This window comes from Carettochelys insculpta, chromosome 14 (assembly GCF_033958435.1).
Source record: "Carettochelys insculpta isolate YL-2023 chromosome 14, ASM3395843v1, whole genome shotgun sequence".
In the NCBI taxonomy this organism is placed as follows: domain Eukaryota; kingdom Metazoa; phylum Chordata; order Testudines; family Carettochelyidae; genus Carettochelys; species Carettochelys insculpta.
The window spans coordinates 32,451,315-32,523,403 of NC_134150.1; the positions used below are offsets into that span (position 1 = coordinate 32,451,315).

Genomic DNA, 72,089 nt, shown 5'->3' on the forward strand with positions numbered 1-72,089 from the left:
ATCGGGTCACTTAGGCAAGGTGTATATGGGGTGTGGGAGGGTTTCCTGAGGTGGGAACCTCAGAGAGTGGGGGCGCAGTGGCAGAGCAGTACCCTAAGGGAAGGGTTTTGTGGCTGGAGAGGGACACATGTCCTGATACAAGGCAGTGGAAAACGGACGGCAGGTAACACTAGGTGAGCCACAGGGTGGAAGAGGGCCCTGGTGTGGGGGAGGAGCTGAAGGAGGCAGGCAGCCAGGGCTGGATTGAGCTGCTACCTGAGTAACCAGCAGGAGGTTCCCTGCTGGTAAGTCAAACCCTCCAAAGGAGTCAGTGAAAGTGTGAAACCACTAGAAGCAGAGAGCCTGTTCTTTACACTGTCTCTTTCCCCAAGGACCAGAACATGTGCATACATATGCCTCACCCCTGCCGTTGTAACCCAGACACCTCCAGGGTGTGGTTCACTGTCCCATGTAGTGGCACTTAGACCATTTACACAGAAAAAACAAGTTTCCTCTTACAGCCTTAGCTGGAAGGCAGGTGGCTTTTAGCTCAAAGTGTAGAGGCTTATGCACTAAGCTCCAGAGGTTCCAGGTGTGAGTCCACCTGTTGGCAGTTACACCATCATTTGCAGCCAATCCAGTAGCCTGCTAACTAACTTCTTCCTCTCGCTTCTCTTTGGATGAATTCCCTCCCCATGCCCGGTGGCCTGGTGGCCATTTCGTGTCTCCAAGCTGGATTCTGCCAGGAGTAGAAGAGCAGGCTGTAAAACACAAGGCTGTGCCTCCCACAATTTCTGTTGGCAGATGTACTCTGGAGCACGAGCTTCGTACCCGTCTTCGCCCAACCCTTCAGCAGCAGGGCTACTAGAAAGGATTCTTCATCCACAGCTAGATTGACCCTAACCGGGGCACTGAAGTGCCCCCAGACTGCACTGTGGTGATTCTGACAAAATGTCCAGATTCAATGGGTGGGAGGGGAGGGATATCAGGAGAAGGTGGCAAACCTCACTGTTTGAAAATGGCAAGCTATGTATACAATGTTTAAAGAGGAATGTGTCTCACATGAACTAAACAAGCCCGTGTTCGTTCCTGCACACCAGAGCCAGAATGGCAGCTGTAAGGCAATTCACCTAAGAGGCTTTGGTTTGGCTTTGTCTCCTTTAATCTCTGCCAGGCTGTTCTGCTTCAGTGCAGCCTCAGAGTTATTCTGTCCTCACCTCCTTCACAGCAGCAGGAGAGAGCTGACTCACCTCTTCTCTGGGGAGAGCATTCATCTCTTGCAGTGAAGTTTAATTTTTTCTCACAGTCTCAATTTCTTTTTTCCAGAAGGAGTAGCATTTCCAAGAGGCTGCAGTACGTTCCCTTGGCACAGCAATGAGGCCTAATGAGAGGTCAGTAACTTTGCAATAATGCTCCAGGGGCCAACTCTGTGCAAAGCCTGAGTAAACAGGCCTCAGCTAGATCTCTGAAGAGGCAATGGGAAATGGAATCCTTTCCCCGCCATGGAATGGGGCATAACACTAATGATACTGTTGCAGCCATGACGTTTAGAGCACTTGTGTCTGCTACTTCACCCTAAACAGTGAAGGTTGGGTGAGTGGCTCTGTAGCCATGTGCCTCTTCTACTTAGCTGTGGGCCAAGTCACAGCCAAGTACTGCTCTGTGCCATACAGGAGTGGGGAATCCCTATTCGCGTCACTCCATGGCAGGTCCTTATGGGAGGGGTGGTAGCTTATAAGTACGGAGAGGTAGCTTAACCCGCCACATAACAGAAGCCCCCCTAGAGAAAGGGGGAGAAAAGCTAGAACTGAACAGTTTCCGAATCTCACAATATTTGGTGTTCCCCTTAAAACCCCAGGTCCTGGAATCATGTGAGGAAATGATCTCTGCTGCCCTCAAAAGAGCACAAAATAAGAGTTTAGCCCTAATGGTTGCAGAGAAAACCAGAAAAAAGTGACCCGAGTAAAACCAAAGCAGCAGGAGGGGAGGCAAAGGGGACAACTGGCCTGGTGATACGAAAGGGGTCTGAGCTCCCAGCTGCAGTAGTGGTGGTGGCAGCTGCAGTCCCAGGCCCTTTAAATCACTGCCAGAGTGCCACACAGTAGGCTCTAGGCGGCACTGAGGGTTGGAGGCGGAGTGGACCATGGTCCATGCAGCACTAAGGGCTGATACCCCCAGCCCCACCCTGTCTAGCCAAGGTCTGTCCCTTCCAGGGCACAGAGAAGGCCCCCCTCCCCCAGTCACACACACACACACCTTGCACAGGGGCCCAGCGAGGCTGTCGGCCCTGCTGAACCAAAGAGCTCCAAAACAGACGACAAGGAAGAAGCTCAGTGAAAATCTCAGGTTTTGACCCAGCCTTAAGATTTTTGAACATCTGAGGTTACCAGTGCTGCCACTGTCTAGCAGGGCTGCACAGCAGCAAGCCAGACATCAAGGGATTATGTGGCTGGAGAACAGACACTGCAGGATCCAGATGCCAGGCTAAAAAAGGGGGATGAGGAGAAGGAGGAGTCTGAGGGAAACTGGTTCACAGCTGAGTGGGAAAGAGTGTTCTGCTTCAGTTGTTATCAACCAGGGCAAGGGAACTGACAGGATTGCCAGGCCCCTGAGCAGTGTGAGTGGGGAGTCTGGCTCCACACTCAAAGAAGGAACAGAGTCTCAGGTGGAAGAGGCAGAGCTGGGGTGCCAGTCCTCAGTGCCATCTGCACTGTACAGCACCTGCCAGCCCTCAGAGCCAGCTGGCAGGATCACCACGGTGCTCCAGCATCAATTCTAAAGGGCCTGGGGTGCCTGTACAGTGGTTGCGTGTAGATAGTCTGGAGGCTACTGAATAGCTGCTGTACTTAAAAGTACTGCATGGAATCTTTTCAGGGAGAAAAAGGCAAAATGCCACACTTATTGGTAATACACATATAGAAATCAACACATCATATGCATATGATATGTTACATTCTGTCGCTGTCTCTGTCTCTGTCTCTCTCTCTCTCTCTCTCTCTTACACACACACACACACACACCCACACAAAGTACTCTCCATCTTGTTGTTATTGCCCATAGGTGTTCTCCCTAACTGCACTGGGCAGTTCATGGGGGAGGGGTGCAGCTGGGCTTCTGCCAAACTGGATCGATGCTCCAATGCTGACAAGCTGAGACCGGGGTCCCTCTGTAAGACACCTTAGATACATAGTGTCGTCCCTCTCATGCAGGTCAACACCAGTTAGCCATTGCCTGCACACGCATAATCCGTGAGAGCCTTTATATGTATATGCAGTTAGACATTTGTGGCACCTTCATCTGGGTGGTGTCTCATTCACTTTCAAAGAGGGTGGTGCTGCCAAAAGCAGGCACTTGCTGGTGACTCCCAGCTATGACTCCTATATGTCCAGTCTTCTTTCAAAGAGCCCACTTCACAGGTCCCATTGTTCTTTTCATTGGTCATCGATCTGGCTTTCATCTATTCTCTAACCCTTGCAAGTACCTGGAGGCGCTTGTCTTCCATGCCTTATCCATTCACTCCTCATTCATTCAACAGGGCAAACCAAAAAAGAAAAAGGAGGTACACAGACATTTTCACTAGCTTACTTATTTCTAGGACCTCTTCTACAAGATACAAAATTTCTATGTAAAAAGACTTCATGCCAAGTTAATATGTTCTATATGAAAAGATACAAAATTTCTATATAAACAGACTTAATACAATGATATATAAAAGTATTTTATACAATATTAAAAACTCCAGTGAAAAATGGTTAACAAAGAGATGCACCTACATAGCTCTGAGGCTGCCCTCACACCAGCTGACTAGACAACTGTGGTCCTCCATATAAAACACAGTCAATACTTTGTGAATCCCAGGGAAAACAAGTAGCATACAGGCCTCATGTACCTGCCACAATATAGGCACCATACTACGAAAAGGACCTATGCTAGGTGAACAGGATTTTACAGAGTCCAGCAGGAGAAGGCTTTTCTTCTACAACTAACACTGAGGAGAATAGATGGTGAGTGGAGTACTTTTTTTATCTCTTTCCTCATTCAGGTCAGTTTGCTTCAGTAGATTAATTATTTCACTTTCATTGCAATTTTTTCCCCCTCCAGGGCCTGCTTTTCACATATGGCTTTGGAATTGAGTTGCTCATGACTCACCAGTGACCTTATTATCCTCTGTGTGAAAGGCTGTCTTTCCTTCAGCAGTGCATCTTGGTTTCACTGTTATGTTCCATTCTAGCTAGAAGGGGCTTCATGAGACTATGGGACTCACCCAGTGCCACACAGTGAGTCAGTAGCATAGATGGGAATAGACTCAAGACTTCCCTGCTCCCCAAGGTCATTCCTGATAAGGTCATAACTGCCCTTTGAAATGATCCTTCTGCTAAAAGGAAGGTATTGCTGGAAACTATGCAGTGAGTTCAGCACTGCTCTCAAAGGCTATGGTTACACAGTGGATGCTATTGGAATACAGCGGTAACCTGAAATAGCTGCCCATGTCTAAGAAATGGGTCCTTTGTCTCAAAACAGTTTTTGAGATAATGGATATGCTATTCTGGCATCCCTGTATACCTCATCACAGGTGGCATACAGGGATGCCTTGAAATAGCCCGTTATTTTGGCATGTGGTGCCATTTAGACAGTGCCACATGCCAAAATAGTCTATTTTGAAATCTACCTGAAATAAGCTATGCAATGTACATACCATAAATTGTATAGCCTATTTTGAGCTTAGGATATCATGTAAACATAGCCAATGTCAGTAAGATGCTGCTGGAAAGCAAAGCCTGAAATATTACACTAGACTTAGTTTAGAAAAAATAGACTAACGTATTTCCTTACTCACGTTCACTGGTTCATCGCTGACTTTGGCCTTCATTATCGAAATAACACTATTTTTGCTGTCCTTTGTGATGGGCAAAACAGAATGGATGACCACACTACCTCCCTGCAGAGGAGCTGAAGTTGGAATCCCAATTTCAACATGACTAGACATTGGCAAAGTTTGGATTGCAATCAAATCTCAGCTCCAAGCTCCCTGGCACATCCCTGTAGTGTGATGCTTTCTGAATTGTTGCAAAGTGCTTGTAGAGCCTCAGGTGGAAAATAACATTTTATACTGAAATGTAAAATATCAACCCTATAATGTCTTTAATTCCAAAGTATTTCATTTAGCACTATTGAAATGTCATGTGAATATGAAAAGGTGTGGGAAAGGTCCATATTGCCCAAAAGTGTCAGACTAAATGTCTGACTACAAAAGTGACCAGGGAACTCAGATCTGCACACAGTCACCTGTTTGCCATTAGATGATAAAGACCACGGTGACCCATTCAGTAAAGACAATGGAAAATGCAGTACACTTGGGAAGAAAATAAAATAAAATGAATAACTACAAAACAGGAAATAACTGGGTAGGCAGCACAGCTGAAAAGGTCCTGGGAGGATATAGTGTATTGCACATTGAAGATGAGTCAGAAATAAATGTGAGACAATTATCAAAAAAAGCTAATGTCATTCTGGTGTATATGAAAGAGTGTTGTGTGTATGCCACTTGTGGTAACTGTCCTGTTCTACTCAGTTCTGGTGCTGGAGTAGTGTGTCTAGTTCTAGGTGCCACACTTGAGGAAAGATGTGGACAAACTGGAGAGAGTTCCCCTGGGAGGAAACATAAGGATGGCCTTACTGGCCAGACAAAAGGGCTATCTAGCCCAGTCTCCTATCTTCCAACAGTGGCCAATGCTAGATGCCCCAGAGGAAGTGAACAGAACAGTTAATCATCCAGTGATCCCTCTCCTGTATCCATTCCCAGCATGTGACAAATAGAAGATAGGGACACCATTCCTACCCATCTTGGCTAATAGCCATTGATGGACCTAACCTCCATGATTTTATCTAGTTCCTTTCTGAACTGTGACAAAGTCCTGACCTTCACAACATCCTCTAGCAGGGAGTTCCACTGGTTGACTGTGCACTGTGTGGGAAAAAAAACCTTCATTTTGTTTGTTTTAAACCCATTAATTTCATTTGGTGAGCCCTAATTATTATGTTGTGGGACAAACAAACAATTTTTCCTTATTCACTTTCTCCACACCCATCATAATTTTATAGACTTCTATTATATCCCTGATTAGTATCTTCTTTTCGAAGTTGAAAAGCCCCAGTCTTTTTAATCTCTTTCCATGTTGTCCAGTTACATTTACATCTCAGACCAGCTACTGTACTCCACTTGGGACTAAATCAAGAATTCCCTCACCTCTTGTGGGTTTCAGAATCAGCCTCTCCAAGAAGTCGTCACTTAAGGTGTTACGAAACTTTCTTTCTCCATTCTGTCCTGAGATGACATGTACCCAGTCAGTATTGGAATAGTTGAAATCCCCCACTATTGAGTTTATTTTTAAAGGTGCTCTAATCTCCCTTTGCAGCTTTCAACTGCCATGATAAATACCATTGAAAAGAGGCTGGTGAGCAGCTGTTCTCCATGCACACTAAAGGTAAGACAAGAAGTATTGGTCCTGATCTGTAGCAATAGTGTTTTAGGCTAGATCTGCCAAAAAACTCTATATAAGTCATGGAACAGGCTACGACAGGAGGTTGTGGAATCCCCATCACTGGTGTTTTTTTAGAACTCGTGAGACAAAGCACTTGCCAGAGATGGCCTTGGTATATTTGTTCCTGCCTCAGTCTGTGCAGCTGGACTAGATGACCTCTGAGGGTTCTTCTAAACTGTGCTTTTACATATTCACACAGTTGACTTGAAGGACCTGGGTTTTCTTTCAGCACTGGCTAGGGAGCAGAGCCTGTGCTGCTGGTGTTGTGGCTTTACTTTAATGACAAATCAAAATAGTTGACATGACTCACAGAGAGATGGTTGAGCTTCCTTTTAGCTCAATATTCCATCACTGAGTAATGTTGTTCCACTGTGTTCTGTTTATTAATCATTGACCCCACTGAGCAAACACAGACCTAATGAAAAGATAATTGTAAAATTTATTATTAAGCTTCCTATTTCATCACCGTTAAGATGAGGAATGAGGCCCAATTTTGTTCCTACTGAAATAAAGGGGAATTTTTGCTACTGACTTCGCTGGAGATAACATCATTATAATGTTTTATTTATTTATACTATTATGAGTGCCAGTCACGGGCCAGATTCCATTGTGCTAGGCACTGTATAAACATTGAGTATAATGATCATTTCTGCCCCAAAAATTGCCATTCGAAGTGAATCTTGTTGTTGTAGTTATAGTATGTACCATTCAGAGAGCAATACTTAATTTCATGTAATAATGGTCAATAAAAAATATTCAACTTTGCATTGCCTTGATTTTATTTAATTCTCCGTTTTTCAGTAAAATGTGTGTTAAGGTCAAATCCTCTACAGACATTTGCAAAAAGCTATTTTTTTTTCCTGGAGACCCCAGCACTAGCAAATATTGGAGGGTTTTTTGAGGCCACTTGAGCAAATTGTGAAGTAAGTGATGTGTGGAATGGAAAATCCCTGTACAGAGGATACAGATGTTAGTTTGCAATCATTGCTGCACTGATTCCTGTGTATTAAAGAAACTCACAAAACTCTGCTCTATCCAAGACATTGCAGAAATGCCAGCCAAGCCAGGTGCATTAAACTCCCAAACATAAAAGGTATTAGATGTATAAAGCTAGGGAACAAATATTTATTTGCTTGGTTCAGTGCTGAGTGTCTGAGTTCACTAGCCTGCCCTTAATATGGCAGGTTTGTTTCTTGCAATGGTATGTTTATTTGCTTTTTTCAATGGGACTGTCTTTCTGTCTGACACACAGAGGGTCCCAACAAGTTAAGAAGCAAGACTGGAGGGTTAAATCCTTCAGGCTTTGTCCAGACAAAACTTCTGTTGGCTTCATTAGAGCAAACCCTTCCTCCATGCAACCCTTTGGGACTGAGGAGCCTTCTTATGTCACGACTGGGATAGCTCTGCCACATGAAGCTGATAGCAGGGTGGGAAAAAGCAAGCAGTGGCAACATATTAATTTTTTGGTATGGAACTTAGCCATACACTCAAACCATTTGGGGCTGGGCCTGGAAAGCAGCAGCACCCAGGAGTCTAGCTGCATGCAGAATCATCCTTACCCGTATGCAGAGTATACAGTTGTGTAGGGCACCTGAAAATATGAGGCACCCATGGGTCTTCATGTCCACCCACCCACCTCTTCCTATCCCTGTTGTGTGTCTCCTCTTGCTCCAGAGAGGATCTAGTTAACTTAAAAGTGAGAAAACCCTGCCAGAGCTATTAGTAAAATATTGAACCTGTGAAAGAGCCATTCACGTGGTAATTAAACCATTTCATAAGCATTTGCCAATGCTAGGTATACACAGTCAGTTTCTGAATTTACATTGTCCACAGAAGCTTAGTTTAAAATTTGCTTTAAAAATATTTTGTTAGGGTGTCAAGGAAGATTAAACAAATCACATCTTTAAGCTTTTGCTAGTTCTCCCCAGCTGCCATCAGGCAAAGGGAACTAATTTAATAGTGTTGGGTAGTGCCCCATGAATCCTAAGAAACACCCTGGCTACCTGCCTCCTCTAGCACCTTCCCCACTACAGGGCCAGGGAGCCTGCTCTAGACACCCAAGGGTTTTTCATAAGGATTCCTACTTTCACCAAGGTAGACGCTAGGATCCCATCCATCTGCTTGGCCTGGGTGTTAGGAAGAGGCCTTCAACATCAAGTCTTGGCATATGTGCCCCTCCTGTGGTGATGCCATGGGACACTCACCAGACAAGTCCCTTTTGATCCAGTAGTCGCAGGGCTGACTAAAGATAAGGCAACGTTAACAGCCTGTCTGTTGTATCTACTTACGGCACATCTGAGCACTCCTGAAATCATGTCTTAGCACGGGATTAAGTTGATTAAATAGCATTGAAATCAAGACATTTGCTTGGGGGAATAATATTAACAACAAAACCATCCTCCATCTATTTTATGCTCCCATGTATGAAATATCCCTACAGCCAATGCAAAATGAAGGAGTTCATCCTTCTGGCTAGATTTGCAAAGAGAGGTCATACACTGTCCTATATAGCATAAATCATTTACATACCACTCTATTTACTGACACTGGTATAAATCTGGTGTGGTTCCATAAACCTCAGTGGAATTAGGGTGGTGCAAACCAGTGAGGACAGAGCTGAACCTTTTCTGTTCAGTTTGGGGGGTTTAGCAGCACAAAATCATAGAGTGAGTCTTCAGTTATTCCTAGGTCTCTTAAGCCCTCTACTGGAAATAAGCATAAATTGCAATGCAAAAGGACTTGAGTTCTTAGGCACTGGATAGCATTGTGACTGAAGTGTATGGCGTCCAACAACAAATAAGAGAAGTGGGCCACTTAACTCCTGCTGGAAGTATACTAAGTCAGTCAACAAAACATTGAGGTGTTCTATGATGAAGTCCCTGCAGGCTGAGCATGCCCCTCAACTGTCCTGAGCCCACTGAAAAGTCCCCCTTGTGTGCAAGTGGAGATATCTGAATAATGGAGTTTTTACAGGATTCTCCCATCTCTCCCACAGAGACCTAACTTATGGATGTTTCTGGGGTGAAGGAATTTGGAATAAGGTAGTTTTCATGCCCAGCAGCAATTTTTTCTTGTGCTTTTCTGGGCAACTTCTAGTCCACATTTGGAGGGGATTACTTGTCTGTCAGTCCTAACTCTAGCATCTGAGTGTGCGTCAACTTTTCCTAAAACATCAAATGAATCTTTCCTGTGATGTATGATTGCATCAGCTGTCACAAGGATTTTTCTTGCTTATGTTTGTTTAAGCAATTCTATAGTTGTCCTGAATGCTAATATCTGTAAACCAAAGGATTTTCTGAAACAGCACTATCCTTTTCATCAGTTAGCAGGCATATGTCTTTCTGGTTCCCTACCACCAAATATGCTAGTTTTCTGGAAATCTAACAACACAAGAGCAGTTGAGTCACTAGGTAGTGCTGTCCCATCTATCCAGTAGGATAACTCAATGGCCAAATTATTTTATGCAAAGGAAAGTCACCAAGATTTTTGAAGAGGCCTTTAAAGATTTTTGTATCATCAGATAATCAGGAAAAAAGTTAAGGTTGTACCTTTGATGTGATGAGTAATATATTTATACCCTACAAAATTACTGGGACACTTTGAGTGTAGCAGTGCATATAAAATAAACTTCTAAGGAGTGTGACAATAATAGACCATAAACACACTGACTATAGCAGAATAGTAACAGAGAGGGAGCTGTGCTAGTCTATATACTATCAAAACAAAAAGCTGTCAAGTAGCACTTTAAAGACTAGCAAAATAATTTATTAGGTGAGCTTTCATGGGACAGACCCACATCTTCAGACCATAGCCAGACCAGAACAGACTCAATATTTAAGGCACAGAGAACCAAAAACAGTAATCAAGGAGGACAAATCAGAAAAAAATGATCAAGCTGAGCAAATCAGAGAGTAGTTTGGCTTAATCTAATTCTTGACCTTCTCCCCTCGCATCCCTCCCTCTCACTCCCCTTGATCATTTTTTTCTGCTTTGTCCTCCTTGATTACTGTTTTTGGTTCTCCGTGCCTTAAATATTGAGTCTGTTCTGGTCTGGCTATGGTCTGAAGAAGTGGGTCTGTCCCACGAAAGCTCACCTAATAAATTATTTTGCTAGTCTTTAAAGTGCTACTTTACTGCTTTTTGTTTTGACTATAGCAGAGGTGGGAAAGGGAGATAATGTTATACACCTGAGCTTCCAGGAGATGGCAGAATTTCTGAAAATGTATATAAGTTCTAAATAGACAAATTGGACATTAGCGAGTAGGACAGTAATCTCTGTACTTTGGTCCCAGGCAGATCACTGAGTCACCTGAAGTCTAACCTGGAATGTCTGTTGAGTCTCAAAAGAGTCCTCGACCATTGTGATATCAAAGATAAAGTGACTTGCCACCATCCCTCTTCTACACATGGTTTCCTTGCAATAATTTAATTGGTTGTATCAGGGAGACTTAACAGATAGGAAATTACTAAGCCCAACTGCCACCCACACAAATCAATGCAAAGCTGCCGGCAACACACCCAGACTCAAATCAACACAACCACCCACACTTCAGTACAATCAGCATATACAATCCCAAACATACAGACACACCCACCCTCATTTGCCCCTATTCACATCTGAACAACACTGCTAGCTTACCAAATGAACAGCTATATATAAAATCGGCACAAACCAAAGGTTAGGTTCTCCCTTGGAATGATACACCATTCTGACCACATGAAGAGACCTTGACATGGGAGTGATTTATATTTACATCCATTCCAAGTCCCTGTTCCCCATCACTGATTGGTAGAAAGGGAACGTAGGGCAGAAGTCTCAAACACAATTTATCTTAGAGCCAAAGCAGTCCTCAGATCTTTCTACTGGGCCAGTGGCTACCCCCCCATCTGGAAGCAACTCCAAGGTGGCAAGGGTCTTCACTCATTCCCCTCACATACATCCCTTGGCCCCACCTACTGTTTCCCGCCTGTTTAAAGTTCCCTGGGCACCCTCAGTACCACCACTAGTGAGACAGAACAGTTTTCAGCTGTTAGTTCTGCACTGCTGCCAGCTCATTTCTGTGGCCCAGGGGAGGTGTGTGCAGAGCCATCCATAGGATATTTCGGGGCAGCTGCCTCAGGGCCCATGCTTTGACAAGGTCCCACAGTAGCAGCCCCAAATGTACCATGAACAGGACAGTCCCTGATACTCAGGTTAGCCCATCTGTTCAGTCTCCCTCACATGACCGTTGTCCTTGTCGTGGGGCATTGACTTCCTAAGTCAGGGGAGGTAGCTGGAGAAGTCAGCTACCCCATTCCATGTGTCCAGAGAAGTAAATGAAGCAGTTCTGGGGAGAGAGAAAGATGGCTGTGGGACCAATTAATGTCTCTGAGGGGAAAGATATAGAAAAACTCAGACCTCTGCTCCTCTAAGGGTCCAAGGATCAAAATCCTTACTCAGTGGTAGGACTAAATGCACATGTGTTGACAGCAACACAAGCCAGTGTTTGGAGGAGTCCCACCTGATAAGGGTTAAGGATTGGGCAGGTGACTCAAAAGGTAGCTCTCAGCTCAGTCAAGGAGTAGCAGCTGTGGCTTGCAGCAAGAGCTCAGCTGGCCCCCAGCCATGGGAGGAAGAATGTGAAAGCTGAATCTAAAGGGGTGAGTTTGAAGGATAAGGCAGCCCAGACTAAACCAGCACACCTCAAAATGAGTTCTACATAAACCTTGCAGCTACCTAAGGGTGAAGGGGGGATGGGCTGTACTGAATCAATTAGGTCCCACACAAAGGAGAAATTTAACTATAAAAGCTTCATTTCTATGAGTGGTTTATTTCTGAGAACCTCTGAGGCCATGGTGTCCAATATGTTTTCCATTCACTACAAGTGGCAAACTGGACACCACAGTGTGGCAAAATGCAGATCCTTAGAGCCGCACGTGGAGAGCTTTCTGCCCGCTCCAGGCATGTACCCCACCACTTGGTGGGACAAGTGCATGGTGGCAGCGGTGGCAGCTCCAGCAGCTGCAGCCTGCTGCAGCTCATGGTGGGCTCATGGCTCATAGCCTGGCTCGTGGTGTGGCCCACACAGTTCCAGCCATGGGGTGGCTTGTGTGGCAGCAGATTACACAGTGGCAGCTCCAGCTCTGGCTCATGCTGCTCCAGACATGGGGTGGTTTGCATGGTGGTGGCTCCAGCCACAGCTCTTGGCATGGCCCACGCAACCCCAGATATGGCACAGCTCATGCGGCAGTGGCTCCAGCAATTTGTGCAGGGAGGCAGTGCCTGGCTCTGTGGAGGGGTGTCTGGGTCTGGTTGGGGTGGGTGTCTGGCTGTGGTGGTGGGGGGCTGTGTCCACCTTTACATTTCTATTAGACACCATTGCTATGAAGGAACTGTGTCAAAGTGCCGACAGGGCCAGCCCAACCCACAAGAGGATGCCCTGAAACATTATCTGTCTATGGTTAGCAATGAGAGTTGGATCCATTGGTTCCATTCCATTGATTGCAAGGGAAGTTAGGAGCCTAAATACCTTTGTGGAGATGTGAATTTTCGAGCTACTAGCTGGACTTTTATACCACACCTAAGCCTGTTTGATCTCCGCTCCTGTGGCCTTGTTCCCACTTCTTTACCCTGACCTTTAATGGGAGCAATGGGTAGGACATGCTCTCTCAGAGATGAATGGGAAGTAGCATGGGGCCCCTTATTGCTTCAGCCTCCAGCCCCCCCACCCCCCTGATCAGAACCTACAGGGACAGCAATAGGCGTCTCAACTGGAGAGGTAGCACCAGCATATCACCCTGGGTATCTGAGTACCTTTCAGTAGCACATGAAGTGACATGTGGTCTGTTCCTTCCTCCTTTTCCCAGGACTGTGTGCACAATGGAAAGTTTTGTTTAGGTGGTTTCTTTTTGTTTTGTTTTTTTGTCCTGGAGTTAACCCCTGCATTGAGATGCCGGAAGCAATTCACACCTCTCAGAGCTCTTGCTCCAGGCTCTCTGCAAACTCTGATAGATCTCACTGCAGAGGTTTCATTCCTTTAATGATGCCAGGCTTTGCTTCCTGAAAATGAAGGCTCTTGACTTCCTTTCAATGTAAAATGAAAGCTGAGATTCTGAGTTCATCACATGACTCCAACCCCTGGGCCCTGTAAACCAATGTGCAGTGGCTATTCTTTAAGTGAGGTCTGGTTATAGGATGCTGGAAGCTGATGTACTATCCAGTGATAGCTCTTAGCTGAAAGCTTGTGGTCTGCCTTGGCTACCACAGGCAGGGCACTCAGTTCCCTGTAAGCCAGGTGGCTGTGAGGCATGTGTTTGCTGCCGGGTAAGAACAGTAGTGTTGCTGGGACTCTGAAAGGAAGTCTAAGAAACCCACATCTGCAGAGGAAACTCAGAACTTAGCTATTCCCTTCATTTCCCTGTGGTCCTAGGGCCTAATGTGTATAAGTGAGGTTACAACTTGGGACTTTCTGGTTCTAAAATGTCAACATTTTACCTGAAGGGGTTTGTAAAGCCAGGAGGTATGGAGGATGTACTTTCTGTAGGACACCACCACTAACGGGAGACATGATCACGTACTGAGAAGATCTAATCTTCCATCCCATGTGGGAAAACAGTCCAAACAAACCAATTCTTTAATCTTACTCTGGCTGGGCCAACTGGCAAGAAGCAAGTTGCACTCTTAGGCTATGTCTACACTACAGAGTTACTTTGGAACAGCTATCCTGAAATATCTTATTTTGAAACAACACAGCCACGCACAAAGGCTGTGTCTACACTAGCCCCTTCCTTTTGGAGGGGGCATGTCAATAAGCAATTTTGGCAGATGCTAATGAGGTGCATATGCAGCACCTCATTAGCATAATAGTGGCCACACGTGATTCAAAAGTGCAGCTTTCAAAATGTAGCCAGGGACCTTTTGAAAGGACCAGCTTATTTTAAAAGCCCCTTCTTCCCATTTGGTTTTGGGAAGCAGGGGCTTTTGAAATCAGGGGGATTTCAAAGGGCCCCCATCTGCACAGGTGGCATTGGCTTCGAAAGCAGCACTTTTGAATTACACATGGCCTCCACTATGCCAATGAGGAGCTGCATATTCACAGCAGTGCTTCATTAGCATCTTCTGAAATCTCTCATTAACGTGCGGCTAGTGTAGACATGGCCAATATGTATTTTGAAAAAGCACCCAGCTATTTCAAAATAGCATTTCCAGACACACAATGCTATTTTGAAATAGTGCCACTGGACACTATTATGGCTTATTTCGAAATAATGCTGTTCCATATCTTATTATATCTTATATCACTGTGTCGAAATAGGCATTATTCCTCCTGCAATGAGGTTTACTGATTTCTAAATAACACACCTGCTATTTCAAATTAATTTTGAAATAGAGTGTGCATAGTGTAGACATTCGCAAAGTTATTTTGAAATAACTTTGTCATGTAGGCGTGACCTTACTGAGTTGTTTGTGAAGGGTTGCTCACCACCAGCCTTCATGAACATGGATGTAACTGGCTATCCTCCATCTCCCTTACTGAAGCTAAGCATTTGTTCCTGCTGCTCTGCCTGGAAGTGGCCTATCTGTGTAGGAATAACAGCAGTACCAAGCTGGAACAATTGTGAGACAGAAAATTGAAACTGTCAGAAGTCTGGTCATCTCAGATCATTTCCGATCATTTCTGGAAGGGAAAGAAAGCATCACACATTACAGGTAAGAAATTGACACAATGGGTCATCTTTGCCTATTTAATATATTTTTAAAAACCTTGTCTATACAAACTGGGGTGCTGTCAGTAATTCCCACATCAGGACTGGAAGTTTTGCCAAGTCAGAAGGGAGAGCATTTTAAAAGACTCCATTCACCTAGAATGCAAAGAAACAGAGGCTTTACTTTTAATCCTAACTCTTTCTCCTTAAAGAAGACAAAACAAAGTTCTATTTTATCTTTAACAAAAGAGAAAGTAGAATTCACCCTTCCCCAACAATGCAGGATTAAAAAAATATATAAAAAGTGGGAGTTTGGCACATAAAACCCAAATCACGTCAGGTGCATGAGGTCTCCATTCCACAGGAATTTTTTTGGGTATTCCGCTCCACTTAAATACTTCACATATTAATCAGCAAAGAAATGTTTTGGTGGATAATTACTTCTGGTGTTTTTTCTCCCCAAATTTATAGCACAAGAGTCCAGGGACAGTCAGTGGAATGGTCACTTAATTGTGCAGTGGAGGCCCCGGTGAGAAAGGAGTTCTTAGACATGACCACTGAAATGTTTGATGCAACCAGGAAAAAAATATGTAGTGCCTAAAACTGGAAGTAGAAAATGGGAGTCATTGGTTAATGGTTTCTGTAAGTTCTAGGGACATAACTCCAAATGCATTTGCTAAGGTAAAAATACTCATTTTATTTGTGAGTGAATTCTCTTCCAGAACACAACGTACCAAAATATGTCCTTTTCACCATTCAGTTATAGTGGGTAACATAATGAAAACAGTGTTTAGGAAGTGTTGGGACTGTTATTTATGCAGTATATTACTGACCAGCTAAAAAACAATTGGAGACAGTTTTCTCTTATTACCAGTTTTAAACCAGATATATTTACAACCCCCTTTATACTTAAGGCCTTTACTTCCCTCCTTATTAGTCAATAGTTTTTCCATTGTACCTAGGTTCACTGAGTCTGCAATCCTTTTATCTGCAATATATAACACAGGCTTCCTTTTAACTACAGGTTGACCCTCTCTAATCTGGAAGTGTCTCATTGGCAACATCCATAATCTGGCACAGTTTTAGTTAGCTGGATGACCATTTATCATGGGTATGGCCAGTTTCTCTGCAGTCCCATAAAGTTTGTTTCCAGACACCAGTCCTGGCTCTCAGTGTTCTGTGCTGTTATTTAGCTGTAATTTACCCCTAAATGTCTTCTCAGACCCCAGTAAGCAGAAGTGTTGATAATGCTACTAGACAATATTGACTTCCTGTTGTCTGGCAAATTCTCTCTTCCAGCACTGGTCAGGTCCCAAGGGTACCAGACTAGAGAGGTTCATCCCTTAGAAAAAATTCCCTTGGAAAAAATAAGTTAATAGGATAGGAGGGCAAATGAGCAATCTCGTGCTCCCTGCACAAAGCCAAATGTGGCTAACATTTCCAAAACCTTACACACTAGGAGGAGGTCCATCTCTTTTCCAGGCATACGACTTCAGTTAGACAACAGCCCCCCTGCCCACACTGCTTCTTAGTTCTGGACTTCCAGCCCTGATCCCTGCTTGGTCTGAACTCAAAGCCTAAAAAGCTTTAGGCTTTTGGGAGATGAGAAGCTGAAACATATAATAGTTTTCCGACAATGACATTCAGTGACTTGAAGGGTTTGCCAACTTGCCTTTAACTGAACCAAGTTTGTGTTACCCAGTGTAGTCTGTGCTTCTTATCTGGGTAGTCATGAAATACCCTTTAGAGAGAGCACTGTGACCTGGAAAGTAATCACACTTTCAGCTTTATTATGTAGTTTTATTTATCATGTTAGTTTCTCGGGCTGTAGCACTTGAAATTCCACATGTTGGCAGCGGTTCAGTGTAATGCTAGACAGGCTTCTGATTTTCTTTACACCCCAAGGGCAACAGGCGATAAGCCACTGTGACGGGATGGGCGGGGGTCTGAAGCCCCCTGCTGGAGGCTCACAGCCTTGCACATGCCATCCCAGGAACCATAGAGAAGTCCTCCAACGGATGTAGAATATTGGCTGGAAGAAGTGGCCAGTTAGGGGCCAGGAAAGGTCCATATAAAGAGCTGCAGGACCAGAGCCAGCTCAGTATAGATGGAGTGCTCCAGGAGTGAAGAAGACCAGCGTTGGCCGGTTGTCTGAGGGAGCATTATGGAGACCTCCGTGTGAAGAGGGCTGGTGAGAGAATGAGGACTGTCAGAAGATGCTAATAGACTGTGGTAGAGCCCTGAGGAAAGGGTAAGGATTTGGCAGGTCCATGGGAAAGCGGGTAGGGAAATAGCAGTGGTAGAATGAAGTCGGCATGTAGCTTCTATTACAGGGTCCCTGAACTGAGATCAGGAGTTGAGAGCAGGCCTTACACCCTACTGCCCCCTTCCCCACACAACTCTCCAGACTGGCCATCCCCATTAACAACTGGGAGGATAGTGCATTGGCATGAAAAAGACCCTAAATACAGTCTCCAGTTGGGGAAGTCCTGTGGACACTGCTTGGGAAGAGTGGGGAACAGACTGTGGTGAAATGGAGATGACCCAGACAGAGCCTTCAGGAGGGGAAGCCCTAGAGACATCGCTTTCCCTGGGTGGGGAAACGACCAGACAAACTATAGAGGGGGCACCCAGATGGTCCCTGTTAAATGCACACCCCAGCAGGGGTTTGATGATACCTGAAGTGTGACTGAAAGTTGAAAGACAAAAAGGCCAGTGTGTGCCGGCACACACATTCAACTGGAGTGGGGTGCTCATGAGAGAGCAGTGTCACTCTATTACAGCCACAGACTCAAGAGCTTGTCTGTCCAACCCTGTGTGGGTCCTGTTTGTCAGAGTTAGAAAACAACTTACTGTAACTCCAGAAATAGCTGTTGCAACAACATGCCAAATTCACATTTTTGTCCAAGCACATGACACAAACAGTACTCTATGAGGTCTAAAACCCAGAGGAGGTGGTAAGCCTCAGCAAAACATAGTTGGACTAAAAGCAATATTTGACGAGCTTTCCTTTGAGTAGATCAATGCGATCACCATTTTAAAAGGCCTTTTCACCAGTTGTGTTTTATTTCCAGCTCTACCAACTCAGGAGATAAGTGAATGACATATGACCATCCTGCACAGTCACTTTTTATTTCATGCAACAGGAAATTATTTGTGCATTCACTCCTCTTTCAGGAGGCCAGCCCAGCATTCAAGTCTAGTTCCACCTAGGTCTCTCAGTACTCAACAAATAACTGCATGTTCTTTCCACAAAGCTGCTATACACACAGGGGAGTGCAGGATCCTATAAACAAAGCTATTTCATTTTCTGAATGGCTGTGTTGTTGGAAAGCAAGTTTGGATGAACTGAGAAAACAGCCTCTAAAAACCCACCTGGGTCACCAAACAATTTTCTGGATTATGACTTTTGCAAATTAAAGGTGATCTTAAGACCTTGTCCAGACATAGAAGATGAACTGCTTTGACTATCTCTGTATTGGTAAAGCAATACACCAACATAAAGTTGCTTATGCCAGCATAGTATAGTTTTATATGGAAAGAGAAATAAACTGTATGGGCACAAGGCACATAAGGTACCTTTACACTTATGATGGTTTAAAGTGGTTTCATATACAGGGTTTATAGCTTTGTTCAATGGCTACCAACACTATACACATTGTTCCAATACCCCTGGTAGAGGCTCAGGCTTGCAGCTACAATGGTTCACAGTTCGCTTGCTGTTGTGTTAGCTACAATGGCAGCTACCACAATTACCTACTATGTTATCAAGACCCAGTGTAGTTTCCATATATGCCTTGTAGTGGGGAAGCAGTAGGTCAGAATGCCCACTGCTATGGGACAGTACCATGCTGTGATATTTAAGAGCTCCACCAGTGAGTTAACGTTACTGTTACAGAGATTTCATTATACTGATCTAACATAATGAGGAAGTGCCTCAGTCATAAAATACAAGAACAGAAAGGAACCTCAAGAGGTCACCAAGTCCAGTACTCTGTACTCATGGCAGAACCAAGCACCATCTAGATCATCCTTGACAGGCGTTTGTCTAACCTGCTGTTAATCCCCAGTGGCTACGTCTACATGAGCCCCAAACTTTGAAATGGCCACGCAAATGGCCATTTCGAAGTTTACTAATGAAGCGCTGAAATGCATATTCAGTGCTTCATTAGCATGCGGGTGGCCGCGGTGCTTCGAAATTGACGCGGCTTGCCGCCGCGCGTCTCGTCCAGACGGGGCTCCTTTTCGAAAGGACCCTGCCTACTTCGAAGTCCCATCAGCTGATGAGAATAAGGGGACTTCGAAGTAGGCAGGGTCCTTTCGAAAAGGAGCCCCGTCTGGACGAGACGCGCGGCGGCAAGCCGCGTCAATTTCGAAGCACCGCGGCCACCCGCATGCTAATGAAGCACTGAATATGCATTTCAGCGCTTCATTAGTAAACTTCGAAATGGCCATTTGCATGGCCATTTCGAAGTTTGGGGCTCGTGTAGACACGGCCAGTGATGGAAATCCCACAACCTTCATAGGCAAATTATTCCAGTGTTTAAGCACCTCAATAGTTAGGAACTTTTCCTTAATGTCTAACCTCAACCTACCATGTTGAAATTTAAACTCATCGCTTCTTGTCCTATCCCCAGAGATTAAGGAGAATGTTTTCCCCCAACTCCTTGTAACAATTTTTAGGTACTTGAAAGCTCCTATCAATCATGTCCCCTCTCAGTCTTCTCTTTTCTAGACTAAACAAACCAAATTTTTTCTCTCTCTCCCTCATAGGTCATTAGTCATTTATCTTTAATCATTTTGTTGCTCTTCGCTGGACCTTCTCTAGTTTGTCCGCATCTTCCCTGAAATGTGACACCCTGAAGTGGCCACAGTATTCCAGTTGAGGCCTAATCACTGCAGACTAGAAATGAAGAATTACTTCTTGTGTCTTGCTTACAACACTCCTGTTATTGCATCCCAGAATGATGCTTGCTTTTTTTTTTTTTTTTGGCAACAGTGTCATTTTGTTAATTCTTAGTTAGCTTGTGGTCCTGTATGACCCTTAGATCCCTTTCTGAAGTTCTGTTTCCTAGACCGTCATTTCCTATTTTGTATGTGTGAAACTGATTGTTCCTTCCTAAGTGGAGTACATTGCATTTGTACTTACTGAGCTTTATCCTATTTACCGCAGACCATTTCTCCCATTTGTCCAGATCATTTTGAATTATAATCCTATCCTTCAAAGCATTTGCAGTCCCTGCAAGTCTGGTATCATGAACAAACTTTATAATTGTACTTTCTATGCCATTATCTAAATAGTTGATAAAAATATTGAACAGAATCTATCCCAGAACTGATCCCTGCAAAACCCCAATTGTTATATCCTTCCAGCATGACTGTGAACCATTGATATCTACTCTCGGAATGGTTAACCAACAAGTTATGCACCCACTTTATAGTAGCCCCATCTAAGTTGTATTTCTCTAGTTTATTTATGAGAATGTCCTGTGAAACTGTATCAAATACTTCACTAAAGTCTTGATATAGCACATCTACCGCTTTCTTCCTCCACTACCATACTTATCCATAAGGCTTATTACCTGTCAAGGAAAGGTATCAGGTTGGTTTGACATGATTTGTCCTTTACAAATCCATGGTGACTGTTACCACCTCTTTATCATCTAGCCATTTGCAAACTGTTTCCTTAATTATTTACTTCATTATCTTGCCTGGCAGAGAAGTTGAGCTGACTGGTTTGTAGTTTCCTAGTTCATCTTGTTTTCCTCTTTGGAGATGGGCATTATATTTGCTCTTTTCCCACTCTTCTTGAATCTCTCTTGTTTTCTCCTATAGCAAGAATTGCTGGAAAGACCCAATCGTACTATATATTTAGGGTACATTTTATAAATAATTAGCAATCAGTTAGTAATAGCTGACTCAATGTCTAATCAAATATGATGGATTTTATGAATTGTTAGTCTGATAGGTTGTTTATAATAGTCCTGTGATACTGTCCACTGATGTCCTGATAATCAGGGTTTGGAAACAGCCAGTACAGACCTATGCACTTATAGGCACTTCTCTGAAATGATCATCTTGTTCTCCTGAAGCTCAGCTTCCCCCATCCCCACCCCACAGATGGTCTGATTGTGAAGAAAAACACCCAAATGGAATGGAATGTAACTAGTGCAAAGATGTCTAGGTAAGTCTGAAACAACTCTGACAGGATTCAGCTGCCCCAGTCATTTCCCTAAGCTGTGAACCTGGATACCCAGTTGAAGGTCAACACTGTTAAATATTTCATTCCCTCTGTAAAAGAGGAGAGGCAGGGTCATAGATCACCACAGTTCCCTAGCAGCAATATCTCATTTTGATGCCGCAAATGGGCAGCAGGTGTCAGTGTTTATTTTGTCCCACTTCCAATGAAGAGGAATCCAGGCCCAAGAGAACAGCAGATTTTCTATGGACACACTGAAGCCACACCAAGGGGAGCGTAGCTAGAACAGCCTGATGGACCTCTATCAACTGACAGATGTATGGTTTTGTGACTCAGGCAAGCAGTGCTTATTGGGTGGGAGGAGGCTAGTAAGAGTACCATCACATTAGGCTCCCAGTCTGACCCCAGTCTACAGCACATGCTACTCATGTCCAGTGGGGCTGACAGCGACCACAACCCCTGTGGCAAGGTGGGAGGGTGTCCCAGCTCTGTGACCCTGGAAAGGCTGGAGCCAAGAGTGGAGGGGGCAGAACCTAGGGCAGTCAGGCTTTGGTACCATTCCGATCACAGTGCTGGGCTCTTCTCCGCCACCATGTGCACAGCTGTGTGGAGCGGCAGAGCAGTGCTGCCACAGCGCTTTAAAGGAGCCCAGAGAGTCTGCTCCAGGCGCCACTGCTAAAAGACTAGTGACGGGCTAGAGATCCAGGCCCCTTTGAAATGCCAGGCCCAAGAACATCTGCCCCCTTTGCCTACTCCCACCGCTGCCCCATCGGCAGGCTGGCTCAAGTCTGTAAACTTGTTAACATCTATTAATCTCTTTGTAGGCTATTTATAAACATCCCCTCCATATAAAGTGCAATCATTTCCCCTTGGAGAGCTACAAAGCTCAGGTTGGCTGCCATTGAACTCAATGGCAAAACTTCCACTGACCTCAATGGAACAAGGCTCATGTTCACTGTCTAGTTTTCATTGGCATAGGCCAGACTCACTTTCAGGAAGCTGGATGTGGATATTGCTAAATACTTCTATGGCATTCCCCCAAGTACTCTGACTGCACCCCCTTCCCAGTGACAGTCATTACCTAATAAATATATATAAATAATACTAAATAACACTCACTACCTGATAAATAAATTTATTAGTCTTTAAGGTGCTACAGGACTGCTTGTTTTGGACAGTGACAGTACACATATGAGTGTTTCTTGAACGCCCATTTGCTTTTCCATGACCCTCATCCTCAGAGTTTTAATATTACTCCTGAAAAATGGAGTTCGCTGATGGCAAAACCATAAATTGCTCCCCTATTAAATGGATTTGTCCCAACTAAAATCAGCAAGGAAATGAGCATCCGAGAGGAGGAATGAGAACAAGGGGGTACCTTGTGCAGAAGCATCAAACACATTTCGTAAGCAAGCAGTTCAGCCAACTACACCACTGCAGTTTTAGAAAAAGCTGACCTCAGTCCGTTCATACTGAGCTAGGGCTGTGTGTGATTTGTTCTCTCAGCTGTTATAGAGAGTCTCTGGAAGTTTCTCATTACCTTTTGAATACAGACATGGCACAAACCAGACTTCTAATTTTTCTCCTCATTACCATACTACTGCTGGATCAGACTACTAGCCAAACTTCCAAGTTCAGAGCCAGAAAGCACAGTAAACGTAGAGTGAAAGGTAATTGGCGTATTTTGGGGGGGGTCTATACCATGGGCATTTACAGTATTCTTAAATGTTATTTGAGGAAGTGGTTAATGCTATTTTAAAAGATGTTATGAAAGGGTATATGTGCCCATATTTACTCTGTCTGGAGAGGGAATTTTGTATACATTATCTGGGTTGCAAGTACTACTAAAGTGAAGTATAATGTGCCAAACAAACTGTATTACATGTAGGATAGAGAGCCAAAGAGTGTCCTTTCTGCTCCATTGACTTTACTTGGGATTCTGAGTTGCAACTGAGATTTCAGTTTGGCCCATGATCTTCAGTTACATTCTACATAATGGTATAACTGAGAATGGGATGTCATGTGCATCTGAGCAAAAAAAGCTGACAAAATTAACAGACTCCCATGGATTGTTGTTGGGATTTATCTTCAATGAACGAGAAAAGTTCTTTAACTTTTTAAATGGAATATGTGAAGGCTATTCTTCAATTCTAATTACATAGCGAGTTTTGTGCAATGATAGACAAAGAGAGCATGAAGGAACTGGTGAGAAAAGTGTATTTTCACAATAAAAATATGCAGTGCAAAGGTGAAAACCTTGAATGCTGGTGGGAAACGTATTTAATTTGAATTCTTGCTTCCCATTTTTTTAGAAAGGCTAATGTAAGCTGCACAGATGGTAAATATTAAACTGTTAGTGAAAATTAAGCAACTTACAGAAATTGATTTCTTACTGTATTCACCTGACTCTGAAAGTAAGGCTGCATGACATTTGTTTCCCCTTCCAATGAGTCTGAAGGGGCTTATGGCATGCTGATTCCCTTGGTATTTGGGAGCCTTGATTCCTTTTGTAAACTATGTGGATTTTTGTGTAGTAGCAAAGTCTATCTGAACATCAGACCTCTTTTTATTTCTGTGACGAAATTGAAAAAGTTGAAAATGTGCCACAATAATACCAAGGGATTGTTTGGAGTTCTTGTGCTGAGTGTATAAAACAGGTTGTAGACTAATCACAAAATATAGAGTTTTCAAAAGTAAAAATCCTATGAAAACAACAAATTTGTAACATTTTCACCCCACCTAATAATAAAATAAGATGTTTACATTATACAATTATGTCAACTTAACTTAAGTGGGCATACAGCCACCACTGTTAGTAAATCAGTTGTATGTGTGCACACTTGTCTCCCTGTGTTGGTATAGTCCTTACCAAGTACATTTGTCCCAGTTTTGTTGCCAGTATGTGGTATTGTGGGAGGATTCATGAAAATTCCTAACAGTGCATACAGGTAACGCAGTGACTACAATGACACCGCATCACCTAATTTCCTCCACCTTGACTATATGCCACTTGGGAAAGTAGTGTTACTCATTTGGCACAGAAAAGCACTTTATGCCATGTGGGCATCCAAATTTAAGTGAAGGCACTTCCATAGTTAAGTCGGAGCAAGGCGGCTTACATGGACTTGACCACATAGCGTAAACCAGGCCTCAGATGTAGCACCAAAACCAACCCTCTTCAGAAATCCTAGTAAAATAACTACTGATCTCTGACCTAAAGTTTGAATTTGTAGTCCAGCAATACATTAAAAAGTTGGACTTAAGTTATCTGCCATGAAATTTCATTGCAATTTCATATGTATTCACCTAAAGAGAACCCAAAATGCAATTCAGTATAGACTAATGAGCAATATAGCAAGCTGTCATATTTACATAGTACAATATTTAACCTTGGGAAATTAAATTTACCAAACTTGTGTTATTTTAAATAATTAAATATGCAACTTATTTAATTATGAATATTTGTTGCTTTATTCACATCCTGCATAAATTTTATGTTAGTATAATCTCACTGATTTCAATGCAAGTAAGAAGGTGCACTGGTGTCATGGAGAAAAGTCAGACCCAGGTGAACATTTTGTTTGGCTTGTAAGTATTACTAGAATTGTGATTTTTTTTCAAATGGCATTTAAATAATTGCTTCTTAATTTTATTGCATTATAGAAATTTGATTGTCTCTGAATATTGTAATTAGGATGATTTTTCTCCCCACTAAAAAGCTATGCAAATCTCATATGCACAGAAGTCCATGGTATTTTAAAAGAGCTGCTGACTTAAAGGTATTCTTGAATGTGTGCATTTATATATTTATTCGTTTTTTCTTTTAAGGAAAGGATGGTGATCTAAAGACTCAGATTGACAAGCTATGGCAAGAAGTAAACTCTCTGAAAGAAATGCAGGCACTTCAGACAGGTAACACAGGTTTTATTACCCTGTTTTACTAGGAAATGTCAGTAAACATTTTTCAGTGAAACAAAACATTTCCTGCCCCACTATATTAACTAACGGGGAATCGTGTTTCTTGGATGGTGGGATTCCCTAGCAACATGGCACTGAGATGTTGATATCTTCCACTTGATGAAGCCAGCAGTGACCTGGATTTTGAAAGAGCCATGCTGGCATACCTTGTGGTCTATTACCACATGGTGAAGGAAAGCCAAACTAAAATAAGATTTAATGAGTGGGATGGATGGACAAACCAGTCATTGAATGTAATCTCTCTCTTTTAAAGGACAATTCTAGTTTTAAATCACCTTAGGTTACTTGAAAATAACATTGGAAGGGACAGGATTCGTGGAAAAATTGAATTAAACGGAAGCCCTAAAGAGTTTTATGTCCTTTGTTATTTTGTCAATGGCAGTATTCATCTGTCACTTGCCCAAACAGACATTTGAATTATGAATTTCCAATCCATAGCTGATGGTCAGAATGTACTGTAACTAGTCCTCTAGCACTTTCTGTCTTCCATTTATTTACTAGGGACTAGACTTTGCTAATACATAACATGCTTTACTTTGGCACTTAAATGTCACAGTATGAAAAGACCTCTTGATCCTTGTCTTTGGTGTGAAGCCAAGAAAACACCTACTTCCTGACAACTCAACCAGCTCTGCCAACAATACAAACATCCATTTCTCCTCAACCTACGTTATGAACCCAATGAGGTAAAACCAAATGTGCAAAGTTGGCAGTATGGACTATTTACAGAAATAAATGAAGTTGAACAAACAACAGGCCTAAATCGTCTTTGTGTGTACATGTGTTCTCAAATAGCAACATATAAAATCCATGAGAAAATTAAGTTCCTGATGGATTCGCGGCTGAGAATAGTGATCAAAGTAGGTTACTATCAAAAGCTTGCAAGTCAGATTTTCAATAGGCCCTTCTGGAGTTTAGTCAGTGGTGGGAAACCTCCTGTCCAAGGGCCACATGTGGCCCATCAGGCTTCTGTGTGTGTCCTGCAAGGCATTTTGTTTACCATTGCTCATGCACAAGGTTGCCAGATTCTGCTGGTTTCCGTTGACATCATTTTTTTATACTGGTATTACTAATGCACATCAGACAAGAGCATGTGAAGTGAGGTGTCAACATGGAACATTGTAAAAAGCCATGTACTCCCTCTGCATCCAATCAAAGCATTGCTACAGTTCGAGCAGCACCCCCCGCAATTCTAAGTACGCAAGTGCAGCTAGCATATCTACCCTATCCTGAAGGACCATCTTGGTTACAACAGTCTTCTAGCCCATTGAGATGTAGGAAAGCCACTCTTGTGGACTGCTCCCTAACCTTGGTTGCCTATTGCTGAATTAAGTTCACAAGTCACAATGAGTTTCAGTAGGGCTTGCATTCCTTACTCCCTTGAGGGCCATTGAAAATCTCCCACTAGCAAGTCAACTTTATGGTACTGCAGCACTAGCCATTTTGCCTGCCGTGGCAGAAAATATTCTTAGTTATCCCTGTTCTTGGTGATCCCCGCACCAATACAAACCTGCCCACAAACAACCAAATGCACAAAATAAAAAAACAAAGAAGAAAGAAAAGTTGAGCGGCAGTACCCTGCACTCCTGACCCTAGACCTTGTCCAGACCCTATTTTAATATCAAAACAAAAAAGCAGTAAAGTAGCACTTCAAAGACTAACAAAATAATTTATTAGGTGAGCTTTCGTGGGACAGACCCACTTCTTCAGACCATAGCTGTACCAGAACAGACTCAATATTTAAGGCGTAGAAAACCAAAAATAGTAATCAAGGTTGATATATCAGAAAAATATTATCAAGGTGAGCAAATCAGAGAGTAGAGGGGAGGTGGCGGGGGGGAGTCAAGAGTTAGATTAAGCCAAGCAATGACCTAGAAAATTCGCATCCCGGTTCTAACCACCTGTTAATGTGTCAAATTTAAACATAAAAGAGAGTTCAACCACCTCTCTTAAGTCATTAACAGAATGGCCCACTCCATTAAAATGTCGGCTGACCAGTTTGTGGATCAGGAGTGTTTTTATGTCTGTTTTGTGCCCACTAACTCTTTGTCTAAGAGTTTGAAGTCTGTCCAATATATGAAGCATCTGGGCCTTGTTGGCACATGATGGCATATATGATGTTAGTTGAGGAACATGAGAATGTGCCCATGACTCTGTGATTAACCTGGTTAGGTCCAGTGGTAGCATCCACAGAATAGATATGTGGACAGAGCTGGCAGTGGGCTTTGTTGCAAGGAAAGGTCCCAGGGCTGGTGTTCCTGTGGTATAGACTGTGGCTGTTGGTGAGAATCCTCATAAGGTTGGGAGGAGGTCTGTAAGACAGAACAGGCCTGTCACCTAGGGCCTTCTGGAGTGTGGCATCCTGATTAAGGATAGGTTGTAGGTCTTTAACTGTAATATGTTAATATTATTTTTAATATGTTATTTAATTTCTTAGTCAGCATGCTCAACCTTATCTATTCACAGTTTGTCTTCGTGGAACAAAAATCCATAAGAAGTGCTACCTGGCTTCAGAAGGTGCCAAGCATTTCCATGAAGCCAATGAAGACTGTATCGCCAAGGGAGGGACACTGGCTATTCCCAGAGATAATGATGAAACCAACTCCCTTCGAGAATATGGCAAGAAAAGTCTGCCAGGGGTTGCAGGCTTTTGGCTGGGTGTCACTGACATGGTAAACGAAGGGAAATTTGTTGATGTTAATGGGATGGCTCTAAACTATTTCAGTTGGGATGGTTCCCAACCAAATGGGGGAAAGCGTGAAAACTGTGTCTTGTTTTCCCAGTCATCTCAAGGCAAATGGAGAGATGAAGTCTGCCGTACTGTCAAGAGATATATTTGTGAATTTCTCATCCCGTAATGCCATTCCAGTTAGTTGCACCAGTGTATTTGGTTATCAGTATGCAGTTTTTTCACGTTAGTAGTTCCTCCCACTCACAGTGGTGAACTGAAAATACTTATTGAAATGCACACATCCCACAATACACAGACCTTTCACAAAGGCAGGAATTTCTTTATTAATTTATTTTCCATTCAACTACTTAAAAGGTCGTGTTTGGTGAGGTGTCTCGCCATGCAACTATCACTTATGTTGTACGTGAATATACCATAATACTTTGTTTTCAGATGCATTGCATCACATTTTGCCATATTCTTACAGTGGGATGTTCATATTATCAATATTGTAAAGTCAAAGCCCACCACTCAGACCCACACTACATATCATTATAGATCAGTGTTTTCTTGAACTTCATACAGAACTCTGGTCATTATTTATGGAAACTTTGTACAATGAATATTCTCAAGAGAGTGAAGACTGCCAAAATCAGGCTATGGAGGCTTAAGCAAGATGTTAGTGCTGCATAAACCTCTTCAAATGGACAGAATTCATCTAGAGGAGCTCAATAATGTAGCTCTGAGATAAGATGTTGATCTAAAGGAATCAAAAATGAATAAAAGCTGATGTTATTTTGAATGATTATGGAGTTAAAACTGACACATTCCTAGAAAGTGGGGAAAATACTCCTACTTGTGACTGAGACATCAGCGTGGCTAAAAATATTTGCTTCCATTAAAGTTGATTTCATTATTTTAAATGTAAAGCATGTCATTTGGAGTGTTCTTCTGCCCTTCTCAATTGCAATGTCAGGAGTAAAGCTTGCTTTTAGCTTGCCAGCCATAAGGGGCAGTGCACAAGCACACCATCCAGCAGAAGCAGTATGCTCGGAGACATACTGTCTTCTGGGGCCCCCTGTTTCTAATGTATGGGAGTAGTTTGTGCCACCATTTTGCAGGGTGCAACATACTAATGGGACACTAGCTCCACTGATTGGCATATGGGGATGGCAAAGCCATGGCTTCACATGCTCCTTCCCACTCCCCTGCTTATTAGTGGAAATATCTGGGGCACAGCCTCTGTAGCCACCCAAAGACGAACACGGCAGTTCATATAGTCCAATGTAGAACAAGAGAGGGGGACTCTATTCTCCTACCTACATCTCTATGAGCCTTGTTAGCCAGGAGACACTATGGCCTCATTAAATGCTAGCTGTGAAACTCTTTTATATGATGAATAGTAATGGAGAGGTAGTCGTGTTAGTCTGTATTCTAACAAAACAAACCAGCAGTCATATGGCACTTTAAAGACTAACAAAGTCATGTATTAGGTGACGAGATTGGTCTGAAGAAGTGGGTCTGTCCCATGAAAGCTCACCACCTAATACATGATTTCATTAGTCTTTAAAGAGCTACATGACAGCTCATTTCTTTTGTACATATTAATCATTTGAAAAAATATTGTCCTTGTGCTTCTGCACTGACTTGCTTACATTTAATTCCAAGTTAACTGTAAGATTATGGCTTACAAATTCCAGTTAAACACCTGATGTTCGAATGTGGAGGAACTACACTGTTTATTTTTTGCTGTTCTTAATCTTTCAAAAGCCCCGTGAATAGTAAATAACCTCTGTACATTTAGAGAAATGGAAACTATAGAAAAAAGAACCCAGCCTATACTTTCCTTTGCAACATCAAAGTATGTTTTTATCTTTGTGGTATGTCCAATGTGGCTTGCAAGTCACCTCCTGCACCTTACAACCTAAACTCTGTTATTGGAGGTCAACTCTTAAATTTCCTTTTAATACTACAATAAATCTGTAATTGCTAATAAATCAAACATATAATTCTCTAGTGAGTTTTTTTGGGAGTTGGGGAACACAAAGATGTACAATCAACATTTCAAAGATAAAAGGTACCAGGTTACACTGGTTCTGTAAATATTGTGTACACATCCTGTATGAGGGAGAATTCCTTCAATACTGAGGCTAAAGAAATCTGAGTGAAGCTGCTATTTTATAATATCGAATAGTGACGGAGGCTTTTACTTAGATTTACTGAGAAGACAGTATTCAGACTCAGAGTGGGTTTCAGATAGGGCTTGGATTCATGTTCAATGCCAAATCTGGGTTAGGACCAGAGATGAATGTCACCAAAACCTTGCAAGAATCTGAATAATAGAAATCAGAGAAATCATGACAGTTCAGCTGGTCTTGTGACATTTCATCCTGGGCTGAGTTTCTCATGTGACTTCAGGAGCATGAGATACAGAAAATAGGCTTCTTCTGATTTCAGATCCACTCATGAACAAAAGGTATTGTAGTAGATGCGGTGTCAGTGATTCAGGATGGAGGGTCTGCTTCCAACTGGGCCATCACTAATATTTGTAAGTGGAATGTGATAACTTTGCTCAAATAGTTTGTTCATCTACAGATTTCTCTAGTCAATTAGGGTTGAGGTCACATCATATCTCACAAACGAATTATCATTAGGGTGGTTGGTATTTGGATGGGAAACCACCAAAGACAATGCAGAAAATGGTGTATTCCTCTTTGATCTACTACTGCAATCATGTTCTTAGGGATCGTATGTGTTGGTGAATTCATCTTCTGGGCAAATAGCAGCCTACTTTCATTCCAGAGACAGACATGCATCACTAGTGACCAATGGCACCTGTACACATGGAACCATTCTATACATCCATAGTTATTGTGGCTGCACCTTTGTTGGTGAAATAATTATTTCCCTTGATGAAGAAAATACAGTAGAAGTTTGACTGTCCACCCTCCTAACCATCCTCTGAAATAAATTATGGGAGCAAAGCAACTTATCAGTTCTTTCCATCTCTACACAGCACAGCAGTTGCTATGATCTCTCTTTGTTTTCGTTTTTAAAATGTGATTTTAAATATAGAGAGCCTGACAGTAGCTTGATATGGGTGCTCATTCATTGATTTAATTATTAAATATATCTGAAAAATTACATCAAGTCCAGCATGAAACTTCACCACCATTTTGGAAACCTAGTCACATGTGCAGTAGCACAACTACTTACCAAATTCAGAGTGGGGTTACTCTTTATTTTGACCAATTTTCATCTATTTAATTTTGGTAACAGCAATATAAAGAAGCAGGGGAAATCTTCCAGAGGCCTTGATGGGAGGAACCAGAGCACTCTTCCCCTGCCCCCTAACACTGACACACAAGGCAGGAAGTGCAGGAGGAGGGGCACGGAGCTCATTTAAAGGGCAGCCTCTGAGCCAAACAGAGGGCCCTGGCTGGAATCCTGAGAGCAGGAGCTGAATACCCCACAGCAGACTGATCAGCTGGCTGGCTGCCCTGACCTAACCCAACCTGACCCGACCCAAGAGGTGTGTCAGGGCCTGCCTGAGCCTGTGGACCTGTTGGCTTCCAGCTACCCAGAAGACGTGGACCTGCCTGACCTCCTGGATCACCCTAAGTGGGAACCTATGCCGATGCAGGTGATAGTAGGAAGTAGGCAGTTAAATGCCCTGTCAGAGCCAATGTCAGTGTGTTGCAGCCTGGATCCCTACTGACCAGCAGCTGCATCAGCTGCCATTAGGGCCCTGGGCTGGGGTGCAGGAGAGTGGGTGAGCCTGCACCCTCCTACACCTCCCTAGAGAGCAGCAGGCTTCTGCCTCTCCAGGCCCCACTGGCTTGTTCTGCCATGCTGCAGGGCAAGCTACTTATTCACTGTTGCTTGCCCAGCCCTGTGGCAAGGAGCTTAGTCTTGTATTGACTGCTGCCCTGCCCTTCCCCAGGGCTAACTTGTTCCATATTATTTGCTTGCTCAACTACTGCAAGGAGCTGAGCCTTGTATTTACTGCTGCCCTACCCTGCCCCAAGGCATGATGCCAACAGACTGCTTTGTCACTCAGCCTGGCTGCTAGGAGCAGAGCCTGCTCAGGGTGAGGTACTTCCATATTCTGTGCCTGCTCAGCCCAATTAAAGGGGAACAGAGTGTTATGTTTTAAATGAAGCACACAAGATCTTTTATAGGGGAAAAGGCAGTACACTGCATTTATTGAGAACACAACAGTAGCATATGCTTTTCAGTCTCTCTCTCTCTCTCTCTCTCTCTCTCACACACACACTCACACACACACAGGCTGCGTCTACACGTGCACGCTACTTCGAAGTAGCGGCAGTAACTTCGAAATAGCGCCCGTCACGTCTACACGTGTTGGGCGCTATTTCGAAGTTGAAATCGACGTTAGGCGGCGAGACGTCGAAGTCGCTAACCCCATGAGCGGATGGGAATAGCGCTCTACTTCGACGTTCAACATCGAAGTAGGGACGTGTAGACGAACCGCGTCCCGCAACATCGAAATAGCGGGGTCCTCCATGGCGGCCATCAGCTGGGGGGTTGAGAGATACTCTCTCTCCAGCCCTTGCGGGGCTCTGTGGTCACCGTGGGCAGCAGCCCTTAGCCCAGGGCTTCTGGCTGCTGCTGCTGCAGCTGGGGGTCCGTGCTGCATATACAGGGTCTGCAACTAGTTGTTGGCTCTGTGTATCTTGCACTGTTTAATGAAAGTGTGTCTGGGAGGGGCCCTTTAAGGGAGCGGCTTGCTGTTGAGTCCGCCCCGTGACCCTGTCTGCAGCTGTGCCTGGCTCCCTTATTTCGATGTGTGCTACTTTGCCGTGTAGACGTTCCCTCGCTGTGCCTATTTCGATGTTGGGCTGAGCAACGTCGAAGTTGAACATCGACGTTGCCAGCCCTGGAGGACGTGTAGACGTTATTCATCGAAATAGCCTATTTCGATGTCACAACATCGAAATAAGCTATTTCGAAGTTGGGTGCACGTGTAGACGTAGCCACAGAGTCCTGCCAGACGATGTAAAAGTTACCAATCCAGAGCCTGGGTCAATCTAGTGGCCAGTTAGATTGATCACAGAGGGGGAGCAGGGCCTTGCCTGTTGTGATCCGATGCTCTCCTGGAGTTGGTGGCAAGACAAACCCAAAGTTCTATGGCAAAGCACCCTGCTTTTATAATCCTTGTCTCTGCTGAAGTCTGCTGTGTCAGTCTGTGACTGGTGTGTTATCTTTTCGATACCACGCATTCTCAAAACACCTCTGAAAGGCTCATCCTGTAATCAGTTGTCTTTAGGGGTGCTTGCTCCATGCGTTAGAGTCGTCAATCTGCCAATCTAACTTCTTGACCGGGGGTTACACACTGATGGTCCTTCTCTAATGCCATTAAGTCTATCTTCACCCATGCTTTGCCTCTCATTTCTTGGTCATTTGGCTCTGGGGATAACCTTCACACCTTTATCTCAACCCAGACATACCACTTTTACACATAAACAATTCTTACACGGACTCTCAGGCTATGTCTACACTTGAAGCATCTGTCAACAGAAGTTACTGTGGACAGGGAAATCTTGACAGAACCTCTGTCAACAGATTATATCTACAAACAACTTGCTCTGGTGACAGAGAATGGCCGGACTGCATTGTCCTCTGGTGCCAGAAAATGGAATGGCAGCTCTGCAAAGAGGGCTGGCCAGCAACCGGAAGCCCTCTCTGTTGACAGAAGTGTCTACACTGCACTGTTGTCGGCAGTACTCTGTCCAGATATTGTTATGCCTCAAATTTTTGAGGGATAATACTGTCGAGGAAAATGCAGAATGCTGTGGAGACTTTGTCGACAGACTGTGGTGTGTGGACAGAAGGCCCCTTCGGTTGACAAAACTCTGTAGTGTAGACCCAGTCTCAGAGAAAAGCAGAGCAAAAGGTTTTATAAATCAAACAATTAAGGCTTCAGCCTTCAGCATCATCCTGTAATCTTATTAACACAGACATAATACTAAAACACTGCCTCTTTATCCACTAAACTGACTAAATTCTAAAACAAAGAGACATATTCAGTTAAAGAACTTAATCAATGAAATGTTTAATGCGTTAATATGTTATCTTACATTGTTATATTATTAAGCTTAAAAGTCAAAGTATACAGAGAATAAAAGAGAATAAAATGTTCGGCTTCAGCAAGAGCCCTCTAGTGACTGCTGCCCTGCCTTGAACCAGGCGGCTCCTAGACTGTTGTGAGGTATGGTGGCCTTCCCAACCCCAGAGGACGGGCAAACACCTTACACACACTGCTACGGGGGACTCGGACTTAAGTCTCAAAACTCCCATCCAGATGCTTATTGTAATAACTGGAATATCTGAAGGAGACCAGAAGGTTTGGGTGAAAAATTAGGGTAAAGAGCATGGAATGCTGGTCAGGAAGTTAAGGGTGGGCAGAGGCAGGAGAGCAGGGGTTAGGCACTGAGTGTGGGCAAAGGAGGACCTGCGAAAGATGAAGACGAGGAAGCAGAGTGATGGGAAGAGTCAAGTGGCACTGAGTCAAAGCAGAGAATACCCTCCCCTTCCCCTATTCGTGCACCTCCATGAAACAGGCCCCTTGCTCGGCTGCACAGAGTTTAGTAACTGTAGCTCTAGATAGCAGTGATGAAGCACTAGAAGGACCTAGTTTAGTAGCACAGACAATCCTCTTCCATTGCCTCCAGCCTCACTCCTCCACACAAACTACCCCATCCTGCAGACACTCTGCGGCAATGGCAGAGAGATGAGTACTCTCCTGTCTGCACAGAAAACAGAGTCAGGTTCAGCTCTTTGCTCCTCTCCCTCCAAGAGGGCTGGCATGGCCTCTCTCAGGGTCTGAGAGCACTAGTAAGACAAAAATGGACATATTCCTTTGCCTTTCTCTGAACTATGATCATCGGCTTCATGAAGCCAGATTGGTTGGACAATGGAGGACCAGTGTTTGGTTCCTGATAAGGAAACAAGCCTATCCCAGATACCTCAAATGACTGCATCAGCCCCTCACAGGAGAGTGTATTGCCTAACCAAGTCACCTTTTTGTGCTGCAGATCCAGAGTTGAAGAGGGCTTCACTTTTATCCCAGAATTTCGAGTGAAACAGAGAATGCTCCCAAAGCAACTGTCTGTGCTTGTGTTTGAGGTAAGAGAGACGTGGGTGAGCATCCTTAACACCTTTGAGCAACAGGCCTTGAGCAATCATGGCACAGTGGGACTCACACTTGTCTGTACATAATTAGAGTTTGTGGCACACTGCTAGAAAGCCCATTCCTTCTGAAAAAGAGAGTAAAGCTCTGTGAAAAATTCTTATTCCACGTGCTCAGCTGCTACTGGGCTGGAAACCACATAAGCATTTTGACAGACAAAAATGCTATTGAGCAGATGGGCAGGGGGAAATTAGCCATTTACAAAATACTTTTTTGCCAACTTTTCTATGTCTTGACTAGTTTTTCTTCATGTCTGGTTATATACACTATTAATTGCAAGGCATTAATTAGCTCTTTTTCTTTCACTTTGATCATTAGTGAACTAATTTAACACAAAATATAAAAAACAAGGAAAATACTGATGCCCAGTTAAAGATAATCAAAATGGGACAAATCAAATACTAAATTCAAAACACTATAAAGATATTTCCAAGTCAAGGAGCAATCTTGCAGCCCCTATTCTTTATTTACTATTTATTTTAGAAATGTGCATCTGTCTGTCTGTCTGTCTGTCCAGCCATCTGTAAGTCTGTTTGTTCAAGAACTCCTCCTAAATGGTAGGTGGTAGGCCCTCCAAATTCGGTATGCAGCTTCCTCTTATCCTAACTTTAGAGTTAGGGCAAGGTGTGGTTGTGCCAGGACAATGGGATGTGCGTGGAATCTACCTGTTTCTCATTAAATGTAAAGTAGGGGAAGCGGGTGTCTAATGGCAGGAACAGTAATGCTCCACAACGACCACAAGGCATCAGTGAAAGCACAGAAGAGTGATGCAGCAGTGACTGGGGGGCAGCTACACCAGTAAGAATAGCCAGCTGGGGCCAGAACTCTGCTTGCTGCAGGCCATGGGCCATGGGTAAGTTGCCCAGCTGCCCCAAAGTCTCAGCCAAAGCCACTCTGCCCCCCCGCAACCCTTGGCCCCAGCATCAGACCTTGTGGGGGGAACCCCACCATCCAGCGCCTCACCACCCAGGGCCCCCCCCAGGGAGCAACTGCCGGTCAGGGCCCAGCAGTGCGGTGCCCACCACCACAGTCCTCCAGAGAGGAGCACCACCAGCAGGGCAGTGCAGCTCCAGACAGCCGAGGAAGTTTCCACTCACCACAGTTTCCCCCTCACACTGAACTACAGCAGCCAGCCAGGCAGTGTAGTCCTTGCTGGCCTCTGGGCTGCCCTGAGGCCCTCAACACCTCCCAGTCCCTTGACTCCTCCACCTCCACCCCCTGCCCTCAGGCCCACATACCTCTGAACCTCCCATACCTTCGAACCCCCAGCCCTGACTCCTGAACCCCGCTGCCCTGCATACTACCATACCGCCCAATTCCTGCCCCGACTTCTGCATCCCCTGTCCCTACAAGGGTCTGAGCAAAACCAAGTATTTCTGACTGATAGTCTTAAAAAATGAGAAGTCTTTTGTGAACTGAGCTGCTGTTTTAGCCTACACATCATGTCTTCAGAGCTCCTTCATTTCAAAATGTTTGAAATGGAACAGGTGTTTTTTAGTTCCAAAAATTTTCAGTGAGGTTTTTTTTTTTTTAATCTCGCCATCTGTATTGCAAACATTAATGAACTAGTTCTAGACATTTTGTGTTTGTCCAAAAAATGGCCTTTGGTAGATGAGAAGTCTTGATGATGGTTTTGATAAAAATTGGGGGAAAAAACGACTCCATTTGTGAAATAATTGAGTGTCAACGATTATTTTATTAAATATTATTTCTGAAAACAGGCCATTTTTAAATAAAACCTACTTCTCTTTGAAAAATGTTGGCTACCTATAATCTGCATCAGCATTTGATATTTATATAAATATTAGTGAACGGCAAGAGTCACAACTTCTTTCTTCCACCAGAGGTCTACCTTTCCTTAGTGAAGCTACCAGAAAGTTTCAAACTATAGCTACATAAATATATACACACAGCTACCAATTCCCTCCAATAGTTTTGTGCTTTGATGTAATCAAATGCAGATTTGGCTAACAATGTAGCTTTCCCCTAGCTAATTCATTAGTTAGGCTTATTCTACACTAGGGAGTTAAGTCAATTGCAGATACACTACAGCAATCAACTTTCCTGGCTGTTTACACAGAGGGAGGTCGATGGGAGAGTTTCCCTGTCACCCTCCCTTACTCCTTGTGACAGTGAAGAGTACAGAGGTTGACTGCTGACCCCAAACAGTTTAATTTTGTATTTTTCTATTAGGTGCATGAAATCAAACTCTGCAAGATCCAACCTGATTTCCCAGAGATTATTTTCTTCAGTGAGTAGTTGTAATGGCAGGTCTGGAAATCATCTGGTTCATTTACGTAGGTTGGAGGGAGTTCAATGTGATACACAGTTTGCAACTATTAAGTAAATTACAGTAACCAAGATCTGGAGTAGAAATTGCAGTAGTGACTCCTAGTGGTATACAAAATAACATGGTTCCTACCTTATTCTGAAAAATGCCTGATGTCAGTGTAACCACAGGAGCAAGTACTGCTAAAACTGCTTTTCCTCCCCCTTTCTAATTCAAAGCCAAAGAAACCAGTAGTAGTAGTAGCATCCTTCAGTCTACGTAGACTATGGATCGTCCCCTTCATAGTTCCATTTGGCATCCTCATTTGCAGCGTCAGCTGTGACTGTGAAGACCCACACAAGAGTGACAGTCCTTGCTGCATCTGTTGCATATGCAAGGGGTGTCTGCCAGGTCCTTGCTGTGCTTTCTGTGGGCTCACTTCTCCTTTGCTAGCTGTCTGATCCTCAACTCACCCTTCTGAAGGCCCTTGTATAGTTCCTGCCTCCATCTGCTGTGATCGTCTGCCAGCTCCTCCCAGCTGTCTGGCTTGAGGTCTACTTCCCTGAGGTCTCTCTTGCAAACATCTTTGTAGTGCAGCTGGGGACATCCGGGAGGTCTTTTGCCAGAGGCTAGCTCACCATACAGGATGTCTTTTGGGATCCTTCCGTCATTCATCCTGTGGACATGGCCAACCCAGCGGAGTCAACGCTGCCTGAGGAGGGTGTGCATAGTTGGGATTCCAGCTTGCTCAAGGACGGTAGTGTTGGACACTGTCCTTCCATGATATTCCAAGGATGCGCCTGAGGCAGTGCAAGTGGAAGACGTTCAGCCTCTTTTCCTGGTGGACGTACAGGGTCCAAGTCTAGCTGCCGTAAAGGAGGGTGCTGAGGATGCAGGCTCTGTAGACTTGCATTTTGGTGTGAGTGTACAGCTTGTTGTTATTCCACACTCTCTTGCTGAGTCTGGACAGAGTTGTGGCTGCTTTACCGATCCTCCTATTTAGCTCAGTCTCCAAGGACCGGGTCCACCATCACTGACACCCTAGGTAAATGAACTCGTGGACGACCTCTAACATATAGTTGTCAGTGTTGATTGATGGAGAATCAGCAATGTCCTGAGCAAGTACATTTGTCTTCTTTAGGCTGATGGAGAGACCAAAGTCCTTGCATGCTTTGGAGAACCGATCCAGCAGCTTCTGAAGCTGGTCTTCTGTGTGTGACACAATAGCAGCGTCATCTGCGAACAGCATATCTCTGATGAGGACTTCCCGCACCTTAGATTTAGCTTTCAGCCTTGCAAGATTAAACAGTTTCCCATCAGATCTTGTGTACAAAAAGATGACCTCTGTTGAAGATCCAAAGGCGTGTTTAAGGAGGAGTGCGAAGAAGATCCCGAACAATGTTGGAGCAAGGACGCATCCTTGTTTGACACTGCTCCTGATGCTGAAAGCATCCGACAATGTGCCATCATATTGGACAGTTCCTCATGTCTTCGTGGAAAGACTGGATCATCTTGAGTAACCGTGGTAGACAACCTATCTTGTGGAGCAGTTTGAACAGTCCATCCCTGCTGACCAAGTTGAAGTCCTTGGTTAGGTCGATGAAGGCAATATAGAGTGGCTTCTGCTGCTCCCTGCATTTGTCCTGCAGCTGCCTCAGAGAGAAGACCACGTCGACAGTAGGTCTCTCTGCGCGGAATCCACACTGTGATTCAGGATGCACCCTCTCAGCAATCTTCTGGAGTCTGCCGAGGATGAAGCGAGCAAACAGTTTACCAGTGATGCTTAGGAGGGAGATTCCACGGTAATTGTTGCAGTCGCTTCTGTCTCCTTTGTTCTTATACAAGGTTATGATGTTAACGTCACGCATGTCCTGTGGAACCTCTCCCTCCCTCCAGCACAGGCACAGTAGCTCATGTAGGGGTTCCAGGAGAGAGTCTGTGGCACACTTGATAACCTCTGGTGGTATACCATCCTGGGCTGGGGCCTTTCCTACTGCAATGTTGTCAATGGCTTTCTTCAGTTCATCCACAGTTGGTTCCTGATCCAGTTTGTCCATTACTGGTAGGAGTTCGATGGCATCGAGGGCTGAGTCGACCACAATGTTCTCACATGAGTACAGCTCAGAGTAGTGCTCGACCCAGCGCTCTATCTGTTTGGCTTTGTCAGTGATGACATCACCAGATTTGGATTTCAGAAGTACCATCTTGTTCTGGGTGGGTCCTAATGCCTTCTTGATGATCTCGTACGTTCCCCTGAGGTTACCAAAGTCAGCACTGGTCTGTATGCTGCTGTATAGTTCGAGCCAGTAGTAGTTGGTGCAGCCGTCTGCTGTACTGTTTTTCTGGCTGCTCTGAGCACTTGCAGGGTATTCTGGCTTGGCAAACGTTTGTACTCCAGGAGCGCAGCGCACTTTTTTTCGATGGCTGGAATCATGTCATCGGAGTTAGCTTCGAACCAGTCATTTGTGTTTCTAGCTCTTCTTCCAAACACTGAGCAGGCCGTGTTGTACCTTGTATCCCTCAGATGCTGCCATCTGGATGTCACATCGGCACCCCCAGGGTTGCTGCACAGATTCTCCTCGAGGGTCACTCTGAACTTTTCAGCTCTCTCTGAGTTAGCCATCTTTCTGGCATCGATGCAGGGCCTTCCAGTTGGTTTAGAGCGGTGCAGCTTCTTGGGAATCACCTTGAGTTTGGAGCAAACTAACGAGTGATATGTATCGCAGTCAGCACTATGATAGGTGCATGTCAGAAGGACGTTTTTGAGGTTATCACGTCTAGCGATAACCACATCTAGTTGATGCCAGTGTTTTGAGTGTGGGTGTCTCCATGACACTCTGTGCCGTGGCTTGGTTTGGAAAAATGTGTTTGTGATGCACAGATTGTGGTACGTACAAAGTTTGAGAAGACGCTGACCATTTTCATTCATTTTTCCCACACCGAAGTGGCCTAAGCAGGAAGGCCACGAGTCACGATCGGCTCCAACTCTCGCATTGAAGTCACCCAGAATGTACAGTTGTTCGCGAGCAGGTTTTTGCGCTATGGCAGCACTAAACACGTCATAAAACTTGTCTTTTACTTCTGCTTCAGGGTACAGGGTTGGGGCGTAAGCGCTGATCAGGTGGACAGGACAGGTGTGAGTTTGAAGTATGACCTGAAGGAGTCTTTCTGATCCACCCATGACTAATTCCACCATTTGTAGAAGGGTGTTTCTGGTGGTGAAGCCAACACCATGCTCCCTGGGTTCTTCTCGAGCTTTAACCTGCCAGAAAAAGGTGTAGTCCTTTTCCTTTAGAGATCCCAAATCTACGAGACGTGTCTCTTGCAGAGCAGCAATGTCAGCTTGGAGCCTCTTCAGTTCCTCATTGGTGACAGGGGTCTTTCGGGTGTCGCTGATGTCCTGAAGATCTTCAGTCAGACCTGTCAGCATGGTCCGCACATTCCAGCAAGCAAGCTTAAAACTTTGATGGTTTCCTTTTCTTGTTGATTTTCTTATTGGTTTGCCTGGTGCTCAGCTTTCAGGTCACTTGTCAGGTTTGGGAACCTTAAGCCTCACGCACCCAGTGAGGCAGGTGACCTGTGGCAGGACAGTACCCTATTGGCTGGGAACAGCAGCAAATAGAAGCAGGATGGGCTACAATCACCTTCTCATCTGATGGCAGAGTGCTTAGTGCCAGCGTTGAGCCGTGATCCCTACTCAGCTCATACTAGCGGTTCATGCATAGGGCAGAGGGGAGGAAGCCTATGCTGCAGCCAAAATCTGCCCCAGATATATTGAACTGGCTTGTATTACGCAGGCTGCTGGAAGCATCCAGCAGACACAGATGCCAGAATTGAGTCTGAGTATGTTGATGCCCCAGGAGAAGATGGAATTTGGGTTCTTTCAGGCCCCTTCTCCCAAGTTAACTCCCAAACCTAACCCTAAATCCCTTACTCCAGTTAAATCTGTGCTTTGTAGGAGGCACTGCACAAGATGTCACTAATTATTTTCCACACCTTTTCTATCTTAGACTTCATCTCCACTACATGGTGGATTGACAGGGCAGCAATCGATTCACTAGCCATTGATTTATCATGTCTATTGTAGACATAATAAATCAATCTCCGAGCTCACTCCCGTCGATGCTGGTTCTCCACCAAAATGAGAAGAGTAGTGGCATTGATGGAAGAGCAGCCCTCATCGACCTTACTGCACTCAAGACACCAAGGTAGGTATGTTGACTTCAGATACACTATTTGCTTATCTGAAGTAAATCGACGGTGAAGGTCAGTGTAGTCAATGCCTTAGTTTCTTCAATATCTCAACCCTTTCTCTGCGTCTCCTTTCTGTGACTTGCGATTGTTATCTTTTATCACTCTATTCTTTTATATCTTGCTTCTTCCTTGTTCACACTAATTTCCCCCCTTCCCTCCTCCTTTTCTATAACCTTTTATGTGCACAGCAAGCGGCTGAGAATGATCTAGAAATCTCTTGCTAGGATTCCATGAAACCATCCCCTTATTCGAACCGCTAGCAGTGAACAAAAAGCAAAAAGGCCACCAGCCATCAGCCACCTTCTCCACAGAGACTACTCCAACTGAGATGAATCAGAAGATCAGATTTTAAGATTAAAAAGAAGAATGTGCCAATGTACAAGCCTGGGGCTATTTCTTCCCTCCCTGATTTCCATGTTGTTGCCTTTATATGGACAAATGCAGAATGTGGCATAACTGAACTGGTTCAATCTGTGACTCTTCTGGAGTTGGTTTGGGTGTGTGGGGGAAGAGTAAAACTTAAATATTTATAAAATTAAGGCTTAGAAGAGCTCTGCTAAGCTGTGCTGTTTGGTTTTTAATCCTTTGTTGCTTACAATAATTCGTGAGAGTTTGGACTGGTTTTCTTCCCTCTTGATTTTCCCATTTAGAAAACTGACAAGTTTTGTTTATTTTTTTTCCTGAGTTTTGGGTAGGAAGCCTTACTTTGACATAGTTGCTTCTTGTTAAATGTCTTGTCTGTGATCAGTTTACTTAACAAAGCAAGTAATATCAGAGCTCAAATACTACACTGGTGGGAGCCCTTGAAACATAATGCATGATTGTGGCCTTGTTCCTTTCTTTCTTACAGGCCATGTCTACACTTAGGAAAAACATCGAAATGGCCATGCTAATGGCTAAAATGGAGAATACTAATGAGGTGCTGAAATGAATATGCAGCTCCTCGTTAGCATGCTGCTGGCCACGGCACATTGACAGTGCTACGTTTTGCTCATGTGCAGCTCGTCTACACGGGGTCCTTTTCAAAAGGACCCTGTAAACATCAAAATCCCTTTATTCCTATCAGCTGATGTTTTCAGGGTCCTTTCAAAAAGGATCCCCCTGTAGACGAGCTGCGTGCAAGCGAAATGCAGCACTGTTGAAGTGCCGTGGCCAGCAGCATGCTAATGAGGCGCTGAATATTCATTTCAGCACCTCATTAGTATTCTCTGATTTTGCAATTCGCATGGCCATTTCGAAGTCTTTCCTAAGTGTAGATGTAACCACAATGATATAAATAGGGAATGACTCCACATATTTCCATATTTCAGTGGTCTTGATTCTTGGTTCCCTTTCCCTGCATTTGAGGCAGGCATGGAAGCAGGGAATAAGTGCTTTTAAGCCACCTTCTGCTCCCTAAGATTTGGAGCTGTCGGGGTAAGCTCAGCCCATTGTTCCCTCTAATTTTTTCCCTCCAGGGGCAGAATAAATTTTATGTGAACCAAGGCATGTGCAGAAGTGCATCACCAATAGAAACACATGCTGCCCAATGAAGGTGGCTGTAGGTGCTCTGCTAATCAGCTGGGTGGCACCTGAATCTCTCATGGGCATCTGCAAAGTGCTCCATTTATGGGGAACACTGGCTTAATCCCTGCTCTAAGTTAGAGCAACATGTGGACTCTGGAAGCAGAGGGTAGACATTGCACAGTGAAGACTAACCAGTCCGCTCTCCCACCCTCAATGCACCCTTTATCAGTGGCTGGGAGCAGGGTCAGCTCAGACTCTTTATGCTAACCTCAGTACAAGGGGTATATTCAGGGGGTTGATGCTTCCCTTTTCTGCTGTGATTGCAGCATGGAGGGGACCTGTGGGTCAGAGAATGAGCAGGACCAGGGTGTGGTTTTGAGCAATCGCATCAAACACTTTGTGTCTTCTTATCAGAAGCATGCAATGTTCTGGTGCTGAGATGAAACAAGGAGAAAACTGGCAGCATTACACAAGCTTTGCTTTGAGTTTGGGGCCATGACTTCTTTGGAAGGCATGTTTGTAGAAGGCCCATTGAATGGGCTGAGTTCAGTACTGGCTTAGTGCACTGGATTTGATCATTATAGCCGTAGTGGGAGCTATTATGGCATCTTGTTGTAGCACAGCATCAAAAAGCAAGCCACCAATCTCTGGGTGTCAAATGGAAGAGAGGAAAACTTCTGCGTAGCCAAGTTTGTTTTAACAAAAACAACTGACTGAAGTGTGATGGTCTCTGCCAAAAGGAGATGGAGATGCATGAACTCGTGCCCCCTGCTTCAGTGATTGCCTGAGAGCTACGCACAAGATAGCAGTCCTTGTTCTGCTGGTGCTTTGAGTGTCAAGGGGGTACTAGCCTCTGGTCCTCACCCGGAACAAGTAGACTAAAAGGAAGTGGAGAGAGATGGTGAGTGGGCAGGGTTCAGAGAGCCTAAAGAAGGGATCTACCTTTCACATGCACAGAGCAGTCTCCAGAGAGCAGAGACATACCTACCTGTGGTTACATCTCCAAACCACAGCCCCATACAGTAATCCCTCAATTTATATAGAGGTTGCATCCTGGGCAACCTCTGCATAAATCAAATTTCATGTAAATTGGTGGTGGGGAGATCCTCGGAATTCCCCTGGCATGGAGAGCTGGCAGCTGGAGCCTCTGCAGAGCTCTACTGCTCACCGGCTTGCCCTGTTCCAGCCACCTACTTCCCCTGGCTGGGAGAAGCAGCATGGCTGCTGGCTTCCCCCCAGCTGGGGGAATGGGGGGCAGCCATGAGGCACCCAGCTTCTCTCAGCTGGGAGGCACACAGCTGCTTGAGGCACGGTTTCTCCCAATGGGATCTCCCAGCTGAGGGAGACTGGTGGTTGTGTGTGGCGGGGGGAGGGGGTGAAATTGCACTTCTCGAGGGTTTACTGTATTTCCAGTGTTCCCAGGCAAGACCCTGTTTCCACAAGTCATGTGCTGCAGCACGTTCTGAGTCAGCAGGGCACCTTTGAGTACATAGAATCATAGAACACTAGAACTGAAAGAGACCCTGAGAGGTCTTCAAGTCCAGTCCCCTGCAATCACAGCAGAACCAGGCACCATCTAGATTATCCCTAGTAGATGTTCATCTAGTATGTTCTTAAATATTCCCACAACCATCCTAGGTAATTTATTCCAGTGTTTAATCACCCTGACAGTTAAAAAGATTTTCCTAAAGTCCATCCTATATCTCTCTTGCTGCAATTTAAGCCCATTGCTGCTTGTCCTACCCTCAGAGGTTAAAAAGAACAATTTTTCTCCCTGATCCTTTAATATCCTTTTAGATACAGGTTGAACCTCCCCACCCTGACACCCTCAATACCTGACTGGTGCTGAAGGAGAGGAATTGCCGGAACATGGAAGGTCAATATTGTCTAGCAGTATTACCAACACTTCCACTGCTTACTGGGCTTTTAGAAGATATTTAGGGGTCAATTACAGCTAATAACAAGAGAGAACACTGAGAGCCCAGACTGGTGTCTGTAAACAAACTTTATAGGACCAACGGAAATTTGGCCACACCAATGGTAAGTGTTCACCTGGCTTACTAAAATCGTGCCATATCACTGATGTTGCCAGATGAGAGTGCTTGACTAGAGCGGCGGAATCTGTACTTGAAAACTGTTATCATAGAATCGTAGAATACTAAGACTGGAAGGAACCTCAAGAGTCCATCAAGTCCAGCCCCTTACCTCAATGGCAGGACCAAGTACTGTCTAAACCATTCCTGATAGACATCTATCTAACCTGTTCTTAAATATCTCCAGCGATGGAGATTCCACAACCTCCCTTGGCAATTTATTCCACTGTTTGACCACCCTGACAGGAACTTTTTCCTAATGTCCAACCTAAACGTCCCTTGCTGCAGTTTAAGCCCATTGCCTCTTGTTCTATCCTCAGAGGCCAAGAAGAACAAGTTTTTCTCCCTCCTCCTTATGACACCCTTTTAGATACCTGAAAACTGCTATCATGTCTCCCCTCAATCTTCTCTTTTCCAAACTGAACAAGCCCAGTTCTTTCAGCCTTTCTTCATAGGTCACATTCTCTAGACCTTTAATCATTCTTGTTGCTCTTTTCTGGACCCTCTCTAATTTCTCCACATCTTTCTTGAACTGCGGTGCCCAGAACTGGACACAATACTCCAGCTGAGGCCTAACCAGTGCAGAGTAGAGAGGAAGAATGACTTCTCGTGTCTTGTTCACAACACACCTGTTAATGCATCCCAGAATCTCATTCGTTTTTTTTGCAACAGCATCACAATTTTGACTCATATTTAGCTTGTGGTTCACTATAACCCCTAGATCCCTTTCTGCTGTAGTCATTCCTAGACAGTCTCTCCCCATTCTCTATGTGTGAAACTGATTGTTCCTTCCCAAGTGGAGCACTTTGCATTTGTCCTTATTAAACTTCATCCTGTTTACCTCGGACCATTTCTCCAATTTATCCAGAATTTATCATGTCCCCTCTATGTCTTTTACAGAGTAAATAACCCAGTTCTTTCAGTTGCCTCTCATAGGCCAGTTTTCTAAACCTTCAGTCATTTTTGTTGCTCTTCTCTGGACCCTCTCAAGTTTCTCCACATCTTTCTTGAAATGTGGTGCCCAGAACTGGCACTCCATTTGAGGCTTAATCAGTGCAGAATAGAGAAGAAAAATTACTTCTCATGTCTTCCTCACAACATTCCTGTTAACACTGACTGGTGCAGAGTTTTGGGGAACAGGGGCTTATCCAGACCTGAAAACAAGAAATGCTGTATGCATAACACCACTGTGCTTATCTTCAGTCTTCCAAAGAAATGCAGTATGGAAAATTCCATACAAATAGACCAAGTTGTCAGGACAGCAAAAGAATACAGGCTAACAAAATGGTAGCTCTGAAGTGCAAATGTTTCTAAAAGAAACTCAGGCCAATACTTGCAAACTCAGAGTCTGAAAATCCCTTCTTGCTTCAGATAAATAATACACTGTTGTCATGGGCTGGAGCCCCTCTGTAAGGCAGCTGGATCACTAAGCTGTCAGTGATGAGTAAACTGTTTGAACAAAACAATCTTCTCTTAGCAACTGTGATTTGAGTCAAGGTTATAAAAAGATTCCCAAAGATATTTAAGCTTTTCTTCAGCTTCCCACTTACTCTTATGGTGGGATGTAGTAATGTTACCTGCCATTCCACTCGGGCATCAAATGACGCTTTTTGCATCCTGCATGTATCCATCTTTTATGTGTAGCTGCTTTGTGGAAAAGGACCCCCTTTTGCACCACAAGTACATTTAACAAAAGTAGCAGAAATTTCCTTTATTGTTTACAAAGGTGCCCAGTATTAGTGTCTGATCCAAAGCCCCCGGAAATCAAGAGAGAGCCTCCCACTGACTTCCATGATCGGCCACCTCTCTCCACTGCCATGCCCACTAGCTTTTTGACCACCCTAAACAGAAAACAAGACAAATCAGTAAAGCAGTCCTTAAAGGCTGAGGTTTTCCAAAGCACCCAAAACCCACCTGAGCCTACTATAAGGCAGGTGCAAAACTGGTTGAACAAAGAGTAATTCTCAATGGTTCACAGTCATGCTAGAAGGGCATAACAAGTGGGGTTCCACAGAAATCAGTTTTAAGACTAGTCCTGTTCAATTACTTCATCAGCAGTTTAGATAATGGTATAGACAGTGCACTGCGGAAGATACCAAGCTGGAAGGCAGGGAGCAGGGGAGCCAGAGAGAGGCTATATGTGCTTTGGGGGATGGGATTATAATTCAAAATGACCTGGTCAAACTGGAGAAATGGTCTCAAGGTAAACACGATGAACGTCAACAAGAACAAGTGCCAAGAACTCCGCTTAGGAAAAACCAGTTTCACACATATAAAATGGGAAATGACTGTCTAGGAAGGAGAATTGGAGAAAGAGATCTAGGGCTAAAGCTAAATATTAGTCAACAGAGTGCCACAGTTGCAAAAAAAAAAAAGAAAAATAGCATACATCATTCTTCTGTGAAAGACTTGAAGGGGACATGATAACAGTTTTCACGTACATGTATTAACAGTATTGAAAGCCAAACATGAGAAGTAATTCTTCCCCTCTCCTCTGCTGATTAGGCTTCAGATGAAGTCTTGTGTTCAGTTCTGGGTGCCACACTTCAAGAAAGACATGAGACAAATTGGGGAAATTCCAGAGAAAAGCCACAGAAATGATTACAGGTCTAGAAAACGCAATCTGTGAGGAATGACTGAAAGAATTAGCTTTGCTTAGTAGGGAAAAGAGAAGACTGAGGGAGCATATGGTAACAGTTTTCAAGTACCTAAAAGGTTGTTTCAAAGAGAACGGAGAAAAATTATTATCCTTAATTATTCTCTGATGTTAAGGAAAGAAGCAACAGTCTTACACAAGGAAAGGCCAGCTGGAGAGCCCCAGCAGGTGGGGGAGCCAGGCCCACAGGGTGTTTACAAAAAGCACACCCTCCCAGAAATTCCTGTGTATGGGCCTGTGGGACCAGTTTAAACAGGGGCTTCTTTGTGTGGTTTCCTCAACAATAAGAAGTGCACACGCCTTGGGGCAAGGACTCACTTTTCATCTGTTGCATTTATTTACAATTGGATTGTCAGTTCCCTGAAATACAGTATGTTGTGAGAAATCTCTTACTCTGGGTATCAGCACATCCTTGTGAATCCAGTGCCTTCTAGCATGTACTGATGGAGATGGAAAAATATAAGCTGTTATGAGGTGAACTATTAATTTTCTTGTACATACCGTGTTGAACAGCTTGGACTTTTCTTTCTTTTTTTAAAAAAAAAAAACCACTTCCTAACCACAGTTTATTCTGACTATTTTCGGTCCTGTGAACTAGGCCCGATTCCAACTTATCCTGTAGCTCCATTGTCCTGCTTAGGCAGCATCAAGGGGTCTTTCATACCTTCAGTAAGGCCTGTGTACACTGGGAAAGCAATGCAAAGGCACTTAAATGCAACTGCATGCCAGAATGTGGACAGGCTTGTCTCCATATGACAGGGTGTAGTCCCCACCCAGGCACCAGAATTGACTACACCTAAGGATAGTCTGGGTATGTGAAGGGGATGGGTTTAGAAGAGAAGAGAGAGAAGATAGTGTGTTCCTCTGCTGGGAAGAGACCTGATAGTTGGAACGGCAGAGGAGTTTTCTGCTGTGAGGATATTGTACCGTAGCTGAAGGTCTCCTGTGAACTTAATTAGAGCTAAAGATTTCGTTGTACTTCTGTTGCTCTTGGCTGTCAGGGCAGAACACTCTGAGTTCCCACACATGCACAAGCTACTCCCACATGGTTGTAGTCCCCCTGCCATGTGGATAGTGCTGCCCCTGCACTGATGCCTAGCGGGTGCCATCTGCACCGCTAAGCACACTCATCCAGCACAGATGGGCTTCCTCATGCTCACCCAGTAGAGTTACCAACTATCTAAATGTGCATACTCAAAGATCCTTGGCCCACCCCTTTCCTGAGGCCATATCCCTGTTCCATCCTTTCTCCAGTGTTCATTCCTTCCTCCCACACTCTGTCACTTGCTCTCCCCCAACCTCAGTCACTTTCACTGGGGGTGGGATGGGGGTGCAAGTTCTGGGAGGAAGTTTGGTTGTGAGGTGCGAGTTCTGAGCTGAGGCAGAAAGTTGGGATGTGAGAGAGTAAGGGGGTCAGGATTTACCTCAGGTGGCTCCCAAAAGTGACTGGTAAACCCCTCCAGCAACAGTTTCTAGACAGAGGGAGGGGTTCTCTACATGCCACGCCCCACGCCTGCAGCTTCCACTGGCCACAGTTTCTGCACAAGGTGAGCTGTGGAGGCAGCACAAGGAAACCCTGGCCCTCCTCCCAGTGGCTACAAGGACACGTTGGCTGCTTCCAGCAGCACTGTGGAGTAAGGCTGGGCAGAAACTCCATAACTTACCCAAGCATGGACAGTTATATCAATATAAAAGTTCTTGTAATCAGTATTGCTTATCCTATAGCAATACAAGGAACTCTTATACCAATATAACTGCATCCACATGGCTTAACAGTACAATTAAATTGGAAATAAAAGCATGCCTCTAACTGACAGTTGTATCAGCATAAATTTTGTAGTGTAGACGAGGCCTTGTAGTCAAGATTGGGAAAATGGAAAAAAATACTGTATATGCGATTGCCTCATGTAAATATAAATGGTTTTAGATATTTGTGACCTCATATGCAAATTAATTTGGCATAATTAATTCATGAACAAGTCCCTGAAAACCTAAGTGACCAGATAAATTGCAAACCTCTTGAATATAGCTTTCCCTCTTGGCATCCAGAGCCTGCCATATAAATGTCAATAAATATTTTGCCAGTGTCTTTAATGGGAACAGGATTGGGCCCTTGTCAGTCTATGTATCCAAAGACTGACTTATGGTAGTATTTAAGTGCTTTACAACAATGAAACACTCTTGGAAAGAAAACACGTGGCAGTGGAAAGACATCTATTGTTTCTGGATCAGATCTTTAATGCAGGCTGCTTATTGCAGCTAATAAGATACTGACAGCCCTATAGGAGCTTCTCCTGAATTCTGAAAAGTGTTTGTATGCACAATATATTTCATGCCAGTTTTATGCGGAGCTTTTGTCTCTTTCTAAATAGACTAGAAGGGACAAGCAGCTGCAAAGGCAACTGCCACAAAACAATATGAAATATGTGGCTGGCATGGGTCTGATAAGTGAATTGCAAAATCCTACATAAGCACCTCTGGTGTAGTGTAATCGATCTCCTGCTATGATTAAGCTTTTCTTAATGATTTATCAACTATGTTAGTTGCTGAATAACAGGCTTTATAGGACAATGCAGAGGTGGATTTCTACCTATGAAACATTGGTATAAATGCAAGGCTAATTATGTGTCTTCTAGGAGTAAGTTTTTGAGTATTAAAACCAGACGTTTGTCTCCAGTGCAGAAGGACAGGCGGAAGAATGTACACCATGTTTAAGAACAAGACGTGCAGCTGCTAGCCAGCCTTTCATAGATGACAATGGTAGACCATGTAATTGAATATATTTAAAACCAGGCACACTGAAGCATTGCTCCTACACTGAAAAATCATGGGTAGATGAAAATGCACATTGGAGACGACTAACTGTCAGCCCAAGTATGCCTTCCCTCTCCCTGCATGAAGATGAAACCTGGGTATATGAGTGACACAGTTAACAAATGACTCAAAGTACACATAAGTCCTTCCTCATTAACCAACCCCTACATTTGGCTTTAAAGATGAGGCTTCATACAGCTGTATCATTAGTATAGACTCACTGTCTTTTCTCTCAAAACAAAAATCAGTCAAGCAGCACTTTAAAGACTAGCAAAATAATTTATTAGGTGAGCTTTTGTGGGACAGACCCACTTCTTCAGACCATAGCCATACCAGAACAGACTCAATATTTAAGGCACAGAGAACCAAAAACAGTAATCAAGGAGGACAAATCAGAAAAAAAATTATCAAGGTGAGCAAATCAGAGAGTGGAGGGGTTGGGGGTGGGAGGAGGTCAAGAATTAGATTAAGCCAAGTATGCAGATGAGCCCCTATAGTGACTCGGAAAATTCCCATCCTGGTTTAAACCACATGTTAATGTGCCAAATTTGAATATAAAAGACAGCTCGGCTGTTTCTCTTTGAATAAGGGTGCAAAAATTTTTTTTCAGTAACACACGTACTCTCAAGTCATTAACAGAATGGCCCATTCCATTAAAATGTTGACTAACTGGTTTGTGGATCTGGAATGTTTTTATGTCTGTTTTGTGCCCATTAACCCTTTGTCTAAGGGACTTAGAAGTCTGTCCAATATACAAAGCATCTGGTCATTGTTGGCACATGATGGCATATATGATGTTAGTAGAGGAGCATGAGAAAGTGCCCATGATTCTGTGAATAACCTGGTTAGGTCCAGTGATGGTATTTCCAGAGAAGATATGTGGACAAAGCTGGCAGCGGGCTTTGTTGGAAGGAAAGGTTCCAGGACTGGTATTCCTGGGGTATAGACTGTGGCTGTTTGTGAGGATCCTTGTAAGGTTGGGAGGTTGTCTGTAGGAGAGAACAAGCATGTCACCTAGGGCCTTCTGGAGTGTGGCATCCTGATTAAGGATAGCTTGTAGGTCTTTAATAATTCGTTACAGTGGTTTGAGTTGGGGGCTTTAGATAATGACCAGTGGTGTTCTGTTCTTGGCTTTTTTAGGCCGATCTTGAAGTAGCTGGTCTCTGGGTATTCGTCTGGTCCTGTCGATGTGTTTTTTTACTTCGCCTGGTGGGTAATTCAGGTTTATGAATATTTGGTAAAGATCTTGTAGTTTTTGGTCTCTGTCAGTTGGATCAGAGCAAATGTGATTGTATCTAAGAGTTTGACTGTAAACAATGGATCTAATTATGTGTGCAGGATGGAAGCTAGAAGGGTGTAGGTAAGTATAGTGATCAGTAGGTTTTCAGTACAGTGGAGTACTGATCAGGCCATCCTTGATTAGTATTGTAGTGTCCAGGAAATGTACCTCTTGCGTGGAGTAATCGAGGCATAAGTTGATGGTGGGGTGTAGATTGTTACAGTCTCTGTGGAATTCTTCTAGAGTCTCTATACCATGGGTCCAAATCATAAAGATGTCATCAATGTATCTTAAGTAGAGGAAGGGTAATAGGGGACGAGAGCTGAGGAATCGTTGTTCCAGGTCAGCCATATCCAGATCTACAAACCAGTTAGTCAACATTTTAATGGAATGGGCCATTCTGTTAATGACTTAAGAGCATGCGTGTTACTGAAAAAAAATTTTCACACTGCTATTCAAAGAGAAACAGCCAAGCTGTCTTTTATATTCAAATTTGGCACATTAACACATGGTTTGAACTGGGATGGGAATTTTCCTAGTCACTATAGGGGCTTGTCTGCATACTTGGCTTAATCTAATTCTTGACCTTCCCCCCACACCCCTCCACTCTCTGGTTTGCTCACCTTGGTAATTTTTTACTGATTTGTCCTCCTTGATTACTGTTTTTGATTCTCTGTGCCTTAAATATTGAGTCTGGTCTGGTCTGGCTATGGTCTGAAGAAGTGGGTCTGTCCCACAAAAGCTCACCTAATAAATTATTTTGCTCATCTTTATAGTGCTACTTGACTGCTTTTTGTTTTGATAGTATATAGACTAGCACGGCTCCCTCTCTGTCTTTTCTCTGTGAGCTTGCGGGGACTTCTTCCTAGGAAAGGATTTCAGCTCTGCACACTCACCCTGGAACTGGAAACTCAACCTATTTCCTTTCTGGTTAATGCACAGCCAAAGTCTGCCCCCAGCTAAATGAATGCAATGCCATGGCTTTCAGCAGGGTTGCACTGAAAGGGCTAAGGGAGAGCACCATTTGGTCCATGCAACCAAAGCTGTAAGGAACAGGTTTGTTTTTGTTATTATTCTTGGAGCACACTCCAGCTCATGCTCCATTAGCACTAGTGACTGGTCCACAGCTAAGAGGTAAAAGCTATGTTTATCCCAGACAGCTGAAATGTTTCAGACTCCAGCTAAGGAATGGATCTAAACAAAAGTGTGCTACTTTTACACAGCCTCTTCCCACAATAGAAGAATGTTTAGCTTTCTTTAAAGTTGTTTTACTGATATAAGATTTGAAGGGCAATTGCTATGGCTACTGGGGTTCAGATGGATAAAGCAAACTATTCAAAGGCTGATCTCTGCAGTTATGTTGGTTATCCTCTTGTTGGGATTGTCAACTGATTTTCATGATCTGAGAGCAGAGATAGAACTACTAACAGGAATTAGCTCCCAGGAACCAGCATTAGATAGTGTCTTATAACCATCCTGGTTATAGAAACCCAGCCAAAGGGCCCTGATAGACATACATCCTTCACGGGCTTGGACAAAGCTGATCGATTAGTGTCAGAATTCCCATGTTTTAGTTTTTTAATTAACATTTTAAACAAAATTTCGAGATTTGGCAAAAAATGGAGGCCAAAATCTGAAAAAAATAATTGTAATATTTTCACTCTGCTGTCATCTGTAGAGCTGGTTTAAGTATGTGAAATATTAAAATATTGGTGAGAACAAAATCTCACCCATGCATTCCAGAAAGTGACCCAGGCTGCAAAGGAAGGCAAATAATCCTCAGGGGCTCTGTCAGTCTGACCCTGGGGACAATTCCTTCCTTCCCTAAATAGCCTTGACTGAGGAGCAGGGATAAAGACTGTTTCAACTCAGCCAAGTACAGCTACTATGACAATGGTCTTCCATTATCCCTTCCTATCCTCTTGCTTACTGTTGTGCCAGCTTAGAATTCATGGTTGGTGCTGCCTGCGATTTGGTTGTTGGTGCCACAGTGTGAGTCAGTCCTGGCATGTCCAACAGCTTGATCTTCAGTGCCAAGTTACGTGTCAGTGTTTAGGGTGCCAAATTGCGTGTCAGTGTCTATGGTGCCATGGAGGGGACCTTTCATCTTGGGTCTAATTTGGCACATCTGATCGGTGCTGGCTTTCACAGCTTGGCAGTGCCAGAGGTGCTCAGTAGCTCAGTGATGCAGGATCTGGAGGAGCTCAGCACTGTGGGCAACAAAACAGGGATACTTTTGACTTTCTAGAGTTTCAAGTAGGCCAAGTGGAGGATCATTTCCCTGCAGCAGTAGAAGTTTGACTCTCTTCTTTCCATGTAGTTTCATGAGGCCCTGTGGGAGGGGTCTCATGAGAGGGCTGTAAAGATTTCTCTAAGAGGATCAGCTTCAAGAGAGACATTGTCTGACAGCAGTGAGGGTTGTAACTCAGTGAATTTGGCACTGGGACCAGGTGGCAGGAATGCATGAAAGACTGCTCATCTGGGAGCTGTAGGAAGAAATAGCTCCCAGGAGGGGGGAAATGGTTTTGTTGCAATCTTGTCTAAATGCTTCCAGGCTCACTCCTCACCTTCATCCTGTGTGTGTATTATACCCCACGCTGGCTCCTGTGTCTTGCTTTGCTCTCCCAGGCATGCTTCACTCCTGCAGCCTGAGAAGCTGTCCCAGCTCATTGCCCAGCTGATGACACCATGGAACTCAATCTGTGTGGAACTCAATCTGCATATGTGCTTATACCCTGGCTACAGCAACAGGCTCTGCTGCTGGGATGGGGGGCTCCTGTAAGCTTCTACAGCAGCCTAGAGTGCCCCAGGAAACTCCCACTGCAAGCTGGATCTGCTTGGATCCTGCCAGACACTGTCCTATTTTGCCCCCTGCTCCAAAATTATTATCCCAAGGGACACTGTGCTTATGCAACCCACACTCCTCGAGGTGTGAGTCACTGTCCCATGTAGTATCACCTAGACAATTGGTTCTCAACCAAGGTACCTGTGGGGTACTCAGAGGTTTTCCTGGGGGTACATCAATTCTTTTAGCTAGTTGCCTAGTTATACAACACACTTACATAAAAAGCATAATTGACATTGGTACCAATTACATACGATGACTTGTAGAGCTCTGTGTTTTATACACCCAGATTTAAACACAATATTTATATTCCAGTTCATTTATTTTCTAATTCTAGGATACACATGAGAAGGGAAGCAATTTGTCAGTAATTGTGTGTTGCAAAACGTTTGTATGTTAAGGTCTCATTTCTGGAAGCAAGTAGTTTTTAAAAGTGAGGTGAGACTTTGTTCTTGCACACTCCCTTCAGACTCCTGAAAGGTTAAACTTACCTGCTCTGTAATGTTCAGGCAATTATTCAGCAAACATTTTCAGAAGCTCTAGAGCACTAATAGTAGTAGTAATATATATATATAGATAGATAGATAGATAACTTATACTATACTATATATATATATTACTATAATATATAGTAATATAACTTGCCCTGATGCAGTAGAACAAATGTGTTGCAATGAGAGAAAAAATTGTGTGTGTCTGAAAATTGTAGGTACTGGGCGTACTTATATTTTTGTAAAGGAGGTACTTTATTAAAAAAGGTAGAGAAACACTGACCTATAGAGCTAACAGAAAGACAACCTGAACCCCTTCTACAGCTAGGGTGAAGAACCAGTTATCTTTTCGCTCAAAATCTAGAGGTTCATGCACTAAGCTCCCGAGGTCCAAGGTTCCAGTCCACCCTCTGGCAGTTACACCTAGATCGGAGTAGTGCGGGAGGGGGAGGATCAATCACCCCCCCGCCCCAGACCTAAAGAGTGGTGGAGCCCTCCCAGCTCCAGGTGGTGCGTGCATGTTTGAGCGCGGTTGCTCCAGCAGCTGGTAAGGGGTGTGGATCCCGCAGCAGCACCACGTGTTTCCACATTCAACTCTTGGCACAGCCGGGGGAAGAACTCTTCGGGGAGCAGCGGCCGCAGCGCGGGGGTTCTCTGGCGGCTTCTGCCAGCTGGGAGAGCAGCTGGGAGCTTGGAGCCAGACCCCGCCCGGGCGTTCTCTCTGCAGGCGGCCGCCAGGGCGGGCTGGGCACAGACCCAGGGCTGCGCTGCGCTCCGCTCGGGCGCCCTGGAGGTCTCTGGTGCAGCAGAAGCGGCCTGACTCCAGCTTGCCCGATGTCCGGGCTCGGCCGCCGCCACTGCCCGCCTAGGTCCGGCATGAGCTGAGCCCGCTGGAGTGGGGCCACCCCGCAGCGGGACCCAGTCACCAGGGAGCTCCCGCGGATCCTAGCGCAGGGCTGACCGGGGAGCAGCGGGCGAGCGCCGCGGCTATGGAGGAGGCGGGCGGGCGGGCGAGCGCCCTGGAGGCGCACTACGAGCGCCTGGCGCTGGACACGGCGCTGAGCACCCTGCTGGCCTTGCTGCTCTACGCGGCGCTGAAGGTGAGCGTGGACGGGCTCCGCCGCTGGAGGGCCCGGGTCTCGGTGCTTGTGGTGGGGGCGGGCCCTGTGGGGCTGACGGCCGCGCTGGTCGCTGTCCGCTCGGGCAAGGTGCTGAAGCTGACCGTGCTGGACGAGCGCTCCCGGGCGGCGCTGCTCTGCAGACCGCAGCAGATCGCCCTGCAGCCCCGCAGCGTCCGGGCCCTGCTGGGCCTGGGGGTGGACTTCGACAACCTGGAGGGCTGCTGGGACAAGGAGCACTTCTTCACCCGCGTGGGCGTCTTCCAGGAGCACCTGCTGAGCATCCTGGAGCAGCGCCGGCACCGCCAGGAGGTCCGCATCCTGCTGGGCACCAAGGCAAGTACCGCAGCCCGGGCTCGCTTGGCCTTGCAGCTTGCGCCCCCTCCCTGCCGGCTCCCCAGGCGGGGTCAGGAAGGGAGAGAACCCATGGTCGGGGTGGGGGCGGGCGGGCCCGACCCGGACCCCGGTAGGTTCAGTGGGAGCTGTCTGGCCCGTGATCCAGGTGGGGAGCAGGACTGAGCCCCCGAGGAGTGGGGAGGAAACTTGTTCCCTCCGGGTTTCTCCCTGTTCTTTTTCCTCCCCGCCCTGCAACTGCCTTCAGCGAGGCGGCTAAAGCAACAGGCTCTGCTTCTGGGACTGGCGGCTCCTGTAGGCCAATACAGCAGCCTAGAGTGCCCCAGGAAACTCTCTCCGCAAGCTGGGTCTGCTGCGAACCTGCCAGATGCTGTCCTACTCTGCCCCCCAGCTCCCAAACTATCATCTCATGGGAGACTCTGTGCCTATGCAACCCACGCGCCTGGAGGTGTGGGTCACTGTCCCACCTGGTGTCACCTAGATCCGTGGTTCTCAACCAGGCATCGCAGTACCCCTGGGGGAATGCAAAGGTTTTCCAGGGGGTACCAACTCGTCTAGCTTTTCTCTTGGTTTAAGGACAGGCTACATAAAAAGCATTATCGATGCTGGTACAGATTTCATACAGTGACATGCACATTACCCCCACCCACCTCGGGAGGAGCGGGTGGCACTTCACAGGGTTTGACGCACACGTTGGGGGTGGTACCTCTCCTGGAGGGTGGTAGCCCAGGTGGTTGGCAGAGTCTGTCCCAGTGTTTCTTTTAACATTTTCAGACCACTGAACACCCAACAATAATAGTTTTATGCAGAACACCTTTTGAAAAGTTTTCTTTTAAAAACTGTCAACCCCGCGCCCTCCAAAACAATACTCAAACCAAAGAGCAACAGCTACAGCAGAAACAAAATGAAGTAATATAATTGGGTATCATAGCAATGAAGTAACATTGTATCTGGTTTTAATAATAGAAAATATATATCTTCGTGTGGTGGGAGTCTAGCCTAGCAGTTAGAGCCAGAGATTGGGAGCCAGGACCTATGGGTTCCAGCCCAGCCCCAGAAGGGGTGTGGGGTCTACTGGATAGAGTGGATGGAGGCTGGAAGCCAGAACTCCTGGGTTCTACTCCAGTCCAGGGTGGGGTGGGCGAAGCCCAATCTAGTGGCTAGAGCCATGGGGCTGGGAGCCAGGACCCTTGGGTTCTATCACATGATACCAGAAAAGCATCAGATGCTCATGGCTCACCTGCAAGTTGTTCATGGAACAGCATTGTTTAAGAAACACTAATCTATGCAGCAGTCTCCTGCACAGGCTGGAAGGGAAGGGGGATGGCATCAGCAGTTGGGCTCCTGTGTGGGGCAAAACGGGGAAAGAAGAGAGAGGAAAGATGCCTCACATATGGAGGGATGTCTTCCTTTTGCTGAAGGGAGCATTCCACACACAGAACATCTTTCTTCCTTCCTGTGACTCCCATCTTTCCCTCCCTCCTTTGCATTGCTATTGTTTTCCATTCATGGGTAGAATAAATTTTATGTGCACTAAGACGTGCAGATGTGCAGCTCCAGTGGACACAGATGCTGCCCAATGTGGATGGCTGTGTGCACTCTGCTCATCAGCTGGGAAGCAACTGACTCTCTCCTGGGTGGCTGCTTGTCCATTCAGTTTACAGCAAACACCTCTCCTTTTGACTTCCCCAAAAGAAATCATTAGGGAATGAGTCTGTCTCCTGCAAACTTTTTTTTTTGAAGGGGGACTCTCTTTTGCCCTAAAGTTTCCCTTTGCAAAGTTTTCATAACTTTGTTTTCAAAAAATGGGGCTTCCAAGTATTTTTGCGGAGGGCTGTTTGGATTTTGGGTGGTGTTTGGGCAACCTCTCTCTTCCCTATATTTTGTTAAAATTGATTTTTCATGGGAAGTTCTACTTAAAACCACTTTTCCATTTAAAAAATGACTTGCTATAGTAATCATGTTTATTCATCAGGCTTTCTGAAGGGAGGAGTTAGGGGCACCAGGACTTCAGGGCCCCAGGAAACTAAGGGGAAAGTGAACACTGTAGGCAGGACAACTAGCACTGTCCAGCTGGCACCCAGGTTTTGCAGGATTAATTCCTTTAAAGGAGAACGAGGTATATTTTAAATCACTGTGGGGTAATTGAGATCAGAGCCACCTTGTGCTAGGTGCTGTATGTAGTTACAGGGTTTCTGCCCCCCAGTGAATTTACAAATGAAATAGACCGGGGTCAGCAACCTGTAGCACACCTGCCAAAAGTGGCACACAAGCTGATTTTCATCAGTATGCAAGGCAGGAAGAAGCTCAGCCTCTCCTCTCCTACCCCATACAGCCGGGACCTTTCCCAAAGTCATGCTGCCTATGGATTAACAAAAGACCAGCTAATGCTAACAACCACCACCTAAATAGTAAAGCTCTGCATCTTTGTTTATTTAGTAATGAAACTGTTGTAAGTAGGACTATTGGTGACTTTAAAAAGTATCACCAACACTTGGACTGTACATAGTGGTCAAAAGGTCAGATTTAGGCACTCTGCCTCAGAGAGGCTGCTGACCCCTGCAACAGACCAAGGAAAGCTCATTATCCTCATTTTACAGACAAGAACCTCAGTCACAGAAAGAAAAGTGACTAAATGAGTGTCATACATAGGGCTAGTGATAGAAACCTACATTTTGTGGGTGCCAGCCCACAACCTTAGCCATCACACCAGCCTTAATGCTACACTTGTAATATTTGAACAGAATTCCAGTTAATGGGCAGTAACTGGCGATATGAAACTTGTGTTGCCTCTTCCTTTGCCAGATGTTAATAGGTCAACGTAATTTATTTTATTCCAAGTAATCTTTAGTTTTGCTATTATGTGTTATTTTTAGATTCCTGGCAGCATATGTTTCCTTGAGTCTAGCATAATGAGTCAGATGATATTATGTTAAGGGTTATATTGACACACTGCTATTTTGTATTTACTTCAGAATCTATGATGTAATTAAGTTAGTGTTCCTTACAGGATTAGTTTAGCCAATAATAAGTTGTTATTGAACAGATCTATAAATCTAACATGCTGTTAAACTAATTACCATCTCATATATTTAGTAGGGTAATTCATCTCAGCCAGCTAAAGTAAACAGAGTAAAAAATAAGAAGATTGAAGGCACTAAACAAATGGTAACTGGCGTTTAATTAAACAGGCAACAGATACACTGATGGGTGTCCTCAGAAGGTTTAATTTGTATGTTAGCATAATTTGGAAAGACTGTCCAGATTTAACTCTGGTTAGATTTATCATACCCAAATGAAGATTAAGATACTCTGCTCCAGAGACCTACGTTTAAACACGGTTGGTCATCTCTCTTATCTCCAGTGGCAAATAAAGCTAAGCACATGCACAACACTCCACAGTCACAAGCTTTAGGAATCTGTGCTGAAAGTGAGTCCTGGACATGAAATAGCAGGAAGTGCTGATGGTCAAAATTCTACTGGATTGACAGAGTTAAGTGGGGAATGCAAGTGTTAAGTGTTGCAAAGGCCAATAGTCTTATTAGTCCCTCATTAAGGCCTTAATCAAACAGAATATTGGAACATGGGAGTGGTATCTTTGCATTCAGTGGTTGTTTCTCCGTTGGGGATTACCAGAGGTGAAAAGAGTACCCCAAAAGATACTTGAGTAAAAGTACAGCTACTTGGGGTTATACTTATGTACAAGTCACCAGTGTCCCTTGGAAAACTAGCTGAGTAAAAGCACACACCTATGCACACACGCAAAGACATGTCACATTGTACTCAAGTATCTAGAAGTGAAAGCAGCTGCACTTTTACCCAGGTAACTTGTTGGGTACTTTCTCCACCTCTGGGGACTACTCATGTACTTAAACTTAAGTAGGTGCTTTGCAGAATCAAATCCTGTACATTTGACCCAAACCTCCTTGAAATTAATCCAGTCTTTGGATCTGCCCCAATACTCCACTATTCCTATTTTGGAGAAATAATCATCTCAGTTCTATTTCAGTTATATTGACAGAGATGCAAAATTAGGAACCAGTTTCAAAACAGTAGGGGAAGCGTTCATCCTGATGTTGTCAAACTGTGTCATTTAGTTTCTTCACTTTTAACTTAATTTTTAATTTAGCTTTAAAATCCCATATTTTCTGAGAACTGAACTGGCAGCTTTGGAAATTCAAATATCCTATATAACCCAGAAGGTGGACTGCATTGTCAGTGAGAGCTTCCCCCAGCTTGCATCAATATTCTTCAAACCTGGCTTGGAAGGACCATCTAAAGGGGCTCCACGAGTATCAGTGTATGAAGGGTTCTAGACTTCTGCCTGCCGCAAGGGTGATGGAGGGATAGGGATGTAAAGATAGAGGGGATGTAACTATGATCGCAGCTAACAGAGAGAGAGTGAGTCTTCCCTTCCCAGATAGCTAAGAAGCTAGAGAGTCTCTGGCTGTTAGACCCTACTGTTCTAAGTGGATTGTTTTTGTTTGGAATCCTTTTGTTTTACAATCAGTGATATAAAGCCTTTCAGAAAGCAAATGAAACTGCCACTGATGAGGCTGTTGTTCATCTTCTCTGAATAGGGGCTCTTCCCACCAGCCTACAAGGGCCTATGCCGTTCTTCATGTCCATTCAAGCCCTGGCCGTTATTAGACTGTAAACAAAGGGGGCAAGTGTGAAAATGGCTTTGTGATATCAATGCCCATCCTGGAACTGGGCTTCAGAACAAAATTGCTATCAGTAGGCTCACCAACAGGGGGAACCAAGGGTGGTAATTGCACCAGGGCTAGAGCTTCAAAGGAGCCAGGAGTTCCTCACCATTGCCACTGTCATTGTGGACATGGTAGCAGCCAGAGTCTTAGGACCCTTTGATTTGCCTCTAAACTGCTGCTCTGCATAGCTCTGAGGGCTGTGGGGGCTGGGGGAGGTGGTTGTGAGGCCTCTGGATGCACACCTTTCACCTGAGGTACAGAGGTGGGGAGCCAGCCCCACATACCTTTCCCCAGGGCAACCTCACTGGCTATCAGATGATGTTAAATTACCTCAATACTGACCAGGATGTGACTATAGCTGTGGAATACACATTTCATCATCAATCTGTCCTCATCCAGTCCTCACCGCAAAACAGTGCCTGTGATAAAGTCCAACTCACTAGATCTGCTTATGCAATGTATCAGAATATCTTCTCTCCACACAGGGTTTCATGCTGTGAACTTATGAAAACAGAGAACGGATTGAAAAGATAATTGGTCCAATGCTAGCTGGTGTAAATCAATGTTAATCTAGCAAAGTCAGCAGAATTATGCATCAGCTGAGGCTGTGACCCACTGTTGCACTGAATTGCAAGAACTGCACATTAACAAACAGGAAGGTTCTCTTCTGGTTTGTTGGATATAGGATAATTTCCAGCTAATGGGGACATATTAAAGCATGATTAACGGTCCATCTCTTGTAGTATAACAGAAGACTCTGATGTGAAACAGGATATTTTCCAAATGATAGGCCTAATCCTGCCTATTACTAAGGAATGTAATGCCTGCTGAAGTCAATGTCTCTCAGTCAGCTCTTAACGTGTTGCTAGAATTCACAGTTTCTTTGGAATCCTGGTTTAAGGAGTACCTCTGGCTGCCAGATGGGAGAGCCATCAAAGAGGGTATAACATTTATGTGCTGAGGGAAGTAGGCATAGTAAACAATTCTCCATCATCCCTGGCTGTGTCTACACTACATTCCCCCTTCAGAAGGGGAATGCAAAGGAAGCTGATCAGAAATGCAGATGAGGCACTCATTTACATATCACATACCTCATTTGCATAATGGCAGCCATTCAAAAGCACACATTTTCATCATATTTTTCAGGAAGAAGGGTTTTTTCAAAAGCGGGGTTTCCTTTCAAATAAACCCCATATACACTGCTTGTTTTTTTTTTTTTCTGAAAACAGCACTTCTGGAACAATGAGTGGCTGCCATTATGCAAATGAGATAAGCAGTATGTAAACCAGCATCTCATTTGCATTTCTGATTGGCCACATTTGCATTCCCCTTCTGAAAAGGGAATGTAGTGTCGATGCAGCCCATTAGTAGTTGATCTAGAGAGTGGAATAAGCAGGAGTGCCAGGAGACATTATTTGTTATTCTGTATAACAAGTGTGCATCTATGATGCCCATATATTTAACAATATAAAGGGTAGTTTACACACAAAGACACCATGGGAAAGTGAACACTTCCTTGATTAGACAAGTGAAGTAAATCCTCCATGTGTTTTGTTTTCACATGCCACAAGATACTGGCTCTGGCCTATCTCAAGGACCTTTACTTTCTTCAGTCTTTTCCTTGTTTTCATCTAGTACTGAATTCCTCAGCCATTCCTCTGCACAAACTGGCCTCTTTTATAGCAAGAGTCTTCTACTGAGCAATTCCTTTTGTCTGATATAGCTTCCCTATATCACTACTCCATCTTACCAACACTCTTAGGGGGAGAAAAAATCATCAAGCCTCTTACACATCTCTCTCCCTTGCTGTTACTTCTTTCTAGAACTGTGTTGATTACTCTGTAGAGCCTTCTGGTGTTTATATGAAAAATGACATACACATCGCTGTTGTAGCCATGTTACAATCTCTGGCCACTGACATAAATTCTGGAAATAACCCTTATCTTCAAACACCCACCTCTTGGGGTGCTGGAGGGGAATAGAACGGGTAGGAACCTTGAGTGGTTATCAAGTCTAGTCCTCTGTACTCATGACAGGATCAAGCACCCTCTAGACCATTATGTATTATGTATCACCTTATTATCTTTTAGATATTTACAAACTGATTCATTAATTATTTGTTAAATTATATTTCTTGGTAAAGAAATTAAGCTGGCTGGTCTGTAATTCCCAGGTTGTCCTCATTGCCCTTGTTTAAAGAAGGGCGCTACATTTGCCCTTTTACATTTAATGCTTAGTTCTTTTTGACAACTAATTCTTCTCGCTGTAAAAATTTTCAAATTGACATTCAGCACATAGAAAAAGTTATAGCTAAGAAATTTTGTAGTCTGAAATATCCAACATGTATTCATCTTAATCTTGCACTCATTTTAGTTTATTTATTTTTGGAGCGTGATTACACAGCCGGTGACTGTAGCACTGAAGTGGGATCCAAGAACCCTGTTACCTCTTTTTGGTTTGCCAGTGACTTGCTATGTGACTTGGAGCAAGTCTATTTCCTCTGTCTCTATCTTTTGCTTGGTTTGTATAGTAATTAGCACAATGGGCTATTAGGCCCTTCCATAATACTATTATTTCTAATAATGTTTTGGTTTAATCGGGGTGGTATTTTAAAGAGATGGCGTGCAATAAGTAAAACCATTAATGTTATTACATCAAATGTTGCCACCAACACCTTATAACAAAGTTTGTTCATGTACAAGATATCTGACTATCAGTAGCATAATGCTTAGCGATTTCAGATGAATGAGAGCAGTCAGAAGTATTTACAAAGCCATTAATTCTACAGCTTCTAGTGTCAGTGCAAATTTATACATACGATGAATAAGGTTAAGATTTTGTCACAGTTATTTGTAGTGATAATCACAGCCAGGATATGGGCAATTAAAAAAAAACCCACAGAAGTCCTCAACCTATCTGTGACTTTTCACTGAATATAACTGTGGGGGAGGAGGGAGGGCTGATTGCCTGGGGTGTGGAAGCCTGACTCCCTTGGAGGACTAGGGCACCAATCCCCAATCCCCATTTAAGCCCCTCCCCACTCGGTTTCTGGAGCTGACAGCTACAGCCCCTGCCACAGCAGTTGCAACATAGTCTAAGGCCAAATAAGTCACAGAGGTTCCTTAAAGTCACAAAATCTGTGATCTTTGTGGCTAAATTGTATCCTTAATTGTGCATAGTGCAGCAATGGAGAAATTGAGAGTAAAATATTCAGACCAGAAACAAAGCTAACAGGAGCATTTAAGGTTATATTAGCAACAACTCCATAGTAGCAGCAGTAGTACTAGGCAATGAATGACTCCATCTCATAAAAACCAAAGAGGCAGGCTCCAATTTTACAATCTTCTGAGATGTTTATTGGTGGGTAACTGGCTCTGTTGCTCTAGAGTTGTTGGTTTTATTTGACCACATTCATAGTCAATGTAAATAGATCATTTTAAACGTGAGCTTATCATGAACAAAAGGTCAGATATGGTAAACATAAAGATAAGGCCATGGGGTTAATAACCAAGAACAGTCAGGAAAACAAAGATTCTTTTACTACTTTCATCTTATCGGATTTGAAATTCAGTACACATCAGAGATCTATCAGATCTAGTAAAAGCAAGTGCCGGCTCCTTATAATTAAGCAACAGTGGGAGCCAGACTGGCATTTCTGGTTGGAAAGTTTGTTTGCACCCTCACCAATAAAAAGCAAAACCAAGCGAGTCAGTATTTAAACAAACTAGGTGCAGATGGGTTTATTGTTCTGGAAACTCTAACATGAAAGATACAATCACAATAAGATAGTGCCCACAAGCCAAAGAACAAAATGTGTTTGGGGGGAGACCTAACCAATATTTAAAAATCCCTGAAAATATTAACAAAGCAAGGTCAGTTCAGGCCATGGTGCTCAGCCCTGCTCCGCACTTGTTCCCAGGGGCACTGGGTGGTCAGGTGAGGCCATGGCCTCCAGCTCTCCCCACGCCTCTCCTCAGATGGGGGTGATTTGGAAGGGGTCTGGACTGCAGCACTGGGCCTGGCCCCAGCTGTGGCCTGAGCTGGCAGAGGGAGGGAGGCTGGGGCTGGTCTACATCACTGGGCCCACACCCAGGGTGAATCGAGGGGGGGTTAGCCCCAGCCTCAACCCCAGCTCTGGAGGGATGCAGGGTGGGGGGGCTGTGAGTGCCAGGCTGTGCTGCAATACTGGGCCCAACCCCTGGGTGAGCTTTTGTGCCTGGCCCCAGACAGAGCAGATGGGTGGGGAGGGGAGAGGAGGGGAGGATGGGTCTGAGTTTCTTTCCCCAGCCCTAGTGTCAGCATGTGGGGACAGGGCTTGGTTTCCTGGCCCCTGCAGTTGGATGGGGAGAGTTGCAGGGATGCAGCGGGGCTCCTCTGTGGAGAGCTCGGGAGCATGCTCAGGTGCACCTACTGGTTTGGAGGCAGGCAGGTTGGAAAGTCCAATGTCCACATGGCCACTGTTTTCCTGCTGTGGCTGTCCCAGTGGTCATTCTGCAGAATTGCTGTTCCCTGTGCTCAAGGCCCCCAGTGATTAGTCTGAAGTGTGTTGTCCCTTCCCTTGGTGCCCCTCCCTTTCCACAATCTGGGAAACTATGGAATTTCGTGCCTTTCCCTCATCCAGGCACGTCCAGACCCTGACCTTTAAGTTAGGAGAAGAGGAAGCTGCACACCAAATTTCAAGGTCATAGTTCTTATGGTTTAAGAGATATTCTTGAACAAATATAGCACAGACAGACACGCTCTCTAAAAGATAGATAGATTATATGTTAAAGTGTAATTCAGAATCAGTTCTGTAAATTCCATTGGTCTAAACTGGTAATGATTTTATACCAGCTGAGGGTCTGGAAGACCCATTCTGATAACCTAATCAGACCTGCATACCACAATTAATTTTTACTTTTATTTCACTCTCACTTGACAATTTTAAAAGATTTATAAATTTACAAGCGTTTAGTTTTACTTTTCAAAACGTTCTATTTTTTTCCAGTTATTAACCTCTTTTAAATACTAATAACAATCTGAAATCAGAACCATGATGTGGTTGGTAAAATTGTTAATGTTGACACACACACCTTCAATCAAAGTTGGTTCATATATGAGATATCAGGCCCTTACTAAAGAAATACTTAGTTATTTCAGGTGCACTAGAGCAGTTGTGGCAGTCATGGAGTACTACAGGTAAGCTGCGCTAGATAGTGCCACATGACTGAAGGCACCCACCACTATACAGTGCAGCTTACCTAGGTGCAAATCATTATATAGCCAGCCATGCCTGGGTACCTTTCATTGTGTCATGCCTGTTGGATGAGAATCACTAAAGTTAGGCAGCAGGGACTAAAGCTGTAAAACACAGGCAAAAGAAAAACCACAAAGAAAAATATAAAACATGAAGAAATGACTTCACACTTTTCATCATTTTCATTTATTTCATAGGCAAATGCAGAAAAAAGAGAGGAGATTAAATAGTGGTAACACTCAACATATAGTGAAAACTATCCAAGCATGGCTGCCTATATGATTTGTGCCTGGGTAAGATGCACTCACCATATAGTGCCGGGTGCCTTCAGTGATGAGGCACCATAGTGCAGCTTACCTAGAGTGTGTTACCAATTTGGAAAGATCTCGCCATTTTGGAAGGGGTGGGTCCTGATTAGCAAGTTGAAGTAATAGCTAACAAAGACTAACTGAAATGATGATAATTTCAAATAAATAATTTGCTTTCAAAATTTAAGTGGTCAGCTGTTCAGAAATTCTTGCTCCTCTACCATTGGTGGCAGAATGAAAATTTCGTACGTTCAATGGCTTTTCCTATGTACCCATTGCATGCTCTATGCCTGACTTCATTTTTCAGGCAGCACACACTATATAGTGAACGTTGTCTGACTTTAGTCATTTTCACCCAGGTGAAAGTCACTAAATTTTAGTGTATGTTGTCATATAATGATTGCTATCCATTCAGTGCCTCCTGCCTCATACACAGTGGTCAGAAACACTTGCCAACTCATCAGACACGTTAATTCTACTGTGTAGAGCATACTTTGTCATTTACAATATATGTTTGATGAAAATTTTGTTTGGGAACAGTGGTTCTACCTGTGTCTGATCTGTACAGAAATTGCTTGAAGGTCAGTGCTAAAACCGCCTTAGGCCACAATACATTCTTCATGGCCAATTAAATGGAATATAGTACAGAATAACATGAACACTTTATTTAGACATCAGTTCATGTTACAAGCGTCCCACTATAATCCTGCACAAAGTTCTTATTACAAATATACTGAATTTACATGCTAAAAATGAGATCAGATTCTGGTTTCTAATCTCTCTGTGACTGTTTCTTTATCAGTAATATGGGAAAAACAATCCCTAGCTGTTCCATGATTGGTATGAGATGCTAAATTGCATGAATGCTTCTGAAGAGCTTTTAGATTCACTGGTGGAAGTCTGTCAAGAAATGTGAAGTAGTACTATTTTGTAGTTATATTTTCAGGATGAAATCAATTAATGTAATGTGTTTCTCTGATGCATAGAACAGTAGACCTGAATCAGGTTCTGTCTACAGCCATGTCTGTGCTAGGCAAAGTCAGTTGACTGAATACATAATTCTAACTATGGCAATCAACATATCTGTGCTCAGCTTGTTTGGCCATCCTTACTGGAGGAAGTTGATGGAAGGTTTCTCCCTTCAACCTCCTTTACTCCTAATGGCTACGTCTACATGAGCCCAAAACTTCGAAATGGCCACGCAAATGGCCATTTCGAAGTTTGCTAATGAAGCACTGAAATGCATATTCAGCGCTTCATTAGCATGTGGGTGGCCGCGGCATTTTGAAATTGATGCGGCTCGCCACCGCACCTCTCGTCCAGATGGGGCTCCTTTTCGAAAGGACCCCAGCTACTTCGAAGTCCCCTTATTCCCACCAGCTGATGGGAATAAGGGGACTTCGAAGTAGCTGGGGTCCTTTCGAAAAGGAGCCCTGTCTGGATGAGACACAGGGCGGCGAGCCGCATCAATTTTGAAGTGCCGCGGCTGCCCACATGCTAATGAAGCACTGAATATGCATTTCAGCGCTTCATTAGTAAACTTTGAAATGGCCATTTGGATGGCCATTTCGAAGTTTGGGGCTCGTGTAGACATGGCCAATGTCTCAAAAGGGGTACAGAGTTCGACTGCAACCCCGAAGAGGGTGATTTCGCATGTCCCTACCAGACGTATGAAATTGAACCCCAGAAAAGTGACCCTGAGCAGGTTGATCTTTTGGGCTAATGTAGACGTAGCCTATATTTTTTGACTTAGCTGTTGCAGGTGATCTTCCTCGCATTAAGGGTACATCTAGACTACGTGGAAGGTCAACCTGCTCAGGATCGATCTTCTGAAGGGCAATTTCACATGCCTGGAAGAGACATGCAAAATTGAACTATCTGGGTTGACAGTCAATCCCTGCGCTCCTTAATATTGCAGTTGATTGGAGAGTTTCTCCCATCCACCACCCACTGTGAAGACAGCCAGGTAACTTGATCATAGTTGTCAGTTTTAGCGACTCAACTGCTATAGCTAGAATTGCATATCTGCAATAGATTTATCAGCCTCAAAAATCACTTTATTATATACGGGAGGTAAACCACTGACCGTAAAGTTGAAACAAACCCTCAGGTGAGCGTACAAGCCGCAGATCCGAGAAATGTGATGGTTGCAGAACGTGCCACATGCCACAGTTGTGTCTGTCTCCTGTCAGTGTTGTGGCTCATTGATAATTTATTTTTAATATTCTAGCAGTCAGACTATAAGTTACAAAGTTGCTGAGCTACCTGAAGACAAAGTTTTCACATTATCACGTTTACCCAAGTATAAATCTGGAGTAACACAGGAAGAACTGGACCAGATCTTTGAACCATATGCTTCAGTTTGACCTTTTTTTGTCTGAAACAGCTCAGGGCAGGAGCTGTGAAGCAGACCAGCTGCATGAAATGGGGCTTTTTGACATCCTTGGTTTCCAGAGGAGATTCATGCTCTGAAGTCTATGTTTTCCTGTAACAGGTAGACATACAATGCTCATAGTCAACTCTCCTTTTTGTTCAGTTTTCAGATGACTTTATAAGGAAGAGTTTAGCTGTTGAATGGCCCAAAATAATTGTGGTAGCAGATGGCTCTTGTGGCGAATCAAGCTCAGTCCTTGGAATCAGTCCAGATTACATCGTGGAATCCTGTAATGCTTATGGAGCAAACGCGGCAATTGAGAGGCCTGATCAGAGACAGGTAACAAGGAGAACGTTCTTTGCTGTCAGTTCATGCTCTGTACCAGGAGTGAGCAAGCTTTTTATGTTGGGCCCCACTTTTCACCCCGGCAACTTGCGGCCTCCCCCGCACCACCACCTGTCTAATGTAATCCAAACCGATGGAAATCTCAATTATGTTCATATGGAAAAAAAAACCCTCTTTCCCCACCCCTCACTTTATGCATCCTTGCTCTGAACTATTGAAAGAAGACGGGCTTTTATGTTTCCATGTGCAGCTGAGCCAACAGACTTGGTGTGTTTTGTGGGGGCGGTGAGAGTGGCTCTGTGCCCCAGGAAAGGCGTGAGCACTGGGTGGAAGGGATGGGGCTGGGGGCAACCAGCCCTCAGTGCTGCCCAGAGCATGCTCCATTCCCACCCACCTCCCCCAGGCAGCCCAATGAGCCACTTGAAGCACGCTGTGTTGCATTCTTGCAGCAATTTAAGGCCCTGAGGCTCCAGCCACTGCCTCTGCTGTAGTAGTGGCCACTGCCACCATGACCAGGAATTCTGGGCCCTTTCAAATCTTCAGGACCAGGGCAGTTGCCCCTTTTGTCTCCCCGTGGGAGGGCCTGGCCACGTGGCATTTCCGTGATCTCCTAAAGTTTGTTTGCAAAGTATTTTTCCCACTGGGTTAAATAGGTCACACTTACTGGGCTGGGAAACACTTTAGAAGATTTTATAAAGGGTAAAAATGATGAACAGATGTATTATAGATAGTTCTAAGTACATCCATAGATGGTCTTATGATTATCAGCATCTTACTGACCAGCTAGGCCCTATAACAAGTGAATAACAATTATTAAAACATACATATTAATCAATTCTTACCACATATATAACCTGCGTAAGGTTATGAATGTTACATGAGACTTTTTTGCTATTTTTTTGCCCATGTTCAAATTCATTTGTTCTCAATATTAAGAAAAATAAATAATCCCAGCATCTTTATGTTCTGTTTTCTTCACATCTGTGGTAAGTAGGGCTGAACAAGATTACATAAGGGAACAACTGATTGGAGAAAATGATCACCATGTGCAATAGGTAGTTTGACTGCTTGGCTATTAAGGGAAGATGACAAGAACAGATGCATTGCATGCCATGCCATTTGCCTCTGCCCTGAATTATTTATTAGCATTGCTGTACTAATCCATTCATCCTATGAAAGGAAAGAGACAAGCCATAAATGAATAGAAAGGGAAATGTCAAACTTTCATTTTTTTTTTATAATTGCAATAGCTACTACCAGTGTTTATTTTTAAGCATTTTAAAATCTGTATCTATATACATTTTTCACTCTTGTGGGAAATTCTGGGGTTAAGGTGGGGCAAGCAACATGGATAGTGAGACAATATTCAAAGGCTGACATTGAGATTTTAAAAACCAAAAGATTTATAAGTATAAAAACACAAATTGTCAACATGACATGTGAAACTATACAAAGTAAATGTCCTTAAGTTCTCAAGCAGCATTTTTATTTTTCACTTGCCTATCTGTAACTTCAGCTATTATCAAAGAAAATATTTTTGAGCAGCTTTTCTGTGTTCGGTGAAATTGATGTTTACCAGCTAACAAAAATCAAATCCTTGCATGTCCACTGAGATATCATGAGAATTTTAAGCTGTAAATACATTCTTGATTCCTCTCCCATAACATTATGAACATTGCATGGGCCTGTTTTTCAGGCATGCCAAGTGCACATGCACTTCGAAAAGCATTTGCAGTATTTGCACCTCTGAAAATCAAGCTTGTATATGTTTGGAAATAGCTAACATTCTAAGCATCCTACTAAAATGTCTCTGTGCTGCTTATGGAATGTTTTAGTGCCCGAAAAGAAACCTAGGAGGGAATTTCTAAGTTGACATAGCATTTGTTCGCATTCTGGTAGCATCTGCAAAGGGCAAGGTGTTCCTCACATGGGAAGGTACTACCCCAAAGAGCATACCATTTGTTTTTCTTCTGCTGCTGGGGAGAAGCAGGGTTCAGCAGGCCAGAAGGGCGTGGCACAGCACAGTGGAGCTGGTTAAGAAAGCATTGTTATCCTCATTAACAGGTGAGGAAACGGAGGCAAAAACAGTTTATTGGCTTGCACAAGGTCACACAGAATCAGGAAAAGAATCAAATTACTTGCCTGAACCAGAGCTGAGTTCACTGGACTAT

General features: G+C 44.2%; 1 protein-coding gene across 3 annotated transcripts; it reads left to right on the forward strand.

The window, feature by feature from the left end:
- The first annotated feature begins 1,320 nt into the window (after positions 1-1,320).
- Positions 1,321-28,241, forward strand: CLEC3A (C-type lectin domain family 3 member A). Of its 3 annotated transcripts, XM_075008904.1 has the most exons (4): positions 1,321-1,370; positions 6,396-6,464; positions 25,234-25,317; positions 27,850-28,241. In XM_075008904.1, exons 2-4 carry the CDS (start codon positions 6,452-6,454, stop codon positions 28,239-28,241), a joined length of 489 nt encoding a protein of 162 aa, XP_074865005.1. In that variant the 5' UTR covers positions 1,321-1,370; positions 6,396-6,451. The 3 variants fall into 3 exon arrangements, with proteins under 3 accessions (XP_074865005.1, XP_074865002.1, XP_074865004.1); XM_075008901.1 differs by lacking the exons at positions 1,321-1,370; positions 6,396-6,464 and adding an exon at positions 22,961-23,075; XM_075008903.1 differs by lacking the exons at positions 1,321-1,370; positions 6,396-6,464 and adding an exon at positions 22,961-23,063.
- The last annotated feature ends 43,848 nt before the right edge of the window (positions 28,242-72,089 follow it).

Bases quoted from the DNA above. Each gene is read 5' to 3' on its own strand.
- CLEC3A (XM_075008901.1), top strand. From the start codon at position 22,961: ATGGCACAAACCAGACTTCTAATTTTTCTCCTCATTACCATACTACTG. The intron at 23,076-25,233 runs GTAATTGGCGTA...TTTTCTTTTAAG, and splicing joins CAGTAAACGTAGAGTGAAAG to GAAAGGATGGTGATCTAAAG. The intron at 25,318-27,849 runs GTAACACAGGTT...ATCTATTCACAG, and splicing joins AATGCAGGCACTTCAGACAG to TTTGTCTTCGTGGAACAAAA.